Below are 71,965 nucleotides of genomic sequence, written 5' to 3'. Positions count from 1 at the left end.
AAATGAAACAGGAAACAACTAGAAATGAAAGCAATAAATTTTCGTTTCAGTGTTTCAATTGAGAACAGAAACCTCATTTCGATTAAAATGAAATTGCGGTGACCATGAATGTAGTTTTAAGCAAATCTTAAAATACAAAAAGACAATAAGTCAATATATCATAAATTTTCAGTATTTTTATTTCATGAAAACAGAAAACAAAAAATCAAACCAAACATGTTTTCAGAATTCAAATCTTTTGAAAATGAAAACAGTTTTAAAAAAATGAAAACAGGAAATGAAAATGCAAATCAAACACACCTTATTGTTTTCATTTTCACTGAAAATGTTTTCAGAAATCAAACCAAACACATTTTCATCATCGTTGTCTGTTTTAAGTGAAAATGAAAACAAAAAACAACCAAACCAAACACCCCCATAAATTTTCATTTTTAGTGTTTTCAGTTCAAAACAGAAATTTCGTTTTGGTTACAATGAAAATGTGGCAAAGCTTATAATTTTAAGCAAATTTAAAAATACAAAAAATACAAGAAGTTAACATATCATAAATTTTCAGTATTTTTATTTCCTGAAAACAGAAAATAAGAAGTCAAACCAAACATGTGTTCAGAATTTTAATCTTTTGAAAATGAAAACGGTTTTCAGAAAATGAAAATATAAACCAAACACACCCTAAGAGATTTAGTTTTCTTAAAACTTAATTTGAAACATTCAATATTTAGTATAATTTTAAGAACAATGTTAGAATTAAAATAATCATTTTTACAAAGATTGTAAACATGCCCTTGGAAAGCATACAATCTCTGAAAGTGAAGATCACTTGTTGACGTGGAAGCTAAGGACACATAGACGAATGCGAGTGAGCCACGTTAGGGATTGCATTGCTACATTCTTTAGAAAGAATGCACAAAAGAAAAAACCAAAATAATAGTCACTCTAGTCAAAGTGATTAAACCATGCATGACATGGACTATCATGTGGGAGCCAGAGATGCCACACACATACTTAATGTGCCACCTAGGTTAGTCTGTAAGCTTTAACTAATGTAAAAATGTTTTACTCTTTAGGGGTCATTTTAGTAATTTTAATATTTTTACATTTTAGGGACAAGAGTGACAACAAGTTATACTTTCAAAAATAGAATTGAGACTTGAATGTAAGTTGATTTGAAAAATATTTGATAAGGACTAAAAAAAATAATTTACATATTATTGGGACTAAAATAAGAAAATAAATGCATTAGAAGGATGAAAATAAAATAAAAATAAAAAATAATAATTTTATAATGAACAAAAGTGAAGCAAATGTTTTTTTTTTAAAAAAACAAAACACAAGTATATGTTAAAGACTAAAAATATATTTAAGTTTTTATTTATTTTTAATTATTGTTTTTTATTTTTTAAATAAACAAATTGTTGGGTAAAAGTTTGCCATAAAAAGTATATTTAAACTTGAGATATTGCTACAAGTTTTAGTCATTTACACTAATTACAAGACTAATCAAAACATAATTACACTTTAAACTAGAATTGTCAAAATAAGTTAGAACTCGTGGGTCAATCCGGTCTACTATGGATTTGGCCCAGTACACTAGAAAAAAGAAAAATGCTTAAATAGTTAAGAAATTGAATCCGATTCACCTACGACTTGAACTTGTGGTGGGTCGGGACTGACCCACCTAAAAATTAACCTAATGTTAAGCCTATCATTACATTTGTGTTTTTCTACTATTTTTCTAGTAATTTGTAATGTAATATTGTTTTACACTTCAAAGCAACAAGTTCAAAACTTCCTATCTTTTTAGTATTTGTGTTTTGTAATATTGTTTAAGATTATTTTATTATTGACTATTATGACTATTTTGGCTCCCACTCCATTCCATGGTAAGGTATTTTGATATTTTTTAGCTTGATGAAATTTTAAAATAATGATATAATTTATTATTCAAAATTATGTTAAATATTCAAAAAAATTCTGAAAAAAATAATTTTTTGTTGATTATTCTTTTTAAAAAAATGAGTTTTTCAGTTTTGGGTGGGTCAATGGACTAGCCAGTTTAACCCACCCACCTGTGATGGACTAGGTTTTAAACAGGCTAGGCCAAACATTTGCATGATTCAATAGAAAGAGAACCGAGTTGGATCAACCTGTTTATAAGGTGGGATGATTCAACAAGTAGAATTGATTTGTTTTAACAACTCTACTTAAAACTCTCGACCTTTATATAATAATGTGTTAATTGTTAATTATTATTTCTTTGATAATTTATTAAAAATGTATTATTATTATTATTATTAATTATCAAGTCTGTGATAAATTATTATAACTAACTATCATTTAAATGTCATGTTTGGTAAGACATTTTGGTTAGTTTTTAGTATTTTTTTATTAACTAAAAAACTTGTGTAAAACTATTTGATAAACAAGCTTCTTTTAGTAGTGTCTGGCATAAAAAAAAGCTAGCTTCTAGTTTTTATCTATATTTTTCTTTTATTTTTATCCTTAATATATTTATTTATTTTCCTTATTATACTTTTCAAATAAATCATAGTTTTATTATTTTTCTGTCATTTTACACTTTTTAATTACTTCAACAATCACTTTTACTGAACATTTATAATTTAATATGCTAGTTTTTCAGCTTTTAGTTTTTAACTATCAAGTAACTTTTCAACTTTCAACTAATTTTTCATTTAGATTTGCTAAACATAGTCAGAGCCTACCACCTTAACCCATAAAGTTGACCAAGTAGATTGAATGTTTATTTAATGGGGGAATCCAAGAATGATCACGAGTGAGGTTAGTCTTTAATCCAATAGATTGAGAAACATTCATTGTCTTTAATTTAGGAAAGAAAACTATCACCTTATTATTATTGTTGTTATTATTATTATTTATAATTTTTTATCTCCTTATAAGAACATGCATGTAATTTATTTATTTTTAAATTTTTTTGTTTCCCCCCTAATTTTTGTAAAATAAACAAGGGTAAATAGTTATTTTCGTCCTTGAATACGTAGACTGCTGATAAATTTGTACTCGAAAGATGAAAATTCAAATTTTAGTCTCCAAAAGTGCAAAAAACAACAAATTCACCCATCCATAAACTTTTGTATGTTACTGTTAATAAAAAAGCCTATAAGATACAAAGAGATGAAAATGTTAGTATGTTGTCATTAGACCAAAATGTTAGTAAATATTGGACCAATCAAAATGTCAGTAATTTTCCATTAGAGTAAAATGTCATATATTTCCATTGAACCAAAGTTAGTAAGTTACCATTGGACCAAAATGTCAATATTTTTTGGACCAAAATGTTAGTACATTCCATTGAACTAATTTGTCGGACCCCAAATTTTGTTTCATTTAAGAGTAAAATATTTAATCTTCATCTTTCCTCTTTTTTTTTTATCGTTGTAAGCATAACATTACAATAAACACTTAAAAAATAGGGAAGTAAACAAAAGTTAGAATAAACATAATATTAAGCATAAGATTGATTAATAAACATAATTACTTTAACAAACATTGTAACTCAAATGTAACCACAACAACTCCAATAACATTTTATAAAATTTGATTAATTTTTGTTGTTGTTGCTTACAAGTTATTTATGTTAAAAGTTACATATTTGTAGGATGGGATTAATTGCTCTTTGTCCGCTCCAGAAGTTGAACAACCTCCAACTAATTTTGAAAGTACTCCGACTCCTAATGTTGAAAGTGCTCTAGCTCCAACTTCAACTACCACTCAAAGTGTTTCAACTCCTAGTGTTGTGAGTGACTTTTACATATAATTGATCAGTTATTGTTAAATTATGTTATGCATAACAGGTCATTATTTATAATTATTGTAGGGAACAAGCTTCATACCTTGATAGAGGACTATCCAAGGAGGAAGAGCTTGGCTTAAGTGGGCACAACATGGATGGACCAATCACTAGAGCAAGGAGTAAGAGATTTCAAGAAAAGCTTGCAAGAGACTAAATTCTCTCATGGAGGAAAGAGAAGAAGAATTGAAGTTCATTTATTTTAGCCAACTTTTAGAATAAGATTTATTTTCATTTTTAATTATATTTTTGGGTCTATTTTTGGACTTGTAATGGGTTGCTACCTTTTTTATTATTGTTTTCAAGTCTTTTAATTAGTAGATTAATTATTTGACCTTAGGCCTAATTTAGGATTATTAGTAGGAGATATAAATAGACTCCTTAAACACTTTGTTGGCAATTTTTATGAAAATTTCAAATTAAGAGAGTGTCTCTTTTAATTCTTGTGTGAAACCTTAGGTTTTTATCAAAAAATTTTATTTTTTGTGGGGAATCATCCTCAACTTATCAATCTTCCAAGATTGTGGTGTTGTTTTTTTCATCTCTTTCTCCAACTATGCCTTTTCCTTTATATTTTCCCAATTTCATAGAGCCCCAAATTGGTTCCCTAGTGTAAAAATTGGATCCGTAAATCAGGGTTCCATCATACCTCCACCACTATCAACTGTGTTTAAGACCACCTCCAATTAGGCCTTCAACATCAAGTCGAATTATATTCTTAGATGTACCATCTCTTAGGATAAACCAACCACATTACATGAGCTTCATACCCCACACTAGGTGATGTGATCTGTAACATCCTAGAAATTTCTACCCGGAGTTTTCGGAAACGATGTATTTTGAATGATTATATATATATAAGTATTATTCAGTGTATATGCATATATATGTTCTTGGTAGAAATAGGAGTAGTGGGGGCAAGATACGCGGGTTAGGCTAATTAAGGAAGAGAAATCCATAACTGGGAGGTTATGGGTTAATTCTTAAGTAATTAGTCTAAAAATCATCGTTTTGCATGCGACTTAAAATTTAACGAAACCAACCTCTGAACCACGCTCGGGGTTCTATTCTGAGCGTTTTGATATATATATTGCTTGTTTTCGAAAACTGGCCCCGACGGACGCAGAGAAACGCGAGGAACTGGAACCAGAGAAATGGCACGCAAACCGAGGCAAGATTTTAGCGTTTCAAAGGTCAGGTTTTTCTCACTTTTTGTGGCTGAGTATGGGTCACAGTCAAAAGGGAAAGTGGGCCCTTTTTGCTCCACTCAAATGGAGACATGTGGCATTGCTTAAATAAAATAATAGAAAAAGAGAAAACCCTTTTATTTAAAACCAAAAAGCTTTTCTCTCTCTTCACTCAGCCCCCACACTTTTCAGACAGCTCTCTCTCTCCCTCACGTTGTCATTTTCTTCTTCTTCATTCTCCATTGAAGCTCCAAGCAAAGCTTCAACCTTTGGCCATCATTTCTGCCCCAAATCGCGAAAGGAGGGCATTTTCGGGGTCGTGAAGTGCGTGGCTACGAGTGGGACTTCGAAAATTCAGGTTTGGGTGGACTTCTTTCTCCTTTGATTTTCATGGGTATGGGGTTTGGGGAGATATGATGGGTAGTCTTGCTAGGTTTCTACTGTGTGATGATTATTTGTGAAGACATTTGTTGAAATTGCCATGTTTGGATGAGTTAGACATACCCATTCTGTTTTAGGGTTTTCGTGATGATGTTTGTGATGTTTATATGCTGAAATTGCCCATGGAAAACTGTTAGAGATGAAATGTAGAGTTAACCTAGGGTTGGAAAGTGAGAATGTGGTGTTATGAGTGGAAAAAAAGTGAGGCTTTGAGAGTTGGAAGGTTAAGTCTGAATTCTGTGGTAAATGGAGGCTAAAGTGAGTTAATACTAGCTTGAAATGTCATTTAGGACTTGGGAGAAAGCTTGGACTGTGCTAGAGAGAAGAACAAATGATCAAAGTGAACAAAGAGCCATTTCTAGAGCAAAATTGGGTGTTGGGGAGTCAAATTTTGATTCGGTGGAATTTTAGGTGTAAATTCAGTTTGAGCAAGTTTAGATTGAGGTTATGGACTTGTGTGAGGTGAGAGTTTGCTTCAAACTTACCTCATTCTCAATTTCACTTTTCAAACCTAGAAAACCCATTGAATTGAGGGGTGTTAGACACCTAGATTCTGTGTTGCTGTGCTGTAAAGCTTGATTTTGGGTTAGACATGATTGATACATGATTTGGGACTTGTAGGAATTGATTTGGGCAAGATTGGATGAGAGGAAGTGTGATTTTCGAAATCTGCACTTATGCAGAATTTTGCTGTCAAAATAGGTGCAGCAGGATTTTGGCTTTGTGCAGAAAAATACTTGTGTGTGGTTGGCTGTGGAAAGTCTAGTGCAGAATGAGTCCTGGATGTTTGCTAGTAGATCCCAACGGTCACAATGTAGGCTTATGTACTATAGACTTCCAGTAAAATTTTGGAGTCGATCCAACGGTTAACGAATTGGATCGAAGGAATTGTTACTGGAGTCTTTAAGTGAGAAAAGCTGTGATTTGGTTGGTGTTTTGGCAGAGTTTTCTGCCTTTGCTCTGTTTTGCTTGGCTGTGATAGCTTGTGTTGTTTGTATGTTGTTTTGCTTGGATGTTGTGGAAGCTTGGGAGGATTGATGGGGACCCGGTGTTGAGAGAAACGAGGATATGGGCTACGTGGGAGTACGTGAGCTCAGTTGGAGGTGGGCAACAGGGGATGGTGGGTTTATGCGCGCTTTGTGGATGTGGAAAACTTGTTGTGCACCATCGCCCGACCGCCACCTAGTACCACATGTGATGGGTACCCCATAATCCTACAAGCTTGAGATGAGGAAGTGTTGAAGGGTGAAACTTCCTGCTTTTATTGTTGACCACAGAGTGGTACCTGGAGATATGTCGCGGGGGTCAGGAGACCTTGGGGACGTCAGGTGGGGTGCTATTGCCCAAAACCAAGCTTGACCAATCCCGACTCAACCCGGGCATAGTCGGTCAGTGAGAACCTGTGATGTACCTAAACAGGCGAGCTCCTGGCAGTCAACAGATAAAAGGAACAAAGACCACAAAGCAAGGAGGCTTGTGGTGGCTGGCCAGTTGTGAAACTTGATTGATATGTGAGATATGGTCTCTGGTAATCGATTACCAAGGGTGGGTAATCGATTACAAGGCTTAAAATTGAAGACAAGAGGCTAAGATGGTCTCTGGTAATCGATTACCACGGGGTGTAATCGATTACCAGGCTTGAAAACGAGGTCAGGAAGCTAAGGAAGCCTCTGGTAATCGATTACCAAGGGGTGTAATCGATTACCAGGCTTAAAAAGGGAACTGGGAGATGGTAGAGGCCTCTGGTAATCGATTACCAGCCTGTGTAATCGATTACACAGAGGAATGGGTCACTGGTAATCGATTACCAGGCATGTGTAATCGATTACACAGTGCATTTTTGCATATTTCATGTCCTGAGGCTGTGTAATTCAAGTTTAGCCTCTGGTAATCGATTACCAAGGCTGTGTAATCGATTACCAGAGATGAAAAGCCTTAAGATACTCCTTTTAATTGCATGTAGTGGTTATGAAACGTATTGTGCGGCGGCATAGTTAGATTCTTGTGAAAGAGTCTACCCCTTTCTTTTCTTCCTTGTAGATCGTGATGGCGGCGCAGCTGATCCGTGATCGAGTAGAGATGGAGTGCCTAGAGGGAGCTTGGGAGACCCTCGAAGGCAACACGAGGTGCCGATTTCGGGGCACCATTCAATTCACGGCTACATCTTTGGTGCATCCAGATGAACCTGCACGGACGCTTCAGCGCACGGTGGAGTGGATACTACCCACGCCTACACCATATCGTCTAGTGGAGCCCGCCCAAGTGATCGAGGTAACGTCATCCGAGGAAGACCCTGAGGAGCATCTTGCGGAGCTACCTCCTGAGCCTGCTGTGGATGCTCTTGACTTTCTAGAGGGTGATGAGGATCCACTTCTTGAGGTGGATTCTCTCGAGGAAGTCATGTCGGCATCTGAGGCAGATTCTACGGAGGATAGTGGCCCGGGGGAGATGGCGATCAGCGGAGGCTCTTCATCCTAGTGGACAACTCTTTGGATTCGTTTTGTATACTTTTTGAGGGTGGGTGTATCTAGGACTGACTGTTAGGTTTACTCTTTTGTTTTTGTATGGGTAGACCTGATGTATAGGAATTTGATGATTGTATACATGTGGCTGAAGCCAACACTGTGGACACCTTTGCTTTGGATGACGCTATATATTTTGTAAAACTCCCATATTTTGGACAACTTTAAATGATGAATGCATTTATAATCGATCTTGTTATTTGAAAAGAAAGCATTAGCAACCTTATTTGTAAAAGAGTTTATCGACCGTATTTTATTCTTTTATTTTCATGTGACGACCTAAAGTAATGACTGGTACATTCTTCCTTTTGAAACAGCAAAATAGTTCAGAGATTATGAGCGGTAAGAAAGAAATGACTCCGAATAGAGTTGTGAACTGGCCATTCAGGACTCTGTAGTGAGGATTTTCCTTCTAAACCTAGTTATGGTGAAAAGAGAAAGAAATGAAAAAAAAGAAAAAGAAAGAAAAAAAAAATTACCATGGTTTTTGTTATTTAAATTATTACTATTAAACCAGTCATTAATTTAGGGACGCCACATGATCCTTATTAGGAGTGGATCACTTGGTACAGGTCGCGGAAAATGAATGATGCCACTTCCACAGATGGAAGATAAGTCAAGGATAAATGTCACAAGGGTTCAACCTTGATAAGTCCGAGATTGGTTCAACAAAGAACCTAGAGAGAAACTCTCACAAAATACACACGTATTTTCTCAAAATGCCAAAAGTCCCCCTTCTTGAAAATGAGTTCAATACATATGGTGTAGATGAGGTGCAGCTGAAAAGGAACCAATTTTATTTAATTAAAATTATAAAAAAGAAAAATATTTGACATGGGCCTTCAAATTAATTTGGGCCTTTAAGTAATAATCAAGATTCTTGGTAGTGCCTCTGGGCCTTTATCCTTCTCCACTTGGGCCTTGTCAAATATGGCTGATACCATTTGTTGGAAGATATCCTCTAACTGTTTAGTCCTACTTCTGGTCATAGGTCCTTCCATTTGGACAGTTTTGAGATTCTCATCACTAGGGCTGCTCCGCTGCCAAGATTCGAAGTAATGAAATATGAGATATGTTTGTCTTTTGTTTATAATAGATTGATGTGTCATCATTTTCTCCTATTTCTTAACCCTTTTTGTCACCATTTTAATTACTGATTAGCCTTAATTGTCAAATTAATAATGCAATTTTATCATTTGGGCCTACTGGATTAATTTTGTGTTTTTAATTTAATTTCAGGAGAATTATAAGCAATTGGGCTTGAACTTGAAGAGAACAGACAATTTTATTCTACCAAATCTTATCTTATCTAGATTTTATCTCATCTAGATATTATTTCATCTAGATTTTATCTTATCATATCTAAATTTTATCTCATCTAGATATTATTTCATCTAGATCTTATCTTATCTTATCTAGATATTATTTCATCTAGATTTTGTCTTATCTTATCTATATTTTATTTTATTTATGAGCTTGGACTTAAAACAGATTTATAAGCTTTGGGGTAGGCTCTCTCCTCTCTCTCGTTTTAGCTTTTTTCGTTTTGGAAAATAATTCTAGTTTTCTTCGATTTCTACTACAATTTCGTTTTCTATTGATTAATGGAAGACTAAGTCTCCAACATTGTTTTCTCTTGAGGATCAAACACAACTCTCTTTGAGGTTTTATTATTACTATTAAATTCTAATCAGTTTCTCCTCTTCACCAATTACTCTATATTTGTTACTATTAATCCATGCATGCTTAGTGCTTGATTAATTATCTTTGCGCTTAATTTACGTTCATGCTTAATGATCAATTTCGTTCATGATTAATTGGTGTATGTGTTGCTTAATCACATAATGATAGCCTTATGTTAAATTTCGCTTAGTAATTTAATTTAGGGTTGGATTAAGTGGTTGAACTGATAAATAATAAATTCTTGTAACCTAGGATAAAAGACTTGGTTGTGAATCAAGGGAAAACAACGTGTTTTAATTATGATATTTTCTAATTAAAATTCGCTCGCTGTTTAATTTACAAAAACAAACAAACCCCCAATTCGTTACTGTTTTATTACTATCTATTATGAACATTTGGTTGACCATTGCTCGTCGAAAGACGACCTAGGATCACTTCCTAGATACGACATTTTTAATGTTTATTTGATTCAGGTACGACCTCGATCATAGATTCTGACTAATTATTATAATTTAGATAAATTTGTAATGATTGATACAATGTTGTAATATTTATTTTTGTACATTGATAAAATGCTTATTTTTAAAATTTTCTATTGTGATTAGAGGTGAGAATAGGCCAGGCCAGATCAGGCTTTAAAAGGCCTGAGCCTAGCCTACGATTAATTTTTGAGGCCTGACCTATAGCCTATCAAAGACTTTTATTTTGGCTCGGCTTGACCTTTTTAAAAGCCTAGCTTGACCTGGTAGCCTATTTAAAAGCCTATTTAAAAGTCTTCTTCACATTAAATCTTTAATATTCCTAGTTGTTTTTACCAAAAAAAAAATAACTCACTTTCTATAATAGGATAAACATAGAATGTTAATTACATCTATCAAAAAGCTTGAAGTGAAAATGATATGATTTTTGTTTGGTTAGGAACGTAATAGGAAAGTTAAAAAAAAAAGGAAACCTGATAGAAAAAGGATATGATTCTTGTATAGGAACTTAATAGGATATGATAAGATATGATTTTTGTATAGGAACGTAATATGAAAGTTAAAAAAAAGGAAACCTGATAGAAAAATGATATGATTTTTGTATAGAAACATAATAGGATATGATAGGATATGATTTTACGTAGTAGGATATAATTTTTATTTGCTCTAGAATACAGGAACGTAACAAAAGTATAAGGAAATCTAATAGGAATAGAAAAAGGAACTGTTAACAAAATCAGGAAAACTAATAAAAATAATGAGAAATATAAAGGAACACTTGACTCACATTGTAATTAAAATTTTGATTAATTATAGGAATGAAATCTGCTAGTTTTTTTAAAAATAATATTAATTGTACCCAAAAAATAATATAAGTATGTATATATATATATATATATATAGGCCGACTTATCAGATTTATAAGGCTTTTTAATAAGCCTAAGCCTGGTCTATTTAATTTAATAGCCTTTTAAAAAAAATTTGAGCCTAGCCTTTTAATTAAATAGGGCAGGGCAGACCAGACTTTATGTAGGCCAGGTCGTAGGCTCCTGTAGGCCGGCCTAGCCTATTCCCACCCCTAATTGTAATAACATTAGGTAATAACAAAATCAAGTTGGGTCTCATTTTTTGTAAGGATTACTTTAATGATTGTGCATTTTTATTTGAATATCATATTTTGACAAAGTATTGCCACATTAGAAAATTCATAACAACAAAAAGATTATGCTTATTAATTAATATTATACTTGTTATTATATTTGTTCTAACTTTATGCTTACTTTCCTATTTTTTAAGTGTTTATTGTAATGTTATGTTTATAACGATAAAAAAGGGGAGAAGATAAAAATTAAATTATATTTTATCCTTAAATGAAACAAATTTTGGTGTCTCACAAATTAGTCCGATAAAAACCTACTGATCCAATGGTAACTTAATGACATTTTGGTCAATTGTAAATGTATTAACATTTTGGTCTAAAAAAATTACTGACATTTTGGTTCAATGAAAGAATTAATGACATTTTGATTCAATGATAACTTATTGACATCTTAATAATGATAAATTACTGACATTTTGATCTAATTTACTCAATAGTCATATTGACCATTATTTTTGTCTTTCTCTGTGCCATATAATCTCTTTCATTAATGGGTGTGAGAGACTAACGTATTAATGAATTTGTTCTACTTTTTCACTTTGAAGAATTAAAATTTAAGTTTTCTTTCGAGGATAAAATTTTGAGCACAATATACATTGAAGAATAAAAATGAGAAAATTTTCACAATGTACATGAAGAAATTGATTATTTACCCAATAAAGAAATCGAAACATGGCCCAGTTATTTTTTCCGAGTGCCCATCTCAGCAAACCCAAAGGACGACGAACTGAAACTTGAGGAAGAAGAGAAAAACAAGACCTCTTCTTTTCTTGTGTCTGATCGAAGAAACCAATCAGCCATGAAACCGTGTTCGTGATTTGGACCACGCTACACACTCTAACTTCGATTTGAATCATCACTGTCTTCACACTTTTCCCCTTCACTTTTCTCTCCAACAAGTGCTTCCCACAATGATGTCCCCGAACCGCGTCTCAGAGGATCGGGGCACCCCACCTCAACATTTCAGGTAAATTTTTCTCCTTTTGGAAAAAATTTAGCCAAAATCGATTCTGGGTATGGCCCATTTTTTAATATCTTTAAAGGGTTTGATTTCTGAGGCTGTTTTTTTGTGTTCAATTGGGGCTGTGGCTAGGTGCATTGAAGTGTGGCAATGCTTTTGCTTTCTCCTTGAAGCCGTGTCCTAATGTGTTAGTTGTTTTAGGAGCTGGATTTGAGCTATTGGGTCATGTTTTGGATAGTTATTGCAAGCGTTGTTTACTTTGTTTGTGAAGTGTTTATTTGTGTGGAGGGAAAATTTGAAGTTAACATGAGAGAAAGTGCAATGCCCTCAGTGGTTTCAATTTAATCTATAACTTATTAGGTGTGTGTTTGGTTCAACTTATTTTAAAGAAATAATCAGGTTCTTTTGATCATTAGCTTTTCTGAGAGAATATTTGAGAAATATTGAAATAAGTACTTATTTTTGAGAAATAATCTCTTACCAAATATTTGCTGCATACTTGGAGGGAGAGTTTTACTGCTCATAGTGGTTCTACTCGCACGAGTAGGATTGCCTTCCATGGAAGAGTAGGATTGCCTTCCATGGAAGATGCATGGGTGATCTGTATAAAAAGAAGTAGTATTTTAAATTTAGTCCATTGGCATGTGTTAAAAACACAATATAGAACTCATTTTTGACCTAATTGTTTAAGCTTTTGAGGTAGTTATGATACGGTATTGGAGCCTTTAGGGTCAAGTGGTCTATAGAGTTTGACCCTCGCTGTCCCTATTCTTCTTATAAAAAGTTTAATTTACTGCAAGCCGAATGTGGGTCCATGGGTACTATCTGAGCTTCAAGCGCAAAGGGCTCTTGTGTGAAAGGGGCATATTAGAGATTAGAGAAGCAATACAAAAGCATTCATGTGTCTCTACCATACAACTTAAGCTTTTGTGCCCATATATATAAATATAACACTTTTACCTTCCAAAAAAAAAACCTTAAGCTTTTGTAATATAGCGTTTTTGGTTATTAACTGGTTACACTGTTTTGTTGATTATGTGTTGTGGCATTCTGCTTTTAGTGGTTATGCATAATAAATTTAGAATTTTTCAGTTACATTCTACTATACCGTACTGGTTAGTGACTGATTACCTCTATTGGATATTTATAGAAGAGGGTTGTGTATTGAATGTTTTAACTTTGTTCACTCTTATTGTGCTGATTGAATATTTTGATTTGTAGACACACACCCTTTCAGATAATCCATATTGTTGCAAATTTCATGAGGATATGGTCAATATACTCCATGTACCGCTACTTCTTGCAGACTGGTGCTTCTGTTGTTCTTTTTCTGTTTGCCTGCCTGGCCCCAGCGTCCATCCTATTTTTGATTTTGCAAAAGCCTTGGAAGGGCAGGCCTCTTTCTAACGCACAGGTGAATTTAATTTCTATTCTCTTCAGAGAGTTTTAAGAAAGAAGAATTAAATTTGACTTAGAGGCTATCATGAATGCACATTCCTTAATACTACAATTTGTCTTTTCAGGTTGTTCCTTCTATAATAAATGGTGGTATAACAGCACTTTATCTGGTCTTGTGGGGAAAGGGACTGAAATCATGTGGGCCAGTTAGGTTGGTTTTTATATTCTGAAAGAAAATTTCAGTTGATAACTTTAATGTGTCATGTGCTCAGTCTTAATTGCTTTGAGTTATGTGGCATCATGGCTGATGCTCAGTTGTGTAAATCACTGATTTCCAATTTGTCATAGTCCAAGTTCAATTGAATCATTGATGTCATCCTACCATTATATAGCTATTTCTTGATCATGTTAGTATTGAGGTGAATGGTGCTTTGATTTTGATGAGAAAGTATTTTTATTGCTATATGAACTTAATGCAATCATTGTTTTCTTAATAATTTAGAGCAATATTGGCTGAGTATTCTGGTGCTGTTCTTGGAGTACTTTCTGCAGTGTTATATGGTAGGAGAGGTCATTTGTGGAAAAAGGTAACCCTTTTCAGATACTTATGTTGTTAGGTATATTATATAAGTTACACCATGAAACCATGTGCTCAAATCGATTTAAATACCTGTTCCATAAGAATGTTTTTGCAATATTTCTCCTTTCTACTTTATCTGCATTGGTAAATCTATTGTGAAGTTGTAACTTGTGACTATTTCCTGAATGATTTTACCTTTTTCAATGAAGGTCTCATGTTTTTCTTTCCCCTCTCCTTGAGCCTGTTTTTTTACCCTCTGTCTGGTCATTACTGTTTTTGGTGGATCACCTCTCTCCCCTAGTTGTACTTTCCCTCTTTCTCTAAATTGAAAACATTTTTTTTTTTGTGTAAAAACTTTAGGAAATTGTTAAGCCTTCTTCTTTGATAAAATAATAATAAAAAATTCAAGCCATAGTTATCAATCTTGGATAGCAGTGCGTAGTGGCCAACTTTGTAAATGCTATAGCGGGGACTGAGATGACCACTATTTTATTCTCAAAAAGAAAAAAAATCCCAAAATTTAAGAAATTAATGATACTATCTCTGGTCCTATAAGAATTTTTTTTTGTTTTTCTTTGGTCCTAATTATAAGAAGAGAAAAAGGGTTATACACTAACCGTGTAAAAAGTTTTACACAATCATTCAATCACAATCCACCACGTATGGTAAGTTTCTTGACTTTTAAAATAATTATCTTAAAGTAATTCAAACGGTGATTTGTGATTGGATGATGGTGTTAAACTGTTTTACGCCGTCAGTGCATAGGAATTAAACTCTTATAAGAAACAATTACTAGTTTTCAAACTTACCCAGGGTTAAATTTCTTTTATACCCTTAATTTGTTGTTAACTCTATTTATTAGGAACTCACTCATTGGATTATGATTACTGACATTAAATGAGACCATCACGATGATGGTGAAATTAATAGAAAAAGAACATAAACAAATTAGATAAAAATTAGTAGAATGTGAACAGGGAAGTTTAAATGAAGAAGAAAGAGCGGAACATGGGGCAAAATAGTCCTGCAAAGTGTGAAGGAAGAAAGGTCAAAACAGAGTTAACTTTTTGAGGGTTGGTCTAGGAAGAAGGGTTTCAAATCCTATTATGTTTCTCGAATAAAAAAAGCATTAGATAATGTGGAAGAAATCACTATTTTGTTTAGGAGTAAAAAAGGGTTTTTTGAAGCCTATATCATGGTAGTGCCACTATAACATATGAAATGCTGCTATTACAGTTGCAATGGCTACTATTGAAAATTGCTCCACTATTTGAATCCCATAGTAGCCTAGGGTTGCTATGCTCTGCTACTGCACTGTAGCTCACTGACTACTATGATTTAAGCCAGGTTGTACTATGATAAATTAAATAATGTGATTTGTATTGCTGCTTGTGATTAATGTGTTTGAAACATAAGTTTGGATATTCTCTAATCCAATGGATACTTTCTTATTTTGAACCAGATAGGTGGCCTTATTGCCATGTTGGCATCCTTATACCTGTTATCAGAAGGATGGGCTACTGCAACACATTCTCCATTCTATATCCTCAGTCAGACTGCGTTATCTTGTTTCTTAAATTTACCAAGTTTACTGCTAAAATATCTTTTTCTCCGTGTGTTCTTTTTCTTTTCTGTTTAGTTTTTCATACTTTTTATCTTTTCTGTAAGTGTTGTATACTTAACTGGAATATACCATGGGAAGATAGAGATGATTCTGAGGTTAAAACTGAACCAGTTTTGGGTCTGAGGAAAATGTTAGTCCCTATTATTGCTGGTATTCTATCTGCACTCAGGAGAGTGATTGCTAGGCGTGTTTCAATCAAGGTGGTAACATTTATGTAATTTGCACTTCATACTTTGACTTTGACTTTGGTGCAAAGTGTTTTGTGTGTATCCATTCCATAACCCCTGAACATTTTGTTTTCAGAATCAACTTAAAAGGCGACTCCATGCTTTAACTATTGCTTCTGCAACATGTTTTATGTTTCCTATTGCCATGTGGGACATGATCATAGTGAGTTCTTTGTAATTTTCACTTTTACGTCTATATTAAATAGGGTTATGTCTTTGTGGGATTCTTATATTGTTTTGTGGTTTTTGCAAGATTGACATTTGACAATTTTCATAACCCTCTTGTCCCCCCCTCTTTCATGTCCTTCAGGGATCATCATCTGAATCTGATAGCAACACAAAGCTTCCTTTTTCTGCTTGGGCCTTCTTGAGCACTATTCTGTTTGGAAATATTGTGATATTTTATGCCGACAGTATTGCAGAGGAGAGGTATGCCATGAATGATAATAATCTTGCCATAAGTAAAGTGAGTAATGGGAAAGTGTTTATGCATTTTGAAATTAAGTTTCTTATGCTCTTTAGATTATCAGACAAGGTTCTATAAAATAACTATTAGCAAATGGCATAAGCATTCCAGCTGTAATATTCTCCTAATCCTCATTAGAATCAATTATTCAATTTTCAGTTTTATGAAATTATAATTTCTTGTCTAGAAATTAATTAATTGACTTATATCTGACTTCATCTAATGTATATGAAAGAAGTTGGATAGAAATTAGGTCAAATTTAAATTCAAAATTGATTTGGGAAGATCTGAATTGTATTTGAATTTTTAAGTTCTGTATGGTGCATGACATTTGGAACTCTTTTTTGTTGTGAAGTAGCTGAAAATTCTTACTTTTCTTTTTGTAGATTACACATGGTTTTCTCCTCACCAAGGCACTTAGCAGCAGCTGGTGCGTGCATCATCATAATGGAGAAAGTGTACAAGATGGATTTTTCTCTCACAGGATTCACGATTTGCTGCTTAATATTAGGTTTTGGTATGTTTAGCAGTTAGTTTTGAATATTATTATTCCCTTTAAATTATATTTTTCATGTATTGTTTGTAGAACACTTTAACTGGAGAAATAAGGGGGATATTACTTCATATTACTTCACCCACTTCCCTGAAGAAGCAAATGAAGAGCTGCTCTGGAAACATTTCAAACGTTGGGGTGATGTGCGTGAAGTCTTCATCGCCAAACGCTGTAATAAGGAGGGTAGAAGGTATGAATTTGTGCGGTTTAAGGGAGTCTCGGACGCAAGAGAGTTGGAGGTGAAGCTGGATAACATTTTCATTCATGATTACAAGCTGTTTGTGAACTTGCCCCGGTTTGCAAGAACAACAAGGAATCAACAGCTGAAATAGAAAGGTAGCCTTGGGGGGAAGTCAAATGAGGAGCTATACAAACCTCGAGTAGAAACATTCACACCACCTCGGAGAACATACGCTGAAGTCACGGCCAAGGGAGCTGCTCCAGGTGTCAACATGAGACGCGAGGCGAGACGCGAGGCGGCAACACCCACCATTTCGATCACACCTATCAAAGACGGGGAATACTGGTGCAAAGATGCTTGGGTAGGGAAGTTGAAGAAGGTTATGGCGGTGGAGAGTATAGAGGATCGAGTAGCATGGGACTTAGGATATAATATCTGTACTAAATTCCTCAGCGATGATATGATCCTCCTCATGGGGTTATCGGAGGAAAAGGCGCAGCACATCATCCAAACGGAGAAGAACAATGGAAGTTCATTGTTCTATTCTCTGGAGAGGTGGAGGCCGGGATGTAGACCACAAAATAGGGTCGTTTGGCTGCAAGTATGGGGATTCCCGATAGAGATGTGGGGCGCGGACCACTTCAGGAAAGCCACTGCCTTAATCGGCGACGTTATCGAACTAGATGACGATACCGACAACCGACGCAGATTGGACCGAGCCCGTATATTGGTCCGAACTCCCCTCCCGCCGTCGATATCGAAGGAGATCAACGTTCACGCCGGCGAGCTTGACTACCAGGTCTGGTTTGTGGAGGAGACAGGGATTGGTGACGTCGTGAACCAGAAGAGCAGCTCTCTGTCCGACGTCTGGTCCGATGAGGTGACGTTGGAGGACGGAGGTATCGCCGGAGATGACGACGACAACATCGATGGCTTTTCCTCGTACTCGTTGGAGCTGCCATCCCCGAACTTGGAATCCCCTCGAAACTACCAGACAAAAGGAGAATCCAATGGTCACTGCGGTGAACACAGACTGCTAGGTAAAACCCATTCTGATGAAGATCACAGAGATGAGATAGTGACTACAAAGGAGGGAACCCAGGGCCCGTTTAAGGCAAATGTTGACCCTGGAATCAGAGAACCAGCAACGAAAGCAGGGACTGCCCTACCTAAAGAGGCAATTGAGCACAGCTCTCAAGCTGATTATCGAAAGAAGGGGAATCACTCTCAAGGCAACAATTTGAATGGTGGAGTAAAAGCTTTTGGAGATCAGCTCCCTTATGGGGTACACGTGGAAGACACTCTGCTAATGGAACCCCACACCCATTTGTACCCCCATCAGACCCAATCAGGCATTGGGCCAAGTGATAGCTCGGGCCTACTATGGAAAAATGAAGAGAGTAATAAGGATGGCTACACTTATGTAGCCCAATCCCCTAATGAAAAGCCTGAAAAATACTCCAAAGTCTACAGAAGACAGAGAGTGTCTCACTACAAAGCCCCCCAGCTTGAACCCGTGGCAGAAGAAACTCAAGGGCTAGAAGGAGTCAAAGATATGGCCATCACATGTTATTCAGAATCAAAGTAAAACCCACAATCAATTAGAAGCAGAAGGAAAATTAAAAAGTAAAATTGTTTGCAACAATCATTTGCTGGAAGAGGCCCAGCAATATGGGAATTGGGGACACATATGGGCTTGGAAACAGACAAAGGTCATTCTGATTTTATTCAAAGCTTTGCAGACATGGAGGCTAGGGACAGAAATGAAGCTATGGAGTTGGGAGAGAGGAAAACTCATAGATGAATATTCTTTCCTACAATATTAGAGGGCTTGGTAGAGGCATTAAATGGGCCTCTATTAGGAAACTGGTTGGAAAGCATCAAGTGGATGTTCTGTGTTTGCAAGAAACAAAAAGGGATTCTCTTTCTAGGGAGGATTGTCAGGTTTTGTGAGGCCACTCAGATGTTGCATGGGAATGGCAACCTGCTGAGAACACTGTTGGGGGGCTGCTGTGTATTTGGGATAATAACAACTTTCAGGTTGATTTCAGAATCACTGAAAAGGGATTTATTATGTTGGGTGGGACTTGGTTGGCTGAGATGCAGAGAGTGGTTGTAGACAATATCTATGCTCCTTGTGATATTGAAGGTAAAAGACAGCTGTGGCAGAGCTTGAGTAGAAGGAAATCTCAAATTCAGGATGATTGTTGGTGTCTGGTAGGGGATTTCAATTGTGTTAGGAATCCCTCTGAAAGATTGGGAAGTAACCGCAGCAATTCAGATAATGGCTTAATATCTGAATTCAATGATTGGCTTCATGAAATGGAGGTTGATGATATTCCTTGTGTGGGTAAACCCTTTACTTGGGTTAGGCCTAATGGCTCCTGCAAAAGCAAACTGGACAGAGTGTGTGTTTCTGATGGCTGGTTGTCCAGATGGCCTGACAGCTCCCAATTTAACCTTGAGAGGAATTACTCTGACCATTGTCCTATTATCATGCAATCTAAATGCATTGATTGGGGCCCTAAACCTTTTAAGGTTTATGATGGATGGTTAATGAACAAGCAATTTCAGAAGGTAGTGAGGGACTGTTGGTTAGATTATCAGCCTATGGGGTGGGGTGGTTATGCTTTAAAATGCAAGCTTCAGCATCTTAAACAGAGGCTAAAAATCTGGAGTAAAGACAACATAGGAGACCTGTGCAGCAAAGTCAAACAGCTTCAACAGAAACTAAATGACTTGGAGAATTCTATACCAGCTCAACCTTCTGAACAACAAGTCCAGGAGCTCAAGAAAACCCAAGCTGACCTTTGGGGAAAAGCTACTATGCAGGAGTCTATTGTGAGGCAGAAATCAAGATGCAGATGGATCAAAGAGGGGGACAACAACACATCCTATTTTCATAGAGTTATTAATTTCAGGGGGAGGAGAAATGCTTTGAGGGGAATGCAGATTGGTGACACCTAGGTGGAAAATCCTAACACTATAAAGGCTGAAATCCTTCATCATTTTCAGAACAGGTTCAATGAGCCTCACTTGAGCAGACCTAATCTAGATGGGGTTGCTTTTAAAAGTCTGACTTCTACTCAGAGAGATATTATGATTGAACCTTTTAAAGAGGAAGAGATAAGGTGTGCTGTGTGGGCTTGTGGCAATGACAAAAGCCCAGGGCCAGATGACTTTAATTTCAGATTTATTAAGCATTTTTGGAAGGAATTGAAGCCTGAATTCCTATGATTTATAGCAGAATTCCATGTGAATGCTTCCTTCCCCAAGGGTCTCAACTCTTCTTTCATTGCTCTTATCCCTAAGATTACGGACCCCCAATCCTTTAATGATTTCAGACCCATCTCCGTCATTGGATGTGTCTACAAAATCATTACTAAGATATTGGCTAATAGGCTTAGCAAGGTCATGAACCACCTCATTGATGAAAGGCAAACAGCCTTTGTGAAGGGTAGACAGCTGCTCCATGGTGTTTTAATTGCCAATGAGGTGGTTAAGGAGGCTAGGAGGTCTAAGAGGCCTTGCATGGTGTTTAAAGTTGACTTTGAAAAAGCTTACGACTCGGTGTCTTGGCAATTTCTGTTTTATATGATGGGAAGAATGGGGTTCCATGATAGATGGATTGGTTGGATTAAGGGGTGCCTCACATCAGCCTCTATATCTATTCTTGTGAATGGAAGCCCTACATCTGAATTTAAGCCTTAAAGAGGCTTGAGGCAAGGGGACCCTTTGGCCCCTTTATTGTTTGTCTTGGTGGCTGAAGGCTTGACAGGAATGATGAGGGAAGCTTCAATCAAAAACTGCTTTCAAAGTTTCTTGGTGGGGAAGCATAAGATCCCAGTGAACATCCTCTAATTTGCTGATGATACTATCTTTTTTGGAGAAGCTTCTATGGATAATGTCAAAGCTGTGAAGGCCATTCTTAGAAGCTATGAGATGGTTTCAGGCTTGAGAATTAACTTTGCCAAGAGCCACTTTGGGGCAATTGGCCAATCTGAAGAATGGTGTTGTGCCGCTGCTGATTATCTTAATTGTGCCATGCTTCAATTCCCCTTCTGCTACCTAGGGTTGCCTATAGGCATTAATCTGAGAAGAAATATGGTGTGGGAGCCTATCATTAGAAGGTTCGAGGCTAGGTTGAACAAGTGGAATCAAAGGAACATCTCTATGGCTGGAAGAATCACCCTTATCAATGCTGTTTTAACAGCACTTCCCTTGTTTTACTTGTCTTTTTACAGGGCTCCCTCAGCAGTCATTAATAGATTAAATGCTATTCGAAGACACTTTTTGTGGGGTGGAAATTCTGAAGGAAAGAAGATTGCCTGGATAGCTTGGAGCCATGTTTGTTCATCTAGAGAAAGGGGAGGTTTGGGTATTAAAGATATCAAGGCCCTCAACAATGCTCTTTTAATTAAATGGAAATGGTTGATGTTCCAGCAAAGTGATCAGCTATGGAGCCATATCCTGATTTCTAAATATAGAGGCTGGAGAGGCTTGGAAGGGGGGCCACCAAAGCCTAATTTCTCTCATTGGTGGTTTGACTTGAGATCCATTAACCAGCATGGGTGTATGGCTGAGGTTTCTAAGCAGTTTATTTGGAGGCTGGGAAGAGGTGATCAAATTCTGTTCTGGGAGGACTATTGGATGGATGGGGGGATGGCTCTTAAAGATAAATATCCAGAGCTATATCGTATCTCCTTGCAAAAACAGCATACAGTAGCAGAGATGGGCTCTTTCTGTGAATCGGGGTGGGAATGGAAATTCTCTTGGAGGCGCAATTTGTTTGACAATGAAATGGGGATAGCCTCAGATTTTATTGATCAGACTGCTGTCATCAACTTGAATGTTTTGTCAAAGGATAGCTGGGTGTGGGGAGCTGCTTCTAATGGGATATTCTCTTCTAAATCTGCTTATCTTTGCATTAAAGCTGAGTTGTCTCCTGCAGATCATCAGCTTGGTTTCTGCCAGCTGTGGGATACTAAAATTCCTCCTAGAGCCTTAACCTTTGCGTGGAGATTGCTTTGGGATAGGCTTCCTACTAAGGAGAACCTATCCAAGAGAAATGTTGATCTGGTCAATGAATTATGCCCCTTCTGTCAAACCAGCTCTGAATCTGCTTCCCACTTGCTTTTCTCTTGCCACAAAGTTATGCCTTTGTGGTGGGAATTTAACACCTGGGTTAAGGAGGATAGAGCTCTTCACTGCAGGCCCATGGAGCACTTCCTTCAGCAATATTCCATAGCAGGTTTGAAGGCTTCGAATACAAGAAGGAAAATTTGTTGGATAGCAGCTACAATGTCCATATGGAAGCTCTGTAATGATGTCATCTTTCATAATCAGCCTTTCCAGATTTCTAAGCTGGTGGATAACACTAACTTTCTTACTTGGTCCTGGCTGAGGGGGTGGGAAAAGGACTTCAATGCCCCCTTTCATCAATGGTCCTCAACCATGCCTATGGCATTTATTTAGTTTGTGGTCTGCTGGGCTAAGGGTTTTGGGGGATTCTTGTAGGGCATTTGTGTTTTGTATTTTTGAACTCATGTTCCTGGAGACTTTAGCTCCTTCTTATCATGTAGTACCCCTGGTACTATTATTTGATTAATATATATATATTATCTTTGCAGTTCAAAAAAAAAAAAGAACACTATAACTGAACTAGTAGCTGATAACTTTTTGTCATGCCTTACAAATTTTAAGGGTGTGTTTGATTTCTATTTTCAAAAACTGTTTTCAGTTTAAAAAAAAACCAAGGAAATAGTTGCCCACACCAAGCTCATGCCTCACGACATGCAACACCACTTCCAATGACCCACACTCTTGAGGTAGGACTACAAAATAGAAAAAGAGAATGAGACAGACCAGCTATTGGAAACAATTTTGGACAAGAAATTGATTGCCGAGTAGCATGGAATTATTTTATAAAGCAGTTTTTGAAACCAAAAAGTGAGAAGGAAGTTAAACAGGCCCTAACTTGTTTTTATGATACTTTGCTTCTCAGATTCTATATACATTGGTTTTATCCCCTGGATTTTTAAATGACATTCATATTCTGGAAAAAGGTTAAATCTGTTTTAAACTCAGCTTATCTTGAAGCAATTCATGTTGAATTCTTGAACTTCACTGTTTTTTTATTGCCTTTTCTTACTAGTAATAATTTGATTTTTAAGGAGGCTCCAAAATTACTAGTCACTATTCACTACCATTCAACTACATTTTCCTATCTTCTAGAATTGAGCTTGTATTTCAGAGAGAGTAAATATAATGATTATTGAATTAAGGCTTTCTTGTTTCTGTTTTTCTCTTTTAGTAGCTAATAATCTTAAATGTTCATTGTAATGGAATAATGTAGGGATATATGAAGCAACTTCATTGGAGCACAATAGAAAAGATTCTATCCGAAATTCAGATTTATCCAATGGAGAATTTGATAATCAAATCCTGATGTCACCACTACCTACTTGAAGTATGCGCATTTTATTCCTTCAACTTATGAAATGTAAATTTATTGCCAATTGTTTATTTGGTCCATTTGTGTGAGTGGGTATCTATGCATTCTGCTCTGTTCAATTGACACCTAACAACATTTTTTTAGGATGATAATTGAGTATCAATATTATACTACTGATTCTAATATATGGTGAGCCTGATTACCAGTTTTTGCAATGTCTGTTTGATATTTTGTAAGCAATAGTCCTTAAACATCTAAAATTATAGAGCAGATTACATCGCCTCCCTTGCACTTAGGACTTATTACATTCACACCCCCTCCGTTCATAACCTCTACACAAAACTCCAGAGTTTCGTAATTCTGTTACACTTGCACCCCCTCCACATTAACAGTGTTAGTTCTGTTAACCCAAACCCATCTCATGTGAGGCACATGCTTGTGTAATGAAATTTTAGGACAAAAATGCTCTCATCTTCCACCCTGTGCAAATTAAAAGCAATCTGCATTTTTGAAATAAAAAAACTATAGTGAAGGAGGCGTGGAGCATAGAGCATTGCGGGAAAACAAAAAATTGACACACTAATGTTCTAGCCCTTTTGAATATTTTCATTCTGTTAAATATATATTGTATACAGCTGTATTGTGTAGACTGTGTAGGTAAAAGGCTGTTTTCAGTGTGTGAGTGAGGTTGAGTGTGTATTAAGCTTTATGTGTTGTCATGTTGAGTGTGTGGGAAGTTGAGTGTCTAATCCTTATCCAAAGGCAGCTTTCCCCTTCTCTCTCTGTACTATATATATATGTGTTAATAAAAAGCTAAGTGTTGAGTGTGACAATTTTCTCCACTCATTCAAATTCAAGTTCTTGAGTATCTCAAATCCTCAAGCAATGTAGTCCTCTATTTTTAACATGGTATCAGAGCGGGTACAGTCCCGTTCTGATTGTCTCCGGCGTCGCCGCCATCTCCGGCCACTGCCGGCTGCTAGCCGCCACTCCGACCACCACTTTTTCCGGCAAATCCAGGGTTGAGTGCGCCTCGAGGAGCGTGACTCACCCCTACAAGTTGCGTGGCCAGAATCCCAGCCACGCGCTGCTGCAAGTTCGTGCCAGTCTCGGCGTGTGAAGTCCATGCGCCGCCCTCTGACCACCGGAAACTTGCCGGACTAGTTTCAAACGTCTCATCCTTTTCTTCTAGGCATGTTTCAGCCCTTGTTTTAGCCTTTGCTGTCCAGCTCTTGCGTTCCCTTCTCGTTCTCCGTTAGGGCTTCGTCTTTTTGATCAAAAATGGCCTCTGCCAGTCCTGCTTTCTCCTTCTCTGCTGTCAGCCACTGTCTTTGCTGGGCAGCTCTCTCTCGTGTTACAAACAGAAATATTGTTACCAATCCAGAGGGTACCCATTGCTTTGGCTTGAAGTCCTTCCTCAAAAGCAGTTGCTAAGTTTGGTATGTTTTTGTATGTTGTCAAGGCTCCATTTCCAGCTGCCTTCCAAGTTCCATTGTGTTCTGGTTCTGGAAAATGTCAACTTCAGGCGCTGTTCTTTTTGTTTCTTGGACATCCTCCATTGGACTTTTGAAGAAAGATTGGTAGGGATGCTACTGTTTTAAAGTTTTCTTTTAGTTTGGCCAGAAGTGCTCACAAGGTTTTTGTGTATATTCCTTTTTGAAGGAAAATTTGAGTTTGTTCAGTTTGGGTTTGGAGTTTCTACCATGCTTGCAAGGTGTTTGAGGTTATTCCCTTCTCATTTGTCTCTCTTAACCCTTTGTTGTGCAGCTCCATTGTCTCCTGTCCAAGTTCCATTGTGTTCTGGTTCTGGAAAATGTCAACTTCAGGCGTTGTTCTTTTTGTTTCTTGGACATCCTCCATTGGACTTTCGAAGAAAGATTGGTAGGGATGCTACTGTTTTAAAGTTTTCTTTTAGTTTGTCCAGAAGTGCTCACAAGGTTTTTGTGTATATTCCTCTTTGAAGGAAAATTTGAGTTTGTTCAGTTTGGGTTTGGAGTTTTTACCATGCTTGCAAGGTGTTTGAGGTTATTCCCTCCTCATTTGTCTCTCTTAACCCTTTGTTGTGCAGCTCCATTGTCTCCTGTCCTTCTATTCATCTGTTGTGTGGTCTGTAGTTTAATATCTCTGTCCCTAGGGTTCTGGTCAAGAACCCTACTATAGGTCATTTGTTGATCTTGTTGTCCAACAACTTCTTCCTTGTCTTTGTCCTTGAAGTAATTGCTGTCCCCAAGGTTCAATCTGGTCAAGAACCCTACTTTAGGTCATTTGTTGATCCTGTTGTCCAGCAACTTCTTCCTTGTCTCTGTCCTTGAAGCAATTGTTGTCCCTGGGGTTCAATCTGGTCAAGAACCTCTACTATTAAAAAAAAAAAGTCATTAAGTTTCTATCCATGGTGGTTAAGCATTAATGTCAAGCTTCTACCATGGATGGTTAAACATTGTTGTGTTGCTTCTGCCTTTATAGTGGTTAAGCATTCAAAAATTGTGTTTTGCTTCTGTCTTGAGTGGTTAAGCACCATGTTTAGCTTCTGCTCTTGATGGTTAAGCTTTGGTTTGCTTCTACCTTTTAGGTGGTTAAGTGTGTTTGCTTTTGTTAAGTGGTTAAGCATGGTGTTGTGGCTTCTGCTTAATGGTTCAACATATTCCAATTGTCTTTGAATGTTTTTCAGTCATTTTCAATCTGCTGCCAATGTATTTCCGGCATGTTTCATTGTCTATTTTTCTACTTGTATTGTTCATCCCAAGCTGGAAGTGTTGACTCCACCTTCCATCTCGTGAGGGGGAATGTGTTGTCTCCTAATCAGTACTAATCACTTTGAAGTCCAGCCCTGCAGCAAGTGCAACTTTTGTTTCTGGGAATTTGTTGTTTCCTTCTTCAAGTCCTGCCACATCTTTTGAACTTGACACTCCTGCTTCCTCTTCGGTGGTCTACTCTGTTAGCTCCAATGTGGTCCAAGTTCTACTTTAGTTGGCAGCCCACTAAGTCTGCATTTGGTTCCCCATTTAGTACATCATCGCCATCCATTGTGTACTTCTGCCAGTTCTCCCTCAATGTTTTAATCAACCTCCAGTGCATCAACTCCTCAATCCTCATTCACTCCGGCAGCAATAGCCTCTACATCCACACAAGTCAGCAACCTGCCCCTGTTCAATCAAATTTTGTATTTGGAAGCATCAACCTATGAAGCACGGACGCGGCTCATCACCGGCGTGTTCCGCGTCAGACTCTCATCGGACACGCATGCGTGTACGACTCCGGTGCAACGCGGTGTCCGTCGCCTCCGCCGTCACCGGACGCGGTTGAACAGGAAGACACCTCTGGTTGGACGCGGCCCACCACGTAGACACGCGCGTCGTGGCCCATTAAGAGCCTTAGGTTTTTTTATTATTTATTTTAAAATGCTTACCAAAAAAATACCTCTTCTGCCGTTCTGTGTCTTCTCCTTCTTGTTCCCGCAAGCGCCTCCATTGCCGCATTCGTTTCCTTCCCCGCGCAGGTAAGCTTTGCTTCTTATTTCTTCTCTGGTTTTTCTTTTCTTGCTACCTGATGCCTCTGGTTTTCCTTCTTTTAGTGTGGACTGTGGTGTTCCACTTTATTCTTTAAACATTTACACATTCTCTCTCTTTGGCTGTTATTCGCTGGGTATTACATGTTTCTCCATTTTTTTATTTTATCGTAAAAAGCACGTAGGCCTTTAAAGTATCCCACTTTATTTTATTGTAAAGGCTGTTTTCTCTCTCTTACACACACATACCACTTTTCCCTTCTAAATGTATTTACCTTTATTTTATTGTAAAAAGCAACTTCTCATTGTAAAAAGCACGTAGGCCTTTAAAGTATCCCACTTTATTTTATTGTAAAGGCTGTTTTCCCTCTCTCTCACACACACATACCACTTTACAAAGACTTATTCATTAGAATATAACCACTGCTACATACGCCAACGTCGAGGAGCTTCTAAATGCATTTACCTTTTTTGCTGTGAAATAGTCAACTTCACTATTTAATTATTTATCCATCTTATTTCAAATTTCAAACAAACCATACATGAACTATGCAGCACGAGGAGCTTCTAAATCTTTATTATTCTTTTTAGTTAAGCTGGAGATAAATTTGTTATGTATTTGTCCTGTACATGTTTTTGGAACGTATTTATTTTCACATTCCCGGTCAACATTGATTACAAATTGTTTTTTGTTGTTTGTTTTTTATTTAGAAATTGTTTACATTAGTTTTTTTATTTTTTTAAATTGTTGTAGAGATGAGTACTTCTAGTTCTAGTCAAGCTAAAGAACAAGATGATGATACCAAGCCTATATGGACCTATATTACAAAGATAAAAAGTGTAGCTGGTGGTGGAAATTATGAGATAAAATGCAATATTTGTGATTTTACCTTTAATGGGTCTTACACTAGAGTGAGGGCACACTTGTTGAAGATGACAGGAAAGGGAGTTAGAGTTTGTCAAAAGGTAACAGTTGCCAAACTTATAGCTTTGAAGAAGATAGACAATAAGGCTACATTGAGGGTGGTGAGGTCAAAAACAAAATCTGTGTCATTGCCTCCGGTTTCTACTCAACACCAAATGGATACAAACACTCTTGGTGTTGATCCAAAAAAGAGAAAGACATCATCTGTAGAAAATGCCTTTAATTTGCAAGCTAGAGAGACACTTGATCATGAAATTGCTAGGATGTTTTACTCTTCGGGGCTGCCTTTTCATTTAGCAAGAAATCCTCATTATAGGAAGACATTTGCCTATGCTGCCAACAATCAGATCAGTGGTTACCAACCTTCAGGTTATAATAAATTAAGGACAACATTACTTCAAAACGAGAGAAGACATGTGGAGAATTTGTTACAACCAATTAAAAATGCATGGAACCAGAAAGGTGTGAGCATTGTTAGTGATGGATGGAGTGACCCGCAAAGAAGATCTCTTATTAATTTCATGGTTGTCACAGAGAGTGGACCTATGTTTTTAAAGGCCATTGATTGTTCAAATGAGATCAAAGACAAAGATTTCATTGCCAAACATATGAGGGAAGTAATTATGGAGGTTGGGCACTCAAATGTTGTGCAAATTGTGATAGATAATGCAGCCGTTTGTAAAGCAGCAGGTTTAATAATTGAGGCTGAGTTTCCTTCCATTTATTGGACTCCATGTGTTGTCCATACATTAAATCTTGCTTTGAAGAATATATGTGCAGCCAAGAATACAGAAAAAAATAATGTTGCTTATGAAGAATGTTCTTGGATCACTCAAATTGCGGATGATGCAATGTTTGTGAAAATTTTTATCATGAGTCACTCTATGAGACTATCAATTTTCAATTCATTGAAATTGTTATCCATTGCTCCAACAAGATTTGCCTCCACTATTGTAATGCTCAAGAGATTCAAGCAATTGAAGAAAGGACTACAAGAGATGGTCATTAGTGACCAATGGTCTTCTTATAAGGAAGATGATGTTGCAAAGGCTAAATTTGTGAAAGATACTTTGTTGGATGATAAATGGTGGGATAAGGTTGATTATATTCTTTCTTTCACTAGCCCTATCTATGATGTTCTTAGAAGAACGGATACAAAAGTTTCATCTCTCCATCTAGTATATGAGATGTGGGATTCAATGATTGAAAAGGTGAAGAATGCCATATATCAATATGAGAGAAAGGAGGAGAGTGAAGGATCAACCTTTTATGAGGTAGTGCACTCCATATTAATTGACCGTTGGACTAAGAGTAGCACTCCTCTCCATTGTTTAGCTCATTCTTTAAATCCTAGGTAATTGACTCTATACTTTTTTACTTACATTTTTTTTAGAATTACATAAATTTTAATCATGTATATATTTCTTTTTAATTGTAGATATTATAGTCATGAATGGTTAAGTGAAGATTCTAATCGAGTTCCTCCACATCAAGACATGGAACTCACTCGTGAAAGATTAAAATGCTTCAAGAGGTTCTTTCTTGATGTGGATGTAAGGAGGAAAGTGAATATTGAGTTTGCCAACTTCTCGGATGGAAGAGAAGGTTTTGATGATCTTGATTCTTTAAATGATAGAGGTCAAATGGATCCAAAAGCTTGGTGGCTAGTTCATGACATTAATGCTCCAATACTTCAAAAGATTGCCCTTAAGCTACTTGCGCAACCTTGTTCATCTTCTTGTTGTGAAAGGAATTGGAGTACATATTCATTTATCCATTCTTTAAAGAGAAACAAGATGACACCACATAGAGCTGAAAATTTAGTATTTGTTCATAGCAACCTACGACTTCTCTCAAGGAATACTCCACAATATCATCAAGAGGAAACTAAAATGTGGGATGTAGCTGGAGATGATTTTGGGTCACTTGATGATTGTGGTATTCTTGAAATTGCTAGTTTGTCTTTAGATGAACCAGAGTTAGAGGGTGTCTTTTTCAATGATGATTGCTAGTTTGTGGAATTCTTGAAGACTTGAAGTTGCTAATTCATCATCTTGCTTTATAAATTTTTTTTTTGTAAAAAAACAAAGCGTACAAATTGTATAATGAGGTCTCTTAGTATTTTTTGTGACTCATTATCATAGGAAAAATTCTTTTGAGATGATGATGAATATATAAATCTTGATTTTCAATTTAGATCTTTTATGCATATCGCTCATATTTAATTTTATGTAATTTTATTTTATTTAATTATATATATATAGCCGTGTCTGTTTCCTACATTTTCAACATTTCAGGTGTCCACGTGTCCGTGTCGGTGTCGGTGCTTCATAGGCATCAACTCCATCCGGAGGCAGTCCTTTCCAGTTTGGTACTCAACTGAGTTTCAGTCATGGGTTTCAATCAAGCAATCAAGCTTCACCGCAACATCTAACTTAGAAGAAGAATCTTTCTTATGCTTCAGCTCATGTTCCAAGCTTGGAGCATTTAATTTATATGCTCCAGCTTGAGGGTGAGTGTTAAATATATATTGTATACAGCTGTATTGTGTAGACAGCTGTGTAGGTAAAAGGCTGTTTTGAGTGTGTATTAAGCTTTATGTGTTGTCATGTTGAGTGTGTGAGAAGCTGAGTGTCTAATCCTTATCCAAAGGCAGCTTTCCCCTTCTCTCTCTCTTTCTCTGTACTATATATATATACGTGTTAATAAAAAGCTAAGTGCTGAGTGTGACAATTTTCTCCACTCATTCAAATTCAAGTTCTGGAGTATCTCAAATCCTCAAGCAATGTAGTCCTCTATTTTTAACACATTCAAATTACACATCAAGATCTTTAAATCAAACTATTATAAAACTCTTAAACTCAAACTAACATAGAATCACATGGACTAAACTAAAAATTTACAGAATTTTATATGAACTAACTAAGAACAACTATCAACAGTTGAATGTGAATTGATCAAAACAAACACAAACCGAATCAAACACAACTTGCATAACCTGGACACAAATTAACGGCATTAAGGACACTATTACATTTCATGTTCCAGTACAAATTGGGCTTCTCAAACGCACTTCCCACAAACATATCGACTCCTTAGCCCAAACCCAACCCTAACCCCAACAAAAAAAACAACCAATAATACTAAAAAAAAGACAAAAACCTCAACTTCCAATAATACTAAAAAGGTAAGAGAAAAGGTTCAAAATCCGGTCACCATTGTGGGCGCTTGCTCTCTGGCCACCACCGCACTTTGCAGCAACAATTGTGTCGATGTGATCTGATGTCGCCATCGTCACTATGATCCACCACGCTTGCCTGCCACCACCGTGCTCTGTGGCAAAAACCACATTGACAGAATCTGATGTTGCTGTCGTCGTTGCGATACACCACACTTGCCAGACACCACTGCGTTATGTGGCAACATCACGGTGGACTTCCTCTTCCCTGACCGGAACGCTGCCAAAAGTGAATCGAACTCATTTTTTTTACTAATAAATTTGGGTTTTTGGATGATTCTTTTGCTAAGGATCTCGGAGTCATAGATTGGAAGGACCAATGGGGAGTTTAATGATAAACTTGATGTGCAATTTGAAGCAAGTGAACAACTTTATTCACTCTCAGATCCTCCCTCCACACTCTTCTACCTTCAATCGGAGCGCTCCATCCTAGGATTTATTGATGAGGGTGACGATCTGACTTCAAGTATATGCACCCTGTTGGCTGTTTGTGTGTTTCGCTTGTTCTTGGATGTGTATGTCAAAGGGTTTTTTTGAACTTTCACTGAAAATTAACACCATTAGTTAATGGTGATGACTTAGGGGAGGTCAAAGAAATGCATTTTAAGATAGGGGAGTTGGTGTATTAAGTCCTAAGTACAGGGAAGACGAGTGTAATTTGCTCAAAATTATATAGGGATATAAGTACAGATCAATATTTTGAATTTGATCGAAAGCAAGAAATATGCATGTAGAGACTGGTATAGAAGATTAGAAACAGATTTTTATTGAGTAATCCCTAATTCCCAATCTCTGCTCCATTGTAGAACAGTATCAAGAATATTGTACTGAAACAATATGATTTCCCTGGAAATTTGAGAGGTCCAGGCCTCTCCTACATTTGATGCCCAATACTCTGTCTCACCTTTCTTATTTATTTATAGGCAATTTGCCTTCTTTTATCTCCGCCCAACAAACTAATAAATATCAACAACTAGTTAACTAACTAAATACTAGTAATAGATATTGGCAACTAATGGCTATCTCACAATGAACCGTTTTGTATAGATTGTAGTTGTACATAGATGCCATGCCGCACATAGGTGGGAAATGTAGAAGGTTTATTGTGGGAGGGGAGACTGATAGGTGTGCCTTCCTATAGGAAGGTTGCACAGGGAGCTGAGTGCATGCTTTTATTTATACTGAAGAGATTGGTCAGCCTTTCTGTGGATGCTAGGTGTGCCCTAAAGCTTTTCCTGGTTATGGTCCAGGAGGGTAAACTTTGGTAGCAATGTGCAATTTATGTGGTGCATTTTGTTGCAGGGTGTATCACTTGTGCTTGCGTTCGCAAGCAGTTTTCTTAGGAGCAACAGTTGATTTGGAATAAGGATTAGGTATTAGCTTCTGTTGTATTTTTAAAGAGGTTTGTCTAAAAGATATTTGGTGGGATTGGGCATCTTTGCTTGATGTTTTACTTTCCCCTTTTATTTGCGAAGGATGGAGGATCCTCTATTCTCTAATTTCTTTGTAAATTTCTTCTCTCTATGTTTATGAATTTAATCTTTTATCAAGAAAAATATAATTACATGTACAGCTAAAAAAAACCTGATTTTTTTTATTAACTAGCTGAAGAGCTTAATTATATTTAACTTGTTGATTTCAACTGTTGTCCATACATCATCATCCGTTGCAATTTCACAGGAAATTACTTTCTTCCATGGCTAGTCAATTTTCAGTGTCAATAGTATTAGTTGATTTGGAGATAGTTTGAAAGATTTAGGGTCCGTTTGATTTCTTAAAAAATAAGGGTCAGTACAAGATAAAGTTATTTATCCCTTGTTTCATTTTAAAAATGGTTGTTGGACAGAACCAGAAAGGTTGTAAAGGACAGAACAAAAACAAAAATTTTTGTTACTCACTAATTTGAGAGACAACTTTTTGTCCCGCATGATATAATTAAAAGGATAAAAGTATCCTCATTATCCCACGTCTCCCACTCCTTATTTGCTTTTCCTCAACTTCTTTGGTTCCTTCTTCTTGTCGCAAGGATAGTTTCACACTTTCACCTTTGACGTTAATTAATGGTTATCAAATCCAGAATTGCAATTGCACTCATTTATTTGAAAGCCATATTAGTATACGAGTGTCGTTGCACTCAAAGACCTTGATTGGCTTCAATTGGGTTTTAGGTGAGGAACACGACAGGAATGATGAATAGGCCAACGAAATCAATGGTGCCTGAAATAGAAGTTACTGTCAAATGGCGTGCACAAAGTTGGTGGTAGTGGGCAGTGTGGTGGTTGTTGTGACGGTTTTGATGTGTCAGTATACTGTATAGATTATTGTGGACAATGTCATTTTCTGATGTCATTTTCAATATCTTGGAATTGAGAAAATGAGTGAAGGGAGTTTTAATAAATTTCAAATAGTTTTATTTGGGTTGTCCAGTGCTGATCAAACCAGGTACAGGATATAAAGTTGTCCAGTAACTTGATTATTTACACTGTCCTGTTCTCCTTGTCCAGAACAATTAGAACAGAACAGTACAAATAATGTAAAAGGAGTAAAAAGCAATTACATATTATACGGACCAAAAAGTTATTTTAGCCTTAAATAATTTCAACTTGACTGATTGTTATGCACCTTTTCCTTGAGAATGGGGAGGTGATGTGAATAATCTTAATAACATTGCATGTGTTTATCTGAAGGAATATTAAGTTAGTTTGTGTTCAGTGTTGGTACACAAAGATATTGGACTCTGTTGACCCATAATTTCATTTTGTGCATTAGTTGCAGACAAGCTGTATTCTGCTGTAAAGATGTGTTATCCACCACTTTTGGGAAGCTCCAGCATCTAGTTTGCTATACACCAAATTCTTGATGATTGATCTGATATGATCTTTGGGGGCTTGAGAAGCACTTCTAACCTACCAAGTTCCTTATTTTGCTTCCTACAAGATCATTACTAGTCTGGTAGTTTATTGTGTAGTTTAGGAGGGATTGAAATATCATGAAAAAAGAAGCATTATTCGTGGTCATGGTAGAAGTTCTTTGAATTTTGTTATAATTGAATCACTCATATGAGCTAACTACACATTGTAATGACACTATTGCATATGCCAAACTGTTGGTTTTTCCTTGTTTGTTAATTTTCCCCCTTCTCCTTTCCCTTTTTTCATTTTTTGTCCCTTTCTTTTTCGTTTCAATTATTTCCTTAAAAGTATATTTAATGATCTGGATTTACAATAATGTCTGTAAGATGCATCAGGCTTAAAGTTTATAATTTTTCTATTTTATTTCCCCATTTCTTTTGTGTTTGTATTTTTTTGGTATGTTTCGATGGGAGAAAAAGAAAATACAAATAACCCTATAATTTTTCTTTGTTTTGTTAGAGAAAGTGAAAGAAAAAGGGGGAGAAAACTTAACTTTCATAAATAAAAGTTCTATTATTTAAATTTCAAAGTTTTCTCTCTTCTATTATTTACCTTCCACCGTATCAAAGAGATCTGTACCGGGGGATTACACTACATACATACATGACCCAATATCCTAATTGAGTTGATGATCGGTTTGATAGATCAATATTGTGACACCCTCTACTCTAACATATATATAAATAAAATAAAATATAAAAAAAAATTGGTAATCAAATTCACGCGGGTAAAAGATTCACATCCATTTTACTATTATCAATTAAAACTTATTAAAACATATTCGGTTCAAAATAAGACCGTCAAAATTTACAAAAATATTTTGTTAAATTAGTGAGATAAAATAAAATAGACTAACAACATGCAATTAATATAAAAACTTATGTCCCATCGTCACATTCTATCAGAGCATTGTGTCCGACGTCCTTCAACACAATGTTTCTTAAAGCACTTCACCTAGTCATATGCTCTCCCGAACACAAAGTTCAAGATCATCATAGGATCCAAACACAAACAACACACAGGGAGTGAGTTATCACATTCCTAGAGAAGCAAGACAACTAGATATACATATCATATAAATAAAATAAAACTTACTTAAATATAATTCACATAATTCCATCACTTTGTCATTCAAAATTCACCTTTCAATCATCAATCATATTACACAAGAATCACACACTCCGATCAAGACATAATAACACATCAATCTCATAATAAACAATTAGCAAGCGTATGCAACAGTTATGCTAAGACTCAATCTTATATGCAATGTGATACCATGTCAGTGAAAAATTACCTTGTGGCGCTTATGAGTACATAACAAGACACACTACACAATGTGTTTGTTAGGTCACTCTCACTAAGTAAGATCATAGGGAGACCAGTCAGGGTCACGATGTTCTGCGAGAATGTTCCAACTATATGGGATCAACATAGGCTTAAAGGAGCACTCAAACCCAGTGACTCCCAAGGCCTACACTTCGAAGAGTCCATCAGGGCCTCTCCCTCCTGATTCAGGTCCAACCCCTAAAATCTTTTTTTTCATGCAAATACTGCTCATGAATTATACAATATCCACGACCTCACACTCGTGTTTTTAAACACGTTTAACACAATTGCACTACAATTTAACACTGGTTCCTGAATAGGAAACCTACATTTTCTCTTAAACACTGCACATCAACGCTTTTCTCAAGATAACACTGGTCGGGTTATTGTATAATTCATAGCTCACAATATAATTATTGTCACATCAAGTGTTAACTACACACTTATCCACAACCAAAACTCATTCACAATTTCACATCTCATAGTGTCACAATCCACCATCACATGTTTACACGTATCTCACAATTTAACACATTATACTCAATCTCAATAACAATATTATAATCTTAAAGCAACATGTTATTCCATAATTCATCACATATTCCATTTATAAACACTGCTCATAAATTATACAATACCACGACCTCACTTTCATGTTTCAAACACGTTTTACACATTGCACTACAATTTAACACTGGTTCCTAACTAAGAACCTACACTTTCTCTTTAACACTGCGAATAAACATTGGTCGGGTTATTGTATAATTCAAAGCTCACAATACCATTATTGTAGCATCAAGTGTTAAACAAATCCACCTATTCACAACCTAATATCATACTCACAATTTAACATTTCATAACATTCCTAGTGATATTCATAAGGTACAACATACATATGTTTATCAAATCTAACCATAATATTCTCAAACTCCAATACTTAATAATTTTTGGAATCATACTATAACAACTCGACAATATTATTTACATAAAATATTAATATAAATAAATATATAACTAATTATATATATATAAACTAGCATACATCATATTGGATCACGAATTTCAAAGTAAGCTTTCAATGCACAAATTCTAAATAATTATATGAACACTTTGGTCAATTTCAATTATGATATTAATTTTAAACTATATAAAAAAACCTAAAAAACATGAAAAAGAGAAAATACAAAATCAATATCTCACTCTAAATTTCTCCTTACTTTATTTCATCAATTCATGCTAATTAGAAAAATGCTCGAATTATAGGATTCACACTCGACACAATAGCATATCATTTCACAACAATTGGTTTGTCAGACATATATAATTCATAATTATAATTATAAGTATAGGATAAAAAATGACGAAAACACTCCAAACCCATTCCAATTGATACTCTAAGGATCCTTACACATGTTCTCACTAATCCCCAATTGTGAATAACTCATCCCTTACCTCTAAGTGGACTCACGTGTCTTTTGAAAGCGATAGCGGCATCTCTAGTAGTTCCTTGATATTCCTTCAATTTTTCCTCCGACTGCTCTGATAGAGTTTCCAAACGTTAGAGAGATGGAGAAGAGATTGAAGCCTCCAATTTTACTGTATTCGTGCAATTCCTTTTTCTCTCTCCATGAATATTATCTTGCAAATCCCAACGGTGAAGGTGTGCAGAACTGAACTGCGAACCACATATCCAAATTTCATGAAAATCCAACAACTAACAAAACTGGGATCGTAGTTTTACTGAGACCATTTTGGGTTTTTGCGGGAAAAGAGAAAGCTACGGTGTGAAGGGTATTTCTCTTAGCTCAAACACAATATTGAAATTCTCAATGGTAACAATGCTTGGAATTGGGTTGCGAACATTTTGTTTAAATTTCACAACGATTCAACGGTGAATGAGTCCAAGATCGTCATTTTTTTGTGACAGGTTTGGTGGCCTCCGGAAAAAGAGAGAATTTTGAGAGGAGAAGGGAAAAAACGAAAAATGATATGACTATTTATACATACGGTACACAAAATTTATTATTACTCTATTTATTTATTTTTAATATTTTATATAAAGAAACTCTATTTTATTCCGTATATCCAATGAATAAATCAAATATTTTTTTCAAACCATTATTTCTTATTATTTATTTATTTATAAAAACATGATCGTTTTTTCTAAAACTCTATTTAATTATAAATAACAATTTTTTTAAAATTAGTTTACGAAAAATAGGATGTTACAGATATCATAGATTTTTTAGGGGTTACATACCATTCAATGTCTTTGGTTTCTAATAAGATGTATTACATTTGTACCATCCAAAGTGTAAGTAAGAAAATGATTCTAACACTTTCATTTCTCTCTTTTTTTTTTTTTAATTTTTAAGACTTTTTTTTTGTGATTAATGTTATTACATAAAATAGATTAACTAATTAATTAATCTAACATTTTTCACATTTATAACATATAAGATAATAACTTGATTTGGTAAAAAATGTAGTTTGAAACCTTATAAAATCTTGTTAGCAATGTCTTGGATTTAGCTGCCAATTTCTATTATGTGATCACTCAAATTTTTTTCATTTTTATAGTATAACTTAAATGACAAAATTGGTAAGAGAAAGGTGAAAAATATGAGGTGTAAAGAATAGAAATAAGAAAATATGATAATGTCTATCTTAATAATTTAAGTTTAGAAACTAAATTAAAAAATCAACTTATAGACACGTGGGAGCCAAGTAGATGATACGTGACAATCGTTAGCAACAAAGGTGTCACTTAGTGATGAGGACACAACTAAGGACAAGGACCATGAAGCACTTGAAGGGCCCATGACCAGAGGCAGACTTAAACAGGCCCAACACATCATAGAGACAAGGCTGGTCATTTGTATAGCTGCCATTGATGATGATTGAAGGCCCAAGTGGAGAAAGATGAAGGCCTAGAGGCAGAGGCACTACGAAGACTATTAATTGTTGTTGAAGGCCCAAACTTATTTAAAAGCCCAAGTTAAATATGTTTTTAGTTATAATTTTTATTTATTGTAATTTTGGCCCAAACTGTTTAGAAGGCCCATGTCTATTTTTATCTTTTTGTTCAGATACACTATAAGTATTGGTTTTTGTTTTCAATAAAGGAACTTTTTGCATTTGATAAAATTTGGTGAGAGTTTCTCTCTGAGTTCCTTGTTGAACCAATCTCAGACTTATCAAGGTAATCCTTGTGGCGTCTACCCTGACTTATCTTCCTTCACTAGAAGTGGCGCCATCCAAATCTCCGTAGCCTGCATCAAACGATCCGCTCCTACTCAGGTTCACATCTTCTGGTATCAGAGCTTCGGCTCTTGATACAGGTTCTTTCCTATTCTATTCTATTTTTTTTCTTCGTAATTTGTCTAGGTTCGTGTTTTTGTCCTTGTTATGTTATTTGCGTTCTTTTTTACATCTTGTTTCGTTCTTGTTTGCGTCTTGTGTTCTGTTATTTGCGTTCTTGTTCTTGTCACATTCTTGTTCTTGTTTCTTGTGTCTTTTAGACTTTGTGTAAAAAAAAAAATCTGTTTGAGTTCTTGTTTCTTGTTCTTGTGCCTGTCATATTGTATTTTGTCTTTTGTTCATAACTTTTGTTTTAGCCTATTCGAATTCTGTTTGGGGTAAAAATTGCCTAATTGCCGAATTGCTAAATTGTCAAATTTGCCTAATGATGATTGCCTATTGAACGAATTCTAATAGCTGGACGTTTGAAAAAAAAAAAAACAAAAAAACAAAACAAAAAAAAGAGAAAAAAAAAGAGAGAACAAAAGAAAGAAAGAAAGAAAGACAAAAAAAACGAAACAGTTGCAAAAAAAAAAGTTTGGAAGAGATTTAGGTGTTTGATCTTTGAACATGAAATTGAGGCATTTAGAGGTGTTTTTTTGGAAAGAAAACCATGGATCAAATCCCCTTATCTAGATTCTCTTCTAAATTCTGAGAGTTTTGATATATAGTGGGTCTCAAACAGACAACCATAGCAAAAGTTATGAGCATTTGAAGTTTACTTGTCCTATCTGTTGTCATATCTGTTATCCTATTTAATATCTTATCTGTTATCTTATCTAATATCTTATTTGTTATCCTATCTAATATCTTATCTGTTATCCTATCTAATATCTTATCTATTATCCTATCTAATATCTTATTTGTTATCATATCTGTTACCCAAATTAAAGCTAATTTGTTATCCAAATCCAATCTAATATATTATTATCCAAATCAAGTCCAAGTTGTTATCCCAAATCAAATCTGTCTGTGATCATTATATTGTTTTTCCTTTTATTTTATATTACTTTGTGTGTCTAATTTGGTCCATCCAGGAACTTAAGAGGAAACACGAGTGGTAAAAGGCAATAGTGAATACATTACAAAAAAGCCTATTGAGAGCATCAAACACGAGTGTACTACCATCTAAGAGTTAAACACGTGAGTAGAGTGTGGTGAGGTCCTGAAACCCTTAATAATTTTTATTGCACATTTTTTTTTTCTGTTGAATTATGGCTGGAGCATGTGGTGGTGGTGACGAGTATCATCAGTTGGACGAAGCTCAACGTCTGTTACTGGATGCGATGAATGCACAGATGCAACGTTTGTTGGACCGTACCAATGAGGAGGTCTATGGATGCCTAGAAGTCTTGGAGAACCAAGCGAATCAGAATGCTAGACGAAATATAGATGGGAATAGAGGTAACAATGGCGGTAATGACGGACCGAGGCAGAACCGGGTTGAGGGAGTAAAGCTCAATGTTCCTCCCTTCAAAGGCAGAAGTGATCCAGAAGACCCTGGAAATTCTGCAAGAGCATTTCTTTTGGCCTCATATGAGGCGTGATGTGCATAAGTTTTGTGGTCATTGCATTGTGTGTAAACAAGCTAAATCTAAGGTTAAACCTCATGGATTGTATACTCCTTTGCCTGTTCCTGAATATCCTTGGACTGACATATCTATGGACTTTGTTTTGGGGCTGACCCAAAACCAAGAATGGAAAGGATTCTGTGTTTGTTGTTGTTGACAGGTTTTCTAAGATGGCACACTTCATCCCTTGCAAGAAAGTGGATGATGCTTGTCATGTGGCTGATTTGTTTTTCAAAGAAATAGTGCGGCTTCATGGATTACCGAGGAGCATTGTCAGTGATAGGGATGCAAAATTCCTTAGTCACTTTTGGAGGACCTTGTGGGGTAAGATTGGTACTAAATTGTTGTTTTCTACTACTTGTCACCCACAAACTGATGGTCAAACTGAGGTAGTCAATAGGACTTTAGGTACATTGCTTAGGACTGTTTTAAAGAAAAATCTTAAATCTTGAGAAGCATGTTTGCCTCATGTTGAGTTTGCTTATAATTGGGCTGTCCATAGCACAACTAATTGTTCACCATTTGAGATAGTATATGGATTTAATCCTTTGACTCCTCTTGATTTGTTGCCTATGCCTAACATTGCTATGTTTAAGCATAAGGATGCACAGGCTAAAGCTGAGTATGTGAAGAAGCTGCATGAGCAAGTGAAGGCTCAAATTGAAAAGAAAAATGCGAGCTATGCAAGGCAAGTCAACAAAAGCAGAAAGAAAGTCGTGCTTGAACCAGGTGATTGGGTTTGGGTACACCTGAGGAAGGAGAGGTTCCCAGAACATACGAAGTCCAAGCTTCAACCTAGAGGAGACGGACCATTCCAAGTGTTGGAGAAGATCAACGACAATGCCTACAAGATTGACTTGCCTAGTGAGTATAATGTAAGTGCCACTTTCAATGTGTCTGATCTATCTCTTTTTGATGCAGATGGAGGAGCCTTGGATTTGAGGACAAATCCTTTTCAAGAAGGAGGGAGTGATGAGGACACAACTAAGGACAAGGACCATGAAGCACTTGAAGGGCCCATGACCAGAGGCAGACTTAAACAGGCCCAACACATCATAGAGACAAGGCTGGCCATTTGTATAGCTGCCATTGATGATGATTAAAGGCCCAAGTGGAGAAAGATGAAGGCCCAGAGGCAGAGGCACTACCAAGACTATTAATTGTTGCTGAAGGCCCAAACTAATTTAAAAGCCCAAGTTAAATATATTTTTAGTTATAATTTTTATATATTGTAATTTTGGCCCAAACTGTTTAGAAGACCCATGTCTATTTTTATCTTTTTTTCTTCAGATACACTATAAGTATTGGTTTTTGTTTTCAATAAAGGAACTTTTTGCATTTGATAAAATTTGGTGAGAGTTTCTCTCTGAGTTCCTTGTTGAACCAATCTCAGACTTATCAAGGTAATCCTTGTGGCGTCTATCCTGACTTATCTTCCTTCACTAGAAGTGGCGGCATCCAAATCTCCGTAGCCTGTATCAAACGATCCACTCCTACTCAGGTTCACGTCACTTAGGCACGCAAGTTAAGAATAATGAATGAGAGTTAACAATAGAACCAATTAGTTACACTTTTTATACATTTAAAGACTAAATTTAAAATTTTCATCTTTTAATGATTATTTTGTCAATATTTCACTTTCAGGAATTAAAATATATATTTATCCTCATATTCAATTATATTTAGAAGGATTAAAACATAATTAATTCAAAAGAAAAGTAAAGAAACCTTACAACAAAGAGATCCATATAACCAAAAAGTGAATCCAGCTAATGCTGAAGTCATCTTCTTGGAGAACATTTTTCCTAGCTAAGTCAGTTCCACTGAGCATAAGAAAAGATAACACAGTAACATAAAGTTGTTAGGGAAATTTAACTTTATTGAGGAATACACACCTCTGGTGGTAAGTATTTACTAGCAAAAACAAGTTCAATGTCTCAGGGTCCGAATAAGATACAATAAATATCCATATAAAATGCCAAACATGACATACTGAATGCCAGATATTTACTATATTTTTATTATATATATATATATTGTAATATTTTCAAGATCTGTAATATTGAAGATGTTTTAGTCTGATATTTAATTTTGTATATTTTTATTTCTTTTATTTTGATTTAATAGAATCCTTATTTTAACATATACATTTAAGATACTATTAAAAAATATTAAATTAATTAAAATATAAGAAGAAGAAATAAATAGAGGCAAAATTGAGAATTAGACAAAATTTGTGAATCTTAAAAAAATAGCTTTCTATTTTAAAATGAGAGATTGGAGAAAATACGAGAAACAAAGTTAGATTTTAGCCTAAAAAAATTCATTAAATAGCACCACATATTACTGAGACAAAATTTTAAATCTAATTGAAGATACAGAGAACGTATCTGTAGGAAAACGTATCCGTAGCACTATAGCTAAATTTTCCACATATTTATGTAAGCATATTCGAGGGAATTAATTTTAATAATTTATAAGGTTAAATATAATTTTTGTCTTTCAAATATTATTTCATGCACATTGGATTTAGTCCTCTAAAAGTAATTTCATTATTGCATTTGGTCCCTAAAATTTTAAAAAATCTCCTATCAAGTCATTTATTTAACTCCGTTATTTTTTTTCTTCCTGTAAGTTACCTTGACCCTATTGTAGGCGACGTGGCTGAAATTCAATTTGTTACCGACAATGCACCTGCTGATGTTGCTTTCCAAAGTTAAGTTCCACCAACATGAGAGGTAACATATGAATTTCATTGTATGTACTTGCTTGAAATAATTGTGTTGTAATCTTTTTTTTCTTCCTATTATTGCACTGTAATGAATGCTAATGCTAGTAATGTAAATGAAGGCAATGATGGTAGACCATAGTAGGTGTCTCATTGTGGGAAACAAAATTTTCACCGTTAGATATGGTAGCCTTTAAATGAACGGTCAACACTTTTTTTCTTTTTTACTTTTTTTTTTCAGTCCCCCCTCTTTCCCAAATTGTATCAGTTATATTTCTTGATCTAATAATGATTTCGTTCAATTATTCAAATATTTTATTTTATTATTACATTTTGGAGTTTGAAATATGATAATTTTTTGGTTTATTTTAGTTTGCAAATAATTTTGATTAGATCATCTTGTTTAGAGGTTAGATCTAACTTTGTTTTTGGATTCATTGCTAGCTCTTCTTGTTGCTTCTTTAGAGGAGAAAAAAAAGGAATGAAATAAAGTAGAAAATAAAATAAAAAAAATCTGTTGTTCATATTAAGCTTTCCATAGAGGACTGAGAGACCTATTATGGTTTCCCACTTTGGCCTCTACCATGAAAATGGTAATTGTTAGAATAGTTAGTGTGATCCAATGAATGCTAATGTTAGTAATTAAAATGTTACATTGATTATTATTTTTTATTATCCTTTTCTTTTTTCAAATCCCAAATTTCTTTGAATCAAATCCCCTTCTCATCATTGACACTATCAAATCAGTTTTTGGGTTCTCTAGATAAAGCGGTCAAAGCGTCTTTTCTTCAAAATATTTTTTTGAGAAAAGTATGATCTTGATTGAACTCCAAACTCTCGAAATTACATTATTACTAACATTAGGTTTCATTCCAACAATCTCAATCCCGTGAGTTTATTTATGTTTATTTTCTTGTTATCGTTAATTTTCCATTTTTCATTCTAATGTTCTAGGTTTGGATTTGATTTTTTTGTTATCCATACATCTCCAAAATCTTCACTCGTCATTGTTGAAAAGTGTTAGTATTGTTTTGCTAGCTCACTAGGGTTTTGAAACAACAACATTGAGTGAGCTAACTAAAATGACAATGGCCCAGCTCCCTCAGGACCTCAGAGTGGAAATTTTTTTACAATTTCTCATCAAATCTCTCATGTGTTTCAAGTGCATTTCTAGGACTTGGAATTCCCTAATTTTCCAAGGAGGGTTTTTGTTAAATTGAACCTTCAAAGGTCATCTAAAGACACCCACGTCCTATTAAGGTATCAAATTAATATCCTGTATGAAGATATGAGGGATTTCTTGGGTGTCGCACCATGCTCTCTATATGTGGTTTACTTGAGAACCCCTCATCCACTATTGACAGTGGTTGCCACCAATTAGACAACAAATTCTTATTTACAGGTTCCTACAATGGGTTGGTTTGCTTGATTAATTTGGTTGCTAGAGATGAATGTAGTGAATACCAGGTCTGTTTTTGAAACCTGGATACAAGGATCATGTCTGAAGATTTGCAGCTAGCTCTTCTTGTTGCTTCTTTAGAGGAGAAAAAAAGGAATGATATATTAAGAAAGGAATGAAATAAAGTAGAAAAAAAAAATATGAACCATCAATTTAAAATTAAGAAAATCTACAGTTCATATTAAGCTTTCCATAGAGGGCTGAGAGACCTATCATGGTTTCCCACTGTGGCCTCTACCATGAAAATGGTAACTTAGAATAGTTAGTGTTGTCCAATGAATGCTAATGTTAGTAATTAAAATGTTACATTGATTACTATTCTTTATCATTCATTTTCTTTCCCGAATCTCAAATCTCTTTGAACCAGATCCCTTTCCCATCATCGACACTGTCAAAGTAGTCTTTGGGTTCTCTAGATAATTTTTTCCTTATAATTTTTTTGAGAAAAGTATGACCTTGATTGAACTCCAAACTCTCGAAATCACATTATTACTAACATTAGGTTTCATTCCAACAATCTCAATCCCGTGAGTTCATTTATGTTTATTTCCTTGTTATCATTAATTTTCCATTTTTCATTCTAATGTTCTAGGTTTGGATTTGATTTTTTTGTTATCCATACTTCTCCAAAATCTTCACTCGTCGTTGTTGAAAAGTGTTAGTATTGTTTTGCTAGCTCACTAGGGTTTTGAAACAACAACATTGAGTGAGCTAACTAAAATGACAATGGCCCAGCTCCCTCAGGACCTCACAGTGGAAATTTTGTCACAGTTTCTCGTCAAATCTCTAATGTGTTTCAAGTGCATTTTTAGGACTTGGAATTCCCTAATTTTCCAAGGAGGGTTTGTTAAATTGAACCTTGAAAGGTCATCTAAAGAAACTCACGTCCATGATTTTAGTCCTCCAATTTTTAAATTGAGACATTTTGTTTCACTTTTAAACAATTTGCAATTTTAATCCACATAACCAATATATAAAGTTAACTATGTACATTTTGTTGACACATGTGGTAGATTTTTTTGTAATTATTTAGTTCTTGTGTCATTCAGTGTTTGAAATTGGTCACAAGAATTAAAGTTATGAATTTTTTAAAAGTGAAAGATGAAATTTCTCAATTAAAAAATCAGGAGGCTAAAATCATGGTTTTTTTTAAAGTGGGAGATGGATGACTGAATTAAAAAAATAGTGAGGCTAAACTTGTGGTTTGAAAAGATAGAGCAACAAAACTTGAAATTTAGCAAAAAATTAAATAAAATGGCTTAAATAACTTTTACTACCGGTAAAATAAGTCACATTTTTATTTTACTACCCGCTGTCACATTTGTGCTTGACTTTACTACCCGCCATTGGTGATGATCTATTAATCTGTTTGACTAAACTATCACTTAATCAATGATGTGATACTTTACTAGTCTGTCTTGTTATCACTAAATGGATCCTTACTAACTAGTGATGGACGAACAAGAGTTAATGATGGAACCAATTAGTCATACTTTTTGTACATGTAGAGACTAAATTCAAAATTTTCAACTTTTAAGAATCAATTTGTCAGTATTTTACACTTTCAGGGATCAAAATATGTATTTATTCTTAAATTCAATTATATTTAGAAGGATTAAAAAAAATACTTAATTCAAAAGAAAAGTAAAGAAACCTTACAACAAAGAGATCCATATGACAAAAGGTGAATCCAGCTGATGCTGAAATCATCTAACTAGAGAACATTTTTCCTAAGTCAATTGCACTGAGCATAAAAAAAAAGATAACACAGTGACATAAAGTAGTTTTGGAATGGGAAATTTAACTTTATTGAGGAATACACACCTCTAGTAATAAGTATTTAATTGCAAAACTAAGCCCAATCGTCTATGGGTCCGAATAAGATACAATTAATGTCCATATAAAACGCCTAACACTAGATATTGAATGCCCGATAATTACTATATTTCTAGTATTATATATATATATATATATATATATATATATATATATATATGTGTGTGTGTGTGTGTTAAAAAAGGTATTGAAACATTGTCAAGATCTATAATATTTAAGATTTTTTAGTCTGATATTTAATTTTGTATATGTTTTATTTGTTTTGTTTTGATTTAATTGAACCCTTATTTTAACATATACATTTAAAATACTATTGAGAAATGATTAAATTAATTAAAATATAAGAAGAAAAAATAAATAGAAGCAAAATTGAGAATTAGACAAAAATTTGTGAATTTTTTTTAAAAAATAGCTCTCTATTTTAAAATGAGCGATTGGACAAAAAAGGAGAAACAAAGTTAGATTTTAGCCTAATAAAAGAATCCATTAAATATCATCATGTATTACCGAGATGGAATTTTAAATCTGATTGGAAAACACACAAATGTATCTATAACACTACATCTAAATTTTCCACATATTTATGTAAGTATATTCGAGGGAATTAATTTTAATTATTTATAAGATTAAATATAATTTTCGTCTTCCTAATATTATCTCATGCACATTGGATTTAGTCCTCCAAAAATAATTTCATTGCATTCGGTGCCTAAAATTTTTAAGCTGATGATGTTTCTTTCCAAAGTTAAGTTCCACCAACACGAGAGTTAACATATGAATTTGATTGTATGTACTTGTTTGAAATAATTGTGTTGTAAATTTTTTAATTTTTTCCCCTATAATTGCAGTGTAATGAATGTTAATGCCAGTAGCGTAAAGGTGGAGGCAATGATGGGAGACCATAGTAGGTGTCCCATTGAGGGAAACAAAATTTTCACTGTTAGATACGGTAGCTTTTAAATGAGCGATTAACATTTTTTCTTCATTTTCACTTTCTTTTTCTTCATCCCCCTTCCCAAATTGTATCAATTTTAGTTCTTTATCTGATAATGATTTCGTTTAATAATTCAAATATTTTATTTTATTCTTGCATTTTGGAGTTTGAAATATGATTATTTTTGGTTTGTTCTAGCTTGCAAGTAATTTTGATTAGATCATCTTGTTTAGAGGTTAGATCTAATTTTATTTTTGGATTCATTGATAGCTCTTCATGTTGCTTCTTTAGAGGAGAAAAAAAGAATAAATTATATATTAAGAAAGGAATGAAATAAAGTAGAAAAGAAAATAAAAATTATAAATCATCAATTTAAAATTGAGAAAATTTGCGGTTCATATTAAGTTTTCCCCAGAGGGTCGGGAGACTTGTTATGGTTTTCCCGTGTGCCCTCTACCATGAATGCTAATGCTAGTAATTAAAATGTTACATTGATTAGTAGCCTTTATTATCCTTTTTCTTTGCCTCATCCTAATTCTCTCTGAACCAAATCCCCTTTCCATAATCGACACTCTCAAAGAATGACTTCTCTTGATAAAGTGGTCAAAGTGCTTTTTCCTCATAATTTTTTGAGAAAAGTATGACCTTGATTGAACTCCAAACTCTCGAAATCACACCAATACTAACATTATGTTTGATTTCAACAATCTCAATCTGGCGAGTTCATTTATGTTTTTTTTCTTCTTATCATTAATTTTCCATTTTTCATTCTAATGTTCTAGGTTTGGATTATATTTTTTTGTTATCCATACATCTCCAAAACCTTTCGTTCGTCCTTGTTGAAAAGTGTTAGTATTTTTCTGCTCGCTCACTAGGGTTTTGAAATAACTGTGACACTCTTTACCCCCAATGCGTGTGTGCGTGTGTGTGTATAAGATAATTTGATAAATGAATTATTCTCAAATAACATAAACTAAACTGTGTGGGCAAAAGGTCCACATTCATTTCATATTAACAAATCAAATCTTAAATAAAAAGAAATTAAAAAACGTCTTCGGCTCAAAATAAGGTTGTCCAAATTTAAAAGAGAAAGAAAAAAATTAAATATCGAAATATAATATGATCAAGTGTCATATTCAGAATATCATGCGTAATCAAACAAAATCCATGCTCCGATGTCACATCCTATCAGACCATTCTCGTAAGAAAGGCTATGTCTCTCCATCTCCAACATGATAATCACCGTGAGTTGGCTCACCTGAAACAATATGACATTCAACCCAAACAAAAACACACATCGGGAGTGAGTTATCACATTGCTATGAATTAAGAACTAAGAGCATTCAACTCAATACATACATCAACATCACTTCACAAAAATCATACACAAACGTTCACACTCATTGAAGACCACACACTTTAGAAACAACACCAAGTCTCAATTTGCAACTCAATGAAAAACCAAACATGCACAAGCGTTATGAAACTGATATACTAGACTCAAGTCTACATGCAACGTGGTACCATTTTTAGTGAAAAACCTCGTCGGGCACTTAAGAGTACATGATAAAACATGTCACACAATGGGTAAGTCAGGTCACTCTTACTAAGTAAAATCATAGGCAGACCAGTTATGGTCATAGTTTTTTGCGATAATGCTCTAACCATATGGGATTAACATAGACTTAGAGGAACACTCAAACCGAGTGTATTTATTCCCAAGGCCTAGACTCTTAAGAGTCCATCAGGGCCTCCCTCCTGATTCAAGTTCAACCCAGAAAACATTTTAACACACAAACTTTATCTATGAACTATGCAAAACACACGACTTCTCAATTGTTCTCAAAATAATTTTAACTCGTCGCGCCTTGTAGTGATTAAAGTTTTGAAACCATTCTCTGTGACATGAACATTCAATAAACTAAACAAGCTAGATACTTAAAAAAAACTAAACTTGCGAAATTTTGATTTCTTATCATATAATTAAGGCAATGGTCATATGAAGAAAGCTTCTATACTATTAGAAGAGAATTAGGACTTATTGACCAATCTGACTTAGACTCCTAATCCATTTAATTGCCTATGATCTTTGTTCTCTTGCATATTTAAAAGTTTTTGGATATGTAATCGATTATAACCACCTGTAATTGATTACCATAGAAAAAAGGTGGTGTAATCGATTACTAGAAGCAGTTAAGCAGTTACTCAGCACTATTGTAATCGATTACTGAGAGCTATAATCGATTACCAGTCATCCCTGACTATAGATACAACTTTTTTCTCTCTCCCTCTCTCTCTAAGCGCAAAACCTCGACTTCTCTCTCTCTTTCTCATGGCTCAAAACCTCCTCTAATCTTCTAATCCTTATAACTTCATTTCTTCACCAAACCGCATCAAAGAAAGTGTGAAATTCCTCTTTTTCAATCCTCTACAAACCCCACCAATCAAAATTTCTTGAAAATTCCTCAAATGACAGAATCATCAAAGAAGAGAAAGGGCTCATCCTCCTCCACTGCCACTGCAGGCCAATGCCGACACGGTGCTTCTGATGACTCTCCAGCACCACCCAATTCATCCCTTTCCTCACAACACTCTCTCACTCTATTTACTTTCGATGACCAATGTTAGAGGTATTACTACTTTTTTTCCAATCGTGTCCTTCTTGATCCTAAATTCCTTGATTTTGATATCTTTGAGGGAGAAACCTTTGACTGCGATCAAGTTTTTCAAAACTCTAAATTAGTGGATTTTATGACTCTGCAATTGCCTTATTATTCAGAATTAATTTGTGTCATTTATAATAACTTGGAAATTCGTGATGGAGCCATATTTTCTGAAGTCCACAAAATACCCATTGTTGTTGACCAATCTTTGTTTTATTCTCTCACAAAACTGAGTAGTCAGGGTGTCCCTTTTGAAGGAGCCTTAGTTGATGATTGGAAACCCATTTATTCCAGTCATGATGCATGAAAAATGGTCTGTGTTGAAAATGCTGATATGACTAGTTGTTTACTTGTTGCTTCCTCGTTCCGCAAACCTTGCTCAAGCCTCAAAGAAAGATATAATTCTGTTATAGGCCCTGCAAACTGGCCGCCAAATTGACTGGGCCCATCTTGTTCACTTCCGTATGCATAAGGCATTACGGGCAAATGCATCTCTCCCTTATCCCCACCTAGTTACTCTGATTCAGCAACACTTCGACATTCCTCTTGCTAATGAACCTTTTGTCAAGGTTAAATGTTCATTTGCCATTGGGGCCACTGCAGTTGCATCCTTTGGGTATAGGAAAGATCTAGACGGTCAATGGGTTCGTAAACAGGATCTCCCGACTAATGCTCTTGACAAACGCATTCCATCTCCACCACCAAGAGACCCATCCTCTTCATTACTGAATGATGCCCTTAGTGAGCTTCGGTATCTTCATGCCTTTGTCAGAGAAAGGTTTGACTCAATGGATTCACACATCACGTGACATGAAGATGATAAGAGCTTTATTAGTCGTTGCTTTGATCCTCCAGTTGGTCCTTATATTTCCATTAATTATCATAAACTTTAGAACTCTATGACTTGTTTGTATTTTATTAGGTTACTATGTTCCTTAGCATTTCAGACTTCTTGCCTTTGGTTATTTGTTTAGACCTTGGTACTTTTCAATTTATGTTACATTGCCTTCAAATTACTATTATTCTGTTTGAATGATTCTCTGAACGGTATGGTACTGCCATAGTATTTGTTATGCATGGTATTGTTCAGTACGGTATTGTTCTGCTTATACTCTGTTTTTGATGATGCTAAAGGGAGAGAGATAGATAAAAGGTAAGGAGATTTTTTGTTGAAATTATTTGGAAATATATTCTGAACATATTTTTTATATATCCAATCTTTAACTTTTTCAAATAAGCAATCACTGAAAAATTAAGGGGGAGTGAACGACACAAATGGATACTCTTTTTTTACTTCTTCCTTACAGATGGTTGTCATCATCAAAAAGGGAGAGAATCTGAAAGTATATATACATGTTTTGATGATGCCAAAGTATACACTTGATGAGCTCAGATTAATTCTAGGTCAAACAAACAAGATCAATAAAAGATAAGGACTTAGTCAAATTGTTTAAAGAATCTCATATTGATTGCTATAAGTTTTTGGCCTCAAAGTTTGTTTTAAAATATTTTTATGAAAAGTTGATCAGTTCAAAATAAAATATTTTTGAACTGGTAATCTTCTGTAATCGATTACCGGAGACAAAATGCACATGGCTTTTTGAAAGTTTGAAATTTTGAGTTGGAATTTTAAACTGTGTAATTGATTACCAAGATTTTATATTCGATTACCAGCAAAGAAATTTCAGAAAAGCTTTGAAAAGAGATGATACTCTTCAAAAATGTAATTGTGTAATTGATTACCAATAGAGAAGTTTTAAAAAATATTTTTGAAAAAACACATTTCTTCAAGTTGTTTTGAACAAACACAACAGAGCCTATATATATATATATATATATATATATATATATATATATATATATATATATATATATATATATATATATATATATATATATATATCTTTATGTGTGTGCGTGTGTGAGGGATCCCAAGGTGTGTTCAAAGATTGTAAAGAATTTTTAAAGATAGTGGAGAATCCCAAGGTGCATTCCGTTAAGACTCTTTTAAACAGTCTGCACTACTGCAGAATTTATCAGCAAATGTATTAAGTCACAAGTAATATAAAACGGTAAGAATCGAGTATCGAATCACAAGGAGTTTGTTTAATTCAGAAAAACGTTCATTCAATAAGTAGACATTTGTATAAAACCAGGAAATAGAAATAAGCAAAGATATTTTCTGTAATCCTAAATTTAACTACAAAATTAACTACCTAAATGTGAGAGATAAACAGATGATTAAAATGTTGGGTCCTTCTACTGAGTAACTTAATGTAATTAGGTATTTTTCTTTATTTAAGGTTGCTTCTGTGTTCTATGCTGAGGACAACTACTCCAAACCACGATTCCTCACATGAATGAGCTAATTCTATTTAAACCTCATTCTCAAATCTCTCGTCGAACTTAGCCTAAACGAATTGCATTAAGATTACAACATATTAAAAACTAAATCCCTGCACTCCGTGTCTAGACATACAATTCTCTAGCCTGCTCTATCTAGTTCTAAGGATTTAAAACATTTCCTAATGCTAAAAATCCTAACTTTACACACAAATGGGTGATTAGTCCACAAACATGTAAGAATTAAATGTAGATAGAAGCAATGAACGCATAAAAACCACTTTAAATAGATAGTAAAGAGTTTTACATCAAGGCTCAGCAGAAATTCCCAACAAGAGACTTAGCCTTTGCAAGTTATCACCTTTCAGCAACAAAATGAGGTTTTTGAAGTAAAATTAAGATTACACAGTGGTGAGGGTGTCTCCTCCACCTTTAGGAACCTAAAAATCACTCATAAACCTAGAATCCTCTTGAAAGATGAGATTTTTAACTCTATTGCGTCTCTTATCACAAAAACTATAAGAACTCCTCTTATTTTTGCCAACTTCAGCTTTTAAGGGCTTTCTGTCCTTGAAGGCTTGCTTAGCGCCATTTTCGCGCTAAGCGAGAGTTAGTGAATTTTGGCTTAGTGAGCCAGGTGCGCTTAGCGCCAGAAGAGATAAATGACTCGCTGTGCGAGTTGATGGCGCGCTAGGCGCGTGCATGCTTGGCAAATTCTCTTCCAGATTCTCCTAACTCGCTAAGCGAGCTGAGTGCCTTGCTTAGCGGATGTTGCTCGCTAAGTGCATAGGCCTTGCTTAGCGAGACACTAGCTGCTTCAACCTTCTTATTCTTCATATTTTCTCCTGAAATTGAAGTTGAACCACATTAATTCACAATGAAGGGAATGTCTACTGAATAGAAACTAAACTAAACATAAAAATATGTACAAACCTACAAAAAGAACCATAAATTGGGGAAAAGACATAATTTTATAAAGCTTTTCAATACAAAAGTTATTTGTAAATGGCGACTAACATATGCACGGGAAGTGGCCGAACCAATATAAATAAAGTTTGCAATTCTCTCTTCCCTTATCTTATTTATTTTATTGCAACTGATTTTATCTTGCACGTTTAAAAATCATTGATTAATTTAATTGCTACTTCTTCTGCATTTTGAATCGATCATATACCATTTAAAAAGGAGATTAAAACTTGTTAGTCAGAGAATTTTTAAAACTTAATTCACCCCACATTCTTAAGTTATTGAGACCACCGGTCCAACACCCCCCTCTTTCCCAAATTGTATCAGTTTTAGTACTTTATTTGATAATGATTTCATTTAATAATTCAAATATTTTATTTTATTATTGCATTTTGGAGTTTGAAATATGATGATTTTTGGTTTATTTTAGCTTGCAAGTAATTTTGATTAGATAATCTTGTTCAGAGGTTAGATCTAATTTTATTTTTGGATTCATTGCTAGCTCTTCTTGTTGCTTCTTTAAAGGAGAAAAAAAAAGAAATTATATATTAATAAAGGAATGAAATAAAGTAGAAAAGAAAATAAAAAATATAAACCATCAATTTAAAATTGAGAAAGTCTGCGGTTCATATTAAGTTTTTCACAGAGGGTCGAGAGACTTGTTATGGTTTCCCACTGTGCCCTCTACCATGAATGCTAATGTTAGTAATTAAAATGTTACCTTGCTTAGTAGTCTTTACTATCCTTTTGCTTTCCCTAATCCCACATCTCTCTCAACCAGATCCCCTTTCCATCATCGACACTATCAAAGAATGACTTCTCTAGATAAAGTGGTCAAAGTGTTTTTTCCTCATAATTTTTTGAGAAACTTTTGACCTTTGACCAAACTCTAAACTCTCGAAATCACACCATTACTAACATTAGGTTTGATTCCAACAATTTCAATCGGGTGAGTTCATTTATGTTTTTTCCATCTTATTATTAATTTTCCATTTTTCATTCAAATGTTCTAGGTTTGGATTTGATCTTCTTGTTTTCCATATATCTCCAAAACCTTCACTCGCCCTTGTTGAAAAGTGTTAGTATTTTTCTGCTCGCTCACTAGGGTTTTAAAATAACTGTGACACTCTTTACCCACAATGCACGTGCACGTGTGTGTTTATTGTAGAAGCAAAGCTTCATGGTGAATCAAAGGTTATTCAAAGGTGTTTTGATGATAACAATGATGATGACAAAGGTGATGACAAAAAACTCAAAGATCAATCAAAGAACAACTCAAGTGAATCAAGAACAATTCAAGAGTTCAAGATAAGAATCAAGAAGAATTAAAGACTCATGAAGGAAGTCTAGAGACAAGAATCAAGACTCAAGGTTTAAGATCTCAAGAATCAAGATCAAGATTCAAGACTCAAGATTCAAGAATAAAGAGAAGACTTAATCAAGATAAGTATTAAAAAGTTTTTTGAAAACTTTGAATAGCACATGAGTTTTTGACAAAACCTTTTACCAAAGAGTTTTTACTCTCTGGTAATCGATTACCACATTGTTGTAATCGATTACCAGTAGCAAAATGAGTTTGAAAAAGTTTTCAAACTGAATTTACAACGTTCCAATTATTTTCAAAAAACTGTAATCGATTACAATGTTTTGGTAATCGATTACCAGTGCCCCTAAACGTTGAAATTCAAATTCAAATGTGAAGAGTCACATCCTTTAACTCAAAAGCTTTGTGTAATCGATTACACTTATTTGGTAATCGATTACCAGTGACTGTTTCTGATAAATCAAAAGATGTAACTCTTCAAAAGGTTTTTGACTTTTTCAAATTGGTTTTAAATTTTTCTGAAAGTTATAACTCTACTAAATGGTCTTCTTGACTAGACACGAAGAGTCTATAAAAGCAAGGTTTTGTTTTGCAAATTAAATTAATTTCATTCTTTCATACTTTACTTTTCCAATCAATCCTTTACAAGCCTTGAATCTCTTTGAACTTCTTCTTCTTCTTTGTACCAAAAGCTTTCTGAAGTTTTCTGGTTTTCCAAACCTTGAAAACTTGTGCTATTCATCTTTTCATTCTCTTCTCCCTTTGCCAAAAAGAATTCGCCAAGGACTAACCGCCTGAATTGTTTTTGTGTCTCTCTTCTCCCTTTTCCAAAAGAACAAAGGATTAACCGCCTGAATTCTTTTGTGTCTCCCTTCTCCCTTGTCAAAGAATTCAAAATGACACAGTCCGAGAATTCTTTTGAATCATCCCATTCCCTAATACAAAAGTGTTCAAAGGACTAACCGCCTGAGAATTCTTTTGTATCCCCATTCACAAAGTATCAAAGGTTTAACAGCCTGAGATCTTTGTCTCAACACATTGGAGGGTACATCCTTTGTGGTACAAGTAGAGGGTACATCTACTTGGGTTTGACTGAGAACAAGAGAGGGTACATCTCTTGTGGATCAGTTCTAGTGGAGGATACATCTACTAGGTTTAAAGAGAACAAGGGAGGGTACATCCCTTGTGGATCTTTGCTTGTAAAAGGATTTTTACAAGGTTGAAAGAAATCTCAAGGACCGCAGGTCGTTTGGGGATTGGATGTAGGCACGGGTTGTTGCCGAACCAGTATAAAAACTCTTGTGTGTTTGTTTCCTTCTTGCCTACTCTTTTACTTTCCGCTGTGCATTTAATTTCTGCTTTTACTTTCTGTTAAGTTTCTCTTCTACTCCTCATTCTCTTAACAATTTAGTAAAATCCTTAAAAGAGTAATTTTTTAATTAGTAAAGGTTTAGGAATAATTAATTCAACCCCCCTTCTTAATTATTCTGAGGCCACTCGATCCAACATTTATAAAATAATTGGATAAATGAATTATTCTAAAATAACATAAACTAAACTATGTGGGCAAAAGGTCCACATTAGTTTCATTTAACAAATCAAATCTTAAATAAAAAGAAATTAAAAAAACATCTCCGGCTCAAAATAAGGTCATCCAAGTTTAAAAGAGAAAGAAAAAATTAAATATCGGAATAAAATATGATCAACTATCATATTTAGAATATCATGCATAATCAAACAAAATCAATGCTTTGAGGTGTCATCCTATCAGAGCATTTCCGTAAGAAAGGCTATGCCTCTCGATCTTGAACATGATAATCATCGTGAGTTGGCTCACCTGAAACAACATGGCATTCAACCCAAACAGAAATACACACCGGGAGTGAGTTATCACATTCCTATGAATTAAGTACTAAGAGCATTCAACTCAATACATACATCATCATCACTTCAAAAAAATCATGCACAAACATTCACACTCAATCACTCCTTCAAGACCACGCACTTCAGAAACAACACCAAGTCTCAATTTGAAAAGTTAACTCCATTCCTCTGAGCAATTTTCTTTTCTTTCTAGATGGAGAAGCACATTAAAAGTTAACTCCATTTTATTAGATAGAAATGTTGTTCAGACGAATTTGTTGGCAGTTTTGCTAATTCAAACAATGATCAAGTAAGTAAGGTTCACTTATGAGACTTTTACTGTACAGTGTATACTCCATGACAAAAGATGCTTAGCATATGATTCTAAAGTAATGATAAAAAAAAATATATTCTCAAGTTCCCATCTTTAATATAACCTCATATCATTGTCTAGACATGAATGATGATGTCCTTGAGGATTCTGGTGCTGCAAACTTGTCTCCTTGTCAAGAAGGTAGGGTGAATATCAGAATATCAAAAGCTTGCTATGCCACTTAAGGAAAACAATGAATTTAAAAACTTCATTACAAGTATAACATAATTTAAAAACTTCCTCTGCTGATGTGGCATTAGTGTGCCAGAGCATTGTCTGCCATTACCCCATCACTGCATCTTTATTTTACAAATTCTGTTATACCTTGTCTACACAGAATTACAAATTCTGTTAGTATTATCTCAGCATAAATATTAGCTCAATGTAATAAGGTCGACATAATGAAAATCACTACTTCCCTTATTCAATTCTCTGTTCTTAGGAGGAATTGGCCCTTGAAACCAGCTTTTATCCTGTTTCTTAGCATTTTTGTGCTTTCATGGAGAGATATCCATGGCAGAGTCCACGAGATCCATAGCCAACTCCGATCTTTTGGAGGACGCTATCACCAAGCTCACCATCTCTCAAAATGATACTTTTCACAGGCTCACCCAAAAAATCGATGAGCTCTTTAACCACTTGCAAAAACAAGAACCAAACAGTCACTCACCTTCATCTTCATCCACCATTCCCTCTTTCGTGACTTCTCCTTCTTCACATCGTATGAAGTTGGATGTTCTAAGGTTTGATGGCACTGACCCGCTTGGTTGGATCTTTAAGATCAATTAGTTCTTCGAATATCATGCGACACTGAAGCATGAACGCCTGACGATTGCCTCCTTCTATATTGGTGGTCGTGCTTTAGCATGGTTTCAGTGGAGGACTAGCAACGACCAGTTCACCTCTTGGCCAGCTTTTCTCCAAGCCCTAAAATCTCGGTTTACCCCTTCACAATATGAGAATCCTACCGATGCATTATTCAAATTAACGCAGAAGGGAACAATCAATTCTTACCTCTCGGAGTTTGAGGACCTTGCGAATCGTATTGTTGGCTTGCCATCTCTCTTTCTCTTGAGTTGCTTCATCTCGAGAATGTCCCCGGAGATACGTCGGGAAGTCCAAGATCTCCAACCCTTGATGGTGGCTCAGGCGGCGGGGTTGGCGCGCTTACAAGAAGAGAAACTCCTAGATTCTCTTCGACAGGTGCGCAACAAGTTTGGCCCCCTCACCCTTCACCTATGGTGACCCAGACCCTCCCCACACCAATCCCCTGGAGCTCTGCAATTTCCTCACCCACTCCAAGCCCGTCGCTGCTCCCCACGCCCTTAAAATTGCCATCCCTTAACCCTATTCCTCTCAAACGCCTTTCACCGGCAGAATTGGCCTCCCGACGAGATAGAGGTTTGTGCTTCAATTGCGATGAAAAATTTCATTGCGGGCCCAAATGCTCGTCTAGGGTATTTTTATTGATTTCAGATGAAGACGAAGCCCCTTTTGAAGCCAATGTGACCCGAGAGCAACCACCCGACCCACCCGATGACCCAAACCCCACTCTGGCCCAAATCAGCTTCCATTCCCTTTTGGGCCACATTGCACCTGAGACGTTGCGTCTATTGGGTTATATCGACGCACACCCCATGGTGATTTTAGTTGTTGGGGGTAGTATCCACAACTTTATTCAAGAACCTCTCGCTAAGTTGTTGGGCCTGTCTTCACAAGCTTCACCTCTACTGAGTGTCATGGTGGGTAACGGCCAACATTTAAACTGTGACCAACTTTGTGAAGGTGTTCCGGTGCTAATTCAGGACACGTTATTCATGGTAGACTTACACCTCCTTCCTCTGAGCGATGCAAATGTGGTGTTAAGAGTCCAGTGGCTCAAGGCTTTAGGCCCCATTCTCACTGATTATAACACCTTCTCCATGAAATTTTTCATGATGGCTAGCTAGTTGAGCTAAAGCGTGAAGACGCATCTACCTTGCACCTTCTCTACCATCCTCAGCTTTGTTGTTTTCTTCGAAAGGATGTCACCATAAAGCTTCCTTCAAACCCAAACTCTTCACCTTTTCCCTCCGAAATCCAACCTCTCCTCACAAAATTTAACTCCTTGTTTCATTCACCTCAATCACTACCACCCTCTCAACCCACAAATCATCACATTCACCTTCAACCCCATTCAGAACCCTTAAATGTTATACCCCACAGGTACCCTCATTTTCAGAAACATGAAATTGAAAGACAAATCGAGAACATGTTACAGAAAGGCATTATCCGCCCAATTTCGCAAACTGCCCTCCGGCGTGGGCGCAAAAAGGCCTCTTGTGCGGGCCAAGGGTGCGTCTTCCATCGTAGGAAAATGCGTGGAGTCACCACCAATGTATATTCGAGGAAAACGTCGAAAAACCCAAAAAGACGATGGTCTGCATATTTTGAAAATGAGGGTTCAGAAGTTGTTTAAGCACGAGAAAGGTATTAGCACCCCACACGCTCGTCACAAGGGACGACAACCATCAATCAAGTGTGCAAATATGACTACAAAACTATGTATTTTCCTTTTTTTTTTATGTTTTTATGTATTTTTCCCTTTTTTGTATTTTTATCTTTTTTTGATTTTAATGTTTTTTACTTTTTTGTAGTCGACAAGGGTGTTTCCCTCGCTCCTACGTATCCTCAATTGCGATGAGGAAATCAGACCTACGTAGTTCTTTAAGAACTAAACATTGGTTAAGTTGTTTTTATCTTTTTTGCAAGATTGATTTTAACCAAACAAAAGTCATTTATGGCGTTGGACCTTTAAACAATCTTTTGATTCTTGAAAGTAAAGAATCATTAGGGCGCTGGACCCTTTGAATGATCTCTTGATTTTTTGAACAGAGAGAATCTCTAAGGCGCTGGACCCTTTTGGGCAATCTCTTGATTTTTTAAAAAAGAGAAACATTAAGGCGTTGGATTTTTAAGGATCTCTTATTTTTGAAAAGAGAGAAACGTTAAGGCGTTGAACCTTTAATGATATCTTGTTTTTTGAAAGGAGAGAAACGTTAAGTCGTTGGACCGTTAACGATCTCTTGGTTTTTGAAAAGAAAGAAAAGTTCAGGCATTGGACCTTTAATAATCACTTGATTTTGAAAGGAGAGATTCATTAAGGCGTCGGACCTTTAACGATCTCTTGATTTTTATGGAAGGAGAGAAATGCTAAGGCGTTGGATCTTTAACAATCTCTCCCTTTTTGGGGTCGACAAAAGCGGGGCTTTTGTTCCTACGTATCCACAGTTGCGGTGAGGAAATCAGACCTACGTAGTTCTTTAAGAACTAAACATTGGTTAAGTTATTATATTTTTTTGCAAGATTGATTTTAACCGAACAAAAGTTGTTTAAGGCGTTGGACCTTTAAATGATATTTTGACTCTTAAAAGGAGGGAATTGTTAGGGTGCGAGACCCTTTGAATGATCTCTTGATTTTTTGAACTGAGAGAATCGCTAAGGCGATGGACCCTTTTGGATGATCTCTTGATTTTTGAAAAGAGAGAAAAACGTTAAGGAGTTGGACCTTTAACGATCTCTTGTTTTTAGAAAGGAGAGAAACATTAAGGCGTTGGACCTTTAACGATCTCTTGGTTTTTTGAAAGAGAGAAAAGTTAAGGCATTGGACCTTTACTAATCTCTTGATTTTGAAAGGAGAGAATCATTAAGGCGTCGGACCTTTAATGATCTCTTGATTTTTATGGAAGGAGAGAAATGTTAAGGCGTTCGACCTTTAACAATCTCTCCCTTTTTAGGGTCGACAAAAGCGGAGTTTTTGCTCCTACGTATTCTCAATTGCGGTGAGGAAATCAGACCAACATAGTTCTTTAAAATGTGATAAAGTTTATGCAGTGTGTTGATTTTATACTTTTCAACGGTCCATTTTAACCGATAAAAGCAAAGAGGACCATTTAAGACATTGGATAGTAAAACGGTTTCAAATGACCTTTTTGCGGGAAAAGCTTGGTTTGTGAGTTGATTTTAGCCCTAGATTCACTTGGTTATTTATCAACTCATTTATAAGAACTTTTAAAGTAAAATGTCTGACTGGAGCTTATTTACCCTTTTTCTTATTAACCGAGGTTACAGTGTGAATGATCAGTTTAATTTTATTTTAACAGTTATTAAACGAGATTACAACACAAATGATCGGTTGAAATTCATTTTATCATTTATTATGCGAGATAGCGGCTTAAACGATTGGTCGAAGCTTGTTAAAAACGGAAGTAAAGGATACCGAAAGTAAACGAGATGAAGATGAAAGCATACAAAACAAGATTGGATCACTAAGGGTGCATAGAATGAATTGAAAGCTTCGAAATAAAAAACTAACCGATTGAAGCTCGACGAACGATGAAGAATGTATGAAGAACAGGGAAGAAACTTTCACGGAATTGATCACGGAAACGTCTCGTAAGTGTTACAGAAGTGTCTCGGCTTTGATTTTTCCCTTCTTTCTTCTTCTCCTCAATAATTTTAGGTGATTTCTGAGCTATCAAGGTGCTGAACCCCTCAAACTCAGCCCCCTCACGCCATTTTATAAGAAAATGGGGGAGGTGGTTGCCGCCCAGCTCGCCCAGGCAAGCTGGGTTGCTTCCACCTGAAGCAATCCCCTTTCCAGAATATTCTAGATGGGCCCAAATGCTAGGTATACCCCCCAGTTTGATTAATGCACCCCCATTTTTGTGTTATTTAGCTGATTTCTTTCCAAAACATCGTGAAACTTTAGGGATTACGCGACAGTGAGTGTCAAGCATCTCAAAGTGGTCAATTAAGGTCTACATGCCGTCAAACAAATATCCTTGGACGAAATTAGGGTATGACAGTTGCCCCTATTTACTTATCCTTTATTGGAGATTAAAGGGAAGTAAAGATAAGACACTAATTTCGTTCGAGCTGAATCTTCACCCGACCGACCGATAGCTCAATCAGCAAAACATGTCAATCAGAAAGAGTGTAAAAGACATCAGGTGCCCAACAAAAAGCCTTGGTACTTTGAAAGTGATAAAAACAGATTATCATGACAGTCTTCGCATGCTATCGAACTCGTTGGTCTCTAGATAGCAAAAAAGAGTCTTTGTGCATCATCGAACTCGACTGTCTTTGGGTGACAAAGGAAAGTCTTTGCGTGTCATTGGACTTAATTGTCTCTAGATGACAAAAGAGAGTCTTTGCGGGTCATCGAACTTGACTGTCTCTGGATGAAAAATGGAACTGCAACAATCTCAAAAAACAATTAGAAACGAATGACCATCATTGTCCCTGCACACCTCGGACTCGTTTGTCTCTGGATGGGAAAAGGGACTTTGATAGTCTCATAACAATGAAAGCGAGTAACCATTACGGTCCCCGCATGCTATCGGACTCATTTGTCTCTGGATAGCAAAGTGAGCCTACAGTAGACTCAGTCGATAAACATTTAGTCTTCGACAAAAGGGCGCAGATGACCACATTGGTCTCGACGTGTCAACGGGCTCGCTTGCCTTGGATTGTTGAATGGTGGCAGATGACTATGATTCATCTCCGCGTGCTATCGGACTTGGTTGTCTCTGGATAGCAAAGTGCGGATGACCATAATTTGTCTCCGCGTGTCAACGGACTTGCTCATAATTGGATGATGGAAGTGAGACTAAAGTAGTCTCTGGATGATGGAAGTGAAACTAAAGTAGTCTCGGACTTTCCATTAGGTGGTGCATAGTTGGGAGGCAAGCCATATGGCGAGAAAGCATGCCTGTTTTGAATTTGAACATAATGGGGGCCGCTCGTACCTCCCAACTCTTTGCTTCCTTGAACTACCCTATCCGAGGTCGGATGATTTATTTGGTTAAGGCCAAATGGGGGAGTCGGATCCACCTCAGCAACAATGCTTGTTGCGGCAATGACAACCACATTGACTTCCATTATGTTTTTCATGCTCATCATGGCCTCCATCATTGTGATCATTTGCTCTTTCAGGGCCTCCATGTCGGCCTTCATCTGCTGTTGCACCTCCTTTATTTCTCCCATTACCCTAGCTATAACACACGTTCGGTAGGGGCATCGTAAAGGGTGTTCTTTCCTTTTGATAACAATGATTACAGTTTTCAAGGAAAGAATGCAATGAGCAATGCAACCAATGAAAAACATGGATGTATGAGAATGATGCATGGTTGAAGAATTGCAAATTTTACACAGGACATAGGGTTGAATCAATTTAGATGGTCCATCATCTTGTCAAAGTGAAACTGTGAATAACACATGGACGTTAACAACCCTCAATTCTTTTGTAAATTGGCTCAATTATGTGTTAGCAGTAGACAAAGAAACGATGTAGCTTGATTCATCTTTTGCCCCAATTTTTGCAAGCCGGTTACTTCCATACTTGACCTTGACTTTGATTAACCTTTTCTTAAAAGCATGTGCTTGGTTTTACCCCATAATCTAAGGAATAACAATTTTGATTGCCAACACTTTGACAACATCTCATAGAGATGAATAACTTGGGCATTCTTATGCTATGCATGGCAAAGGCAATTATGAGATGCCCTAAGAACCACCATTTCCTAGTTAACCATGCATTAGGCACCATGGTTCACATGATTTTCAAATTATTTTTTTAGAGAAATGGGTGTATAATCCCAACATGGTTGGTTTATAGCCATCATCATGGTACCAGACACATGCAACTAAGAATATGGCGTGACTTTCTTTTGTTCTTTTTTTTGTTTTTGCTTTTGTTGAATGAAAATGCATGATGATGCATTTTACTCATGCAAAATGCAATGTATGAATATGATAAATGACAAATGCAGGAACAATATGTTCATTACAATGCCATGAAGAGATGCATGATGCAATTAAGGAATATGCCAGAGTAAGCTTTCTATGTGTCCTTAATTGAGGAATCTAATCACTATTAGAAAATACACTTTCAGCATCGGTTATTTAGAACATTCTACATCGGTTCTAAAACCGATTTTGAAAGTGCCGATGTTGAATGTATCAATGTTAATATCGGTTTTGTAAAACTGATGTTAACATATATATGACAACATCGGTTCTCTGAATACCCGATGTTAAACACAATGAACAAAAAAAAAAAAAGTGTACGCATGATGAACGTTGACATCGGTTTTGCAGTACAACCGATGTTAATATGTTATATTAACATCGGTTTTTTAGAAAAACCGATGTTAATGTAATATATTAAGATCGGTTTCCTACGATAACCGATGTTAATATATTCCATTAACATCAGTTTTTCTAGAAAACCGATGTCAACGTTGATGATGCATACACTTATTTGGTGTAGTTATTTGTGTATAACATCAGTTATGTGTAGATAACCGATGTTAATATTCAAACGTTCACATTGGTTATTTATAAATAATCGATGTTAATATACAAGAGTTGACATCGGTTATCTGACCGATGTTAAAATACAAATGCTAACATCGGTTATACACAAATAACCGATGTTAATACACAAACGTTAACATCGGTTGTCTATTACAACCGATGTTAAGGTTCATGTCGACATCGGTTTTTGTAAATAACCGATGTTGTTTATCATATTAACATCGGTTTTTGTTAATAATCGATGTTGTTTTCAAGTATTTTTTTTATATATACTTTCTGTTTTTACAGTAAACCCAAAATTGTACCTGTCAAATGCAATTTCAAGGCCAATTCACAGCAAATAAACATTTTATTATGCTTTCAAGCATTTTTAATGATAATAAACATCAAATAATTGATTTATCATAAAGAACAATCATCAAATGAATTCAATGTTCATATTACATAGAAAATGTCAAAAATGTTAAACCAAAGTAAACTAAGGAAAAAACCAATGTCCCTAAATCCTAGGCCTGATCTCTAACTCGGAGATAAAACTATGCCCACTGGATCCGCAATGCCTTTAATCTCTCTGGCTCCAATGGTCTAGGATCGTTAAAATACTGCATGATGAAATAAATCATAATAAGTTAATAATGTAATACAAATTATAAATAAATCGATTTTGTTTGAAATAAACTTACCGTTTCCCAATTATTCCTAAAAGTTCCTAAAATGATGGTGGACATCCAGTGCATGACATAGTAGCCGCACTCAGTACTTCCTTTTTGTCTATTACACTAAATACATAATGAAATTTGGATATTAATTAAACAACTAGTGTACAGACACATAAAGTAATATATATAAGTCGAAGTTTTATGTAAATGACGTACCTTGACGACAATCCACCTAGCAGAAGCATTTGATTTAGGCTGTGGAGCATCATCAAGACCTTTTAACGCACTGTTCCAGACGAGTAACAATTAACAACTGGTGTTGTATGATGAGGTATTACAATGAAAATGTATTGAAAAGAACACTAACCTATTAATAATCCCCTTAAGGTAGTTGTCTGGCCTATTATGCAATGAACAAAACCAGACAACTAGGTGTTCCTTGGGCAGGATGACCACTTTCTGCCAGTGTCCGTTGTAGTGGAACCTAAAATGGGTTAGTACATTAGTAAACATTAATTAAATTTAGTTATTTTGTGACTTACCCATTTAGGTAGGCTCCAAGATAGATATCGTGTTGTGAACTCTGCATCCAACTCTTTATGTAACTTTCAGACTCAAACTGCGATTGCTCAAACCTCTGAATGGACTGTGGCTCGAGGAATCCATAGATATCAGAATTCCCCACTCGCATACATGTTTCAATGAGATGCCTGTTTATGTTAAGTCAAAGTTAAATATTTATGAATTGAAAGCAATAACTTAGGTAATTAAAAGTAATATAAAATGACTTACAAAATCCACAACTGTAACACTGATATGCTGAGACATTGACCACCGTGTGTGATTTTGGAGAGGTCTTCGTGCTTTATGTAGAGGGGGAAATCTGGATTAAAGACCCCGAACACGGTGGCATCCCATCTAACCTGATAAGGCCTCAAGAAAAGCTCTTGGATGGTCAATGTCATCAGATAAAGCGGATCATCGACCTCCGGATCGGGCTTTGGAGGTGGTTTTGCCGGAGACACAACTACCTGTTCATGAAACAAAGTTAAATAGCCTAAGTTGAGGCATGCTTAATGAATTAATTTAAAAAGAAGAAACATATAATAAGGACAATAAGTACCTGCTGTGATAAAGACTTGACCAGATGTGTCGGCCAAGCAAGGAAGGTGTGAAGTGTCTGCCCCACTAAGGAAACTTCATCAGTGGTTACAGGAACTGGAGCATCTGCATCTGTAACCTCCTCCACACTCACCTTTACTTGGCCAGGCAATAAAGGAGTGTTATGAACAACAGTGGATCCCTCATAAACTCTCCCCATGGCAACCAGGCGGGCAGGATCTGCTTCTATGTACAAGCCGCACCTGTCAGAGTCACCCGTCTCAGGATCGTTTCTTGAGGGATCAACACAACTCCCCTTTGTGCTCACTTGAGGACCGGGGGGACCAACCAGAGGGTCAGGAGGCACTGCAATTCCCTGAGATTGCATTTGCGACTGAAGCTGGGACTGCATGTGGCGGAAGGATGCCATGACCTGCCGCGCCACTTTCTCTGTGATGGACTCCTCTAGCTGGTCCCTAATTTGCTGGGTCAGTTGCTACAATTCGTCATGAGCAAGGGAGGAAGCAATGCGGGACGTCCGTGGAGTCGATCCAAAGTATTGCTTGATCGTGACACTGGCTCCAGCAGCACGAACACGTCTAGGGTGCTCTGGACGTCCAATAGCAGGAGCGAGAACATCCTGACGTCCATGGGGGACGAAGGATCCCTGTGTGGCCTGCTCCTCAAAGGAATCCTGCACAGAAAAGACACAGTGGTACATGGAATTCACAAAATATTGAAATATAATTGTAATGGTTAGTTGAAAATGACTTACAATCTTCTCAGCGATTTCCTTTGCGGCCTCAGTCGTCATCTCCCCTGTTTTCTTCGTGCGGGCCATCTTCCACCTCACGTGGCGTCTGACCGGGGATGGAGGGTCGATGACGCCATCAACGCTTACTGACTGTGCAGCTTCCTCCAGCTTCTTCTTTGTCTTCTCAGCTAGGAGCTTCTACTCCAAATAATCATAACCCCCACGAGACAAAAAGTGGGGGACAGTATTCTGCTTCTGGATGGCCTGTGCCTTCTTGCGCACATCCTGAAAAAAATTAAACAATAATGTTTGAAATTGGTAGAATGAAGTATAATAACATCATGCTTTTTGAAAAACAACTTAAATGGCAAGGAACATACCTCCCAAGAAGGGTCTCTGTGAGTCTGGCAAAACTGGGCCCACTTTTCCTTGCTGATGCCGTATTTCTCACAGACAGTGTCCTCGACACCGTCCTGATCGGCTGCAAGGGCCCATTTCCTCGTGAGATCTGATTTAAACTGCCTCCATCTCTCCCCCACGGTCTGCAGTAACTTCCTTTTCGTCCTACTGTCAGAAGCCTTTGGGATATCAAATTCCGCTTGACAACATCAAATAAAGTTTATTTGTTACAATAATGTATTTTTTTGGCTATTAATTAAACAAAATCAAATATGAAAAGAAAAATACCTGAATATCCTCCCAAATCAGGTCCTTCTGAGCAGTAGGGACCTCCTTCCAGTTCTCGTAGGTGACGTCCACCTTATCACGCGCCACAATCCCCAAATATGTTCTTAATTTCTTCTTGTGGGGACCGTCAGCCTTCCCGGTAGTAGGATCAACATGCACCACTGGTCTCTCAGCACTAGGTGGTCTAGTGGACAATGATCGTAGACGTGAGGCTTTGCGTGTCCGTTTCACGGCAGACAGCGAAGCCGATGCGTCCGAAGGAGGAGAAGGAGGAGGAGGAGGAGGAGGAGGAGGAGTGGAGGCAGGTGGAGAACCCATGATCTTTTATACAATAACATACAACAACATACAGAATAGGATTAATCAAAAGAGGATCAGTCATAAGTTTTTTTTTGGAAGGAAAAAGTATAATATTATTAATAAAACATAACAGTACCAGAGGTACTGAGGAGATCAGATACAAGACACCCAAGGTGCCACCTTCCAAAAACATAAAACCCAACAAAACCCCACCACAGAAGGAGACAAGACAAATTAACCAAAGGACTCCGAAAGATTGGTAGACCAATGGTTAAATAAAGTATTGAAACCTTTCTCACTAGCTTTTAACCAAGACCAAGCAAGAAATAAAGCATCATCCATGACTTTGGGAGAGTCAAAAGGGGTGCCCTGAAAGTGATCTGGTTATGCTTTTTAATTGTGATTTGGGGCAACCATGTTATAAAAGGTCTATTACATGTAATCAACAGTCAATGTATGCTTGATGGAATATAAATACTGGAAAGATATTGAGCTGGTAGACGAGGAAGAAGCACAGATTGGTGTTGATCGTTCTAGTGCAACCTCTAATAAATCTAAGATTTATAAGGAGGAAGCACGAAATGCAACACAGAAGCATAAACCAAAGAGGGTAGAGAGTGTCAATGCTGATGCAGAAGCCTTGGGTGATGACTGGAAAATTCAGATTGCTCTATGCATTCTGAAGCTGAACCACTAGAACATACGAAGAAAAGAGATACAGGTCATCAAAGTGTGTCATTGGAGAATAAGACAGGAGATTCAACTGTGCTGAAGATAGTAAATTCGGATAAAGTTGTGATAAAACAAGACATGAAGGGAAGAAGGCATAAATATGGGTTTAACAACAACAAACGTTAGAAGGCAGAGAAGAAAAAGGTGGTGGATGATGAAACTGGCGACAAACATGAGCTGGATGAAGTCCTAAGGATGCCATCTAAAAGAAAATACCGATGCCTCAATCAGAGAAAAATGTAGCTGTCACTTACTTGCTTTGGTGACCTCTGTCTCTGTAGAAAATTACATTAGACGATGTTAATCAATTCTCCTTCATCATGATCATTTCGATTAGCATGAACGTCGTTAGCTTCTTCTTCTCCGACAACGTTAGGAGTGATTTGAGTGGTCAAAGGACTAACATAGGTGTCCATGTATGAATCATCATCTTCTACATTAACACCAATTGTTTTGCCCTGCAGAACCACGCACCACCTTTCATCACAAGGGTCTTGCACGTAAAATACTTGTCTACCTTGTTCTGCCATGATGAAAGGGTCATTGTGGTAACCAAGTTTCTTTAGGTCTACCAACGTAAATCCTATATCATTGGTGCGCACACCGGTGTTGCTGTCAACCCATTTACATTTGAAAATAGATATCGTAAATTTCACATAGTTAAGCTCCCAAATTTCATCAATGAACCCAAAGTAAGGGATGAAAGCTACACAGGGATTGGCGTCATTGACACTTGCAAAGTGTTGAGATTCAACCCTTAGGGTGACCCCGCTGTTCTGCATTGTACTTTTATCATCTTGTGCTTTTGTGTAAAATGAATACCTGTTTATGTCGTATCCTTGCCAGGTTATAACATTTCTTTTAGGCTCATCTGCTAGCTTTCTTAATGTTTATGAAGCATTGTCATCTGCAAAGATTGTATCTTTAAACCAATCACAGAAAGTGTTGTTATGCTTTTTTAACACCCAATTCTTTGACATTTTTGGATTATTCTGTTTGACTAAAGCTTCATGCTTAACTATGTATGGCAAAACTTCATTACTGTTGTTCAAGACATACAAGTGAGCTTGTAACAAATCTTCTACACTTGGAGTGATCACATGCAGTCCTCTTAAACCTTTACCACCCACTCTGTCATCATGCCGAGACTCAGGAAGCCCAACAGGTTTAGCCTTCTCTAAGTATTCTGAAAAAAATTCAATGGCTTCTTCTGCAATGTACCTCTCAACAATAGATGCTTCTGGACGATATAGATTCTTTGTATACCCTTTTAAGATCTTCATGTATCGCTCAACCGGGTACATCCACCGTAGATAAACAGGACCACAACATTTGATTTCTCTAACCAGATGCACAATCAAGTGAATCATGATGTCAAAGAAAGCAGGGGGAAAATACATCTCCAATTGACACAATATAATTGCGGCCTCATTTTCCAACTCATCAAACTTGACTGGATCAATGACTTTGCTACATATAGCATGGAAGAAAAAGCACAGGTGAGTTATCGCTAACCTGACTTTGTTTGGCAAGATGTCTCGTATAGCCACGACTAACAATTGTTGCATGAGCACGTGACAATCGTGAGATTTTAACCCTACAAGCTCAAGCTCCTTCAATTGCACAAGGCTCTTAATATTTGAAGAGTATCCTTGTGGAACCTTCACCCGACGAAGACACTGACAAAAACTTATCTTCTCCTTCTTGGACAAAGTATGGTAGGCTGGGGGCAAGTAAATTTTCTTCCCATCAGACATTGGATGCAACTGTGATCGTATACCCATATTAGCTAGATCTTGACGGGTATTCAAGCCATCCTTCGTCTTGCCTTGAATGTTAAGGAGCGTCCCAATCACACTATCACAAACATTTTTCTCCACATGCATAACATCAATACAATGTCTAACATCAAGATCACACCAGTACGGAAGATCAAAGAAAATGGACCTCTTCTTCCATATGCAACTCTGACTTTTATCCTTCTTTTGGGTCTTCCCAAATACAGTATTCAGGTGTTGAACCTGCTGATATACATGCTCACCAATCAACGGTATTGGCGCAATATCATGATCTTGACTTCCATTAAAAGCTTTTTTCAGTTGTCTGTAAGGATGATTGGGTGTTAGAAAGCGGCGATGCCTACTGTAGACTATTTTTCTCCCATGTTTAAGTTGTATGTAGTTTGTGTTTTCTTCACACATGGGGCATGCATGATGACCCTTTACACTGTAACCGCTGAGATTCCCATATGTTGGAAAGTCATTAGTGGTACAAAAAAGCATTACACGCATTTCAAAGGTCTCTTTGCGAAACGCATCAAACACTACAACCCCCCTCGTCCCACAACTTTCTTAGATCTTCAACCAACGGACTTAGATAAACATCAATGTCATTTCCCGACTGTCTTGGGCCTGATATCATCATAGACAACATCATGTATTTTCGCTTCATGCACAACCAAGGAGGCAAATTGTAAATTACTAGCTGAACTGGCCATGAACTGTGTTGAGTGCTTAAGGTGCCATATGGATTCATTCCATCACTGGCTAGTCCAAGTCTAAGATTTCTTGGCTCATTCCCGAAATCCGGATACAAACCATCAATCTTCTTCCACTGGGAGCAATCAGCCGAATGACAGACCATTCCATCAGAAATCCTTCCATTTGCATGCCATGTAAGGTCTTTTGTGTCATCCTCATTAGAAAAAAAGACGCTTAAACCTTGGAATGATTGGAAGATACCACAAAACCTTCGTTGGGGGGCCCTTGTTGGAGTTTTCATTAGAACTACTTTCTTCTTCATCCTTCACTTTGTACCGTGAAGTCCCACAGATAGGGCATTTGGACATTTCTTGGAATTCATGCCTGTACAGTATGCAATCATTGGGACAAGCATGAATCTTCTGATACTCCATACCCATCGGACAAAATATCTTTTTCGCCTTATAGTAACTTTTAGGCAATATGTTGTCCTCTGGAAGCAGATTGTGCACTACCTCAAGCAGTGAGGTGAAACTTTTGTCACTCCACCCATACCTGGCCTTGACATTAACCAGACTTAACACAGCAGACAAATGGGTTAAGGAATTCTTGCACCCTGCATACAAAGGCTTCATAGAATCACTCTGCAATCCTTCATACACAGGGGTGTGTGCTTGCTGGAAAGACTCTTGTCCAAGGTCACGAATCATGTCCTCTAACCGATCTCCCATTTCTACATCAAACGGTTCAGATTGGGACCCACTCTGCATGTCTGTGACTTCACCATGCCATATCCACGTCCTGTAATTCTTCTTAATCCCATCACACAATAGATGGTCCCGTATGTCATTGAGTAATTGTCGTCTTCCATTCAAACAGT

At 36.2% G+C, this 71,965-nt stretch overlaps 2 protein-coding genes across 4 annotated transcripts; both read left to right on the top strand.

Annotated features, from left to right (window-relative positions):
* Positions 1-11,937: 11,937 nt before the first annotated feature.
* Positions 11,938-34,534, top strand: LOC100803797 (zinc transporter 5). 3 transcript variants are annotated; one of them, XM_006603926.4, is made up of 11 exons: positions 11,938-12,267; positions 13,483-13,675; positions 13,785-13,870; positions 14,162-14,246; positions 15,702-15,780; positions 15,933-16,063; positions 16,167-16,253; positions 16,401-16,519; positions 16,943-17,073; positions 23,646-23,759; positions 30,472-32,962. In XM_006603926.4, exons 1-10 carry the CDS (start codon positions 12,212-12,214, stop codon positions 23,756-23,758), a joined length of 1,080 nt encoding a protein of 359 aa, XP_006603989.1. In that variant the 5' UTR covers positions 11,938-12,211; the 3' UTR covers position 23,759; positions 30,472-32,962. The 3 variants fall into 3 exon arrangements, with proteins under 3 accessions (XP_006603989.1, XP_014627314.1, XP_006603988.1); XM_014771828.3 differs by lacking the exon at positions 30,472-32,962 and adding an exon at positions 34,188-34,534 and having other exon boundaries at positions 11,965-12,267; XM_006603925.3 differs by lacking the exon at positions 30,472-32,962 and adding an exon at positions 34,182-34,534 and having other exon boundaries at positions 11,965-12,267.
* LOC113000492 (uncharacterized) lies at positions 23,766-30,465 on the top strand. The gene is made up of 2 exons (XM_041012857.1): positions 23,766-29,528; positions 29,613-30,465. Exons 1-2 carry the CDS (start codon positions 28,006-28,008, stop codon positions 30,184-30,186), a joined length of 2,097 nt encoding a protein of 698 aa, XP_040868791.1. The 5' UTR covers positions 23,766-28,005; the 3' UTR covers positions 30,187-30,465.
* Positions 34,535-71,965: the final 37,431 nt, after the last annotated feature.

The sequence above is a fragment of the Glycine max genome, chromosome 19 (genome assembly GCF_000004515.6).
Source record: "Glycine max cultivar Williams 82 chromosome 19, Glycine_max_v4.0, whole genome shotgun sequence".
NCBI classification, from domain to species: Eukaryota; Viridiplantae; Streptophyta; class Magnoliopsida; order Fabales; family Fabaceae; genus Glycine; species Glycine max.
This window is presented reverse-complemented; position numbering and strand designations above follow the sequence as displayed.

Coding starts and splice junctions, on each gene's coding strand:
- LOC100803797 (XM_014771828.3), top strand. CDS start 12,212: ATGATGTCCCCGAACCGCGTCTCAGAGGATCGGGGCACCCCACCTCAA. Junction 12,268..13,482: donor ACCCCACCTCAACATTTCAG/GTAAATTTTTCT, acceptor TTTGATTTGTAG/ACACACACCCTTTCAGATAA. Junction 16,064..16,166: donor CTAGGCGTGTTTCAATCAAG/GTGGTAACATTT, acceptor TTTTGTTTTCAG/AATCAACTTAAAAGGCGACT.
- LOC113000492 (XM_041012857.1), top strand. CDS start 28,006: ATGAGTACTTCTAGTTCTAGTCAAGCTAAAGAACAAGATGATGATACC. Junction 29,529..29,612: donor GCTCATTCTTTAAATCCTAG/GTAATTGACTCT, acceptor TTTTAATTGTAG/ATATTATAGTCATGAATGGT.